General features: G+C 43.2%; 3 protein-coding genes across 10 annotated transcripts; 2 read left to right on the top strand and 1 right to left on the bottom strand.

The window, feature by feature from the left end:
• Positions 1-1,771: 1,771 nt before the first annotated feature.
• Positions 1,772-22,298, top strand: ZNF131 (zinc finger protein 131). 4 transcript variants are annotated; one of them, XM_075138101.1, is made up of 8 exons: positions 1,772-1,891; positions 5,462-5,600; positions 7,054-7,155; positions 7,976-8,120; positions 11,100-11,463; positions 11,566-11,788; positions 16,259-16,389; positions 20,595-22,298. In XM_075138101.1, exons 2-8 carry the CDS (start codon positions 5,477-5,479, stop codon positions 21,246-21,248), a joined length of 1,743 nt encoding a protein of 580 aa, XP_074994202.1. In that variant the 5' UTR covers positions 1,772-1,891; positions 5,462-5,476; the 3' UTR covers positions 21,249-22,298. The 4 variants fall into 4 exon arrangements, with proteins under 4 accessions (XP_074994202.1, XP_074994200.1, XP_074994201.1 ...); XM_075138099.1 differs by having other exon boundaries at positions 1,777-1,891; positions 11,100-11,788; XM_075138100.1 differs by lacking the exon at positions 1,772-1,891 and adding an exon at positions 4,789-4,832 and having other exon boundaries at positions 11,100-11,788.
• A 2,852-nt stretch (positions 22,299-25,150) lies between these two features.
• On the top strand, positions 25,151-56,461 carry NIM1K (NIM1 serine/threonine protein kinase). The gene is given in 9 exon segments (XM_075137508.1): positions 25,151-25,255; positions 26,888-27,069; positions 29,908-30,013; positions 33,797-33,952; positions 46,976-47,338; positions 47,340-47,359; positions 47,920-48,158; positions 53,298-53,566; positions 55,601-56,461. Coding segments are annotated over 5 exon segments (1,329 nt in total). The 5' UTR covers positions 25,151-25,255; positions 26,888-27,069; positions 29,908-30,013; positions 33,797-33,952; positions 46,976-47,287; the 3' UTR covers positions 56,351-56,461.
• HMGCS1 (3-hydroxy-3-methylglutaryl-CoA synthase 1) lies at positions 51,912-67,405 on the bottom strand. 5 transcript variants are annotated; one of them, XM_075137504.1, is made up of 11 exons: positions 66,363-66,448; positions 64,300-64,757; positions 63,785-63,910; positions 63,100-63,264; positions 62,306-62,474; positions 62,023-62,193; positions 61,103-61,209; positions 60,640-60,765; positions 60,207-60,370; positions 59,716-59,822; positions 51,912-53,900 (listed from the first exon to the last, which is right to left on the bottom strand). In XM_075137504.1, exons 1-10 carry the CDS (start codon positions 66,407-66,409, stop codon positions 59,730-59,732), a joined length of 1,626 nt encoding a protein of 541 aa, XP_074993605.1. In that variant the 5' UTR covers positions 66,410-66,448; the 3' UTR covers positions 51,912-53,900; positions 59,716-59,729. The 5 variants fall into 5 exon arrangements, with proteins under 5 accessions (XP_074993605.1, XP_074993606.1, XP_074993608.1 ...); XM_075137505.1 differs by lacking the exon at positions 51,912-53,900 and adding an exon at positions 57,332-57,972; XM_075137507.1 differs by lacking the exons at positions 51,912-53,900; positions 66,363-66,448 and adding an exon at positions 67,304-67,405 and having other exon boundaries at positions 58,027-59,822.
• Between the last annotated feature and the right edge of the window lie 2,185 nt (positions 67,406-69,590).

Here is a 69,590-nt window from a genome sequence, read left to right as displayed (position 1 = left end):
TATTACTTGGTTTTTTTTATGTTGTAGGATTTCTATGCTGAACGGCTTGCCTTAACTTCATAGGCATTTACCCTTTTAGTGGAAGATGAATACAGCAACAGTAATCGTGTAGACCTGGCACCAGGGAAAAGTGATGGAGTTCATAAACAAGGAACCAGGATTTATGTGGGCAAGCTCCTAAGAAGATATAGCCCTTGCATGCAGCATCTGTTCTTTTGTCATGATTGTCAAAGGGATGGTCATGGTGTCTGTTTTGACAAGTTAAATTATTATACTGGTTTATTTGGTGGATGAAAAGCTGAACATGAGATGACAATGTGCGCTCGCAGCCCAGAAGGCCAACCGTATCCTGGGCTGCATCAAAAGCAGCGTGGCCAGCAGGTCGAGGGAGGTGATTCTGCCCCTCTGCTCTGCTCTGGTGAGACCCCACCTGCAGTACTGCATCCAGCTCTGGAGTCCTCAGCACAGGAAAGACAGGGACCCATTGGAGCAGGTCCAGAGGAGGGCCACAAAAATGATCAGGGGGATGGAACTCCTCTCCTGTGAGGACAGGCTGAGAGAGTTGGGGTTGTTTAGCCTGGAGAAGAGAAGGCTCTTACTGTGGTCTTTGAATACTTAAAGGGGGCTTAGAAGAAAGATGGAAACTGACTTTTTAGTAGGGCTTGTAGTGATACGACAAGGGGTAATAGTTTTAAACTAAAAAAGGGTAGGTTCAGACTAACTATAAGGAAGAAATTTTTCACAACGAGGGTGGTGAGACACTGGAACAGGTTGCCCAGAGAGGTGGTAGATGCCCCATCCCTGGAAGCATTCAAGGTCAGGTTGGACGGGGCTCTGAGCAACCTGGTCTAGCTGAAGATGTCCCTGCTCATGGCAGGGGGGTTGGACTAGATGGCCTGTAAAGGTCCCTTCAACCCAAACCATTCTATGATTTGGGTGAATACGTTTTCATCTGGTGACAACACACCGCGGCTGACTAGGGCTGCCCCTGAAGACTCTGCTCTGGAAGAGAAACCCGCGTTCCCTGTGCCAGCGCCCTGGCAGGGCGGCAGGGCAGCCGGCGGGCGGCAGGCAGCGCCGCTGCTCCTCGCCTTCCCCTAAGGCGCCGCAGCCGAGAGCTGCCGGGTGCTGCGGGGCCGTTCTCTCCTCCAGCCGCGGGGTCGCGTCGTGCCGCGGCAGCGCCGGGCGCCGCCGGGCGGTGTTTGACGCCGCTCCAGCCACCGGCTGCGGGCGCGGCGGGGGCGCCTTCGGAAGAACGGCGCGGGCGCGTGGCGGGGCGCGGGCTCCGCGAGCGGGGCTGAAGGGAATCCCGGGCGCTGCCGCTTCGCAGCTGAAACCGTGAGCGCGCCGACGCGAGGCCTGGGGAAGACGACGGCGTTTAACCTCATCTTAATGGCGGATTTAATTGCACCTTCCTCTCACCGTCGGAAACCAGCCGTGCCCCGCCCAGGGCCGCCTCCGCGCCGCCACACCGCCCTCCGGCGGGCGCCACCGCCGCTGCCCCCGCCAGCCCTCCTGCCGGGCGCTGCTGCGGCCACCAGCGCCGCCGGCTCCCGCGCAAGCCCCGCCCCCGCGGGCGCCGCCTGCTCCCGGCAGCCCGCCCGCTCCGCTCCCAGGCCCGCCCCGCCCGCGGCTCTTCACGGCGGTGCCGCCCACCGCCGCCGCCCGCCCCCGGACTACACCTTCCAGAATGCGCCGCGCCGCCGAGCCGCGCCCCCCGCCGCCCGCGCGCCCTGTCGTGTGAAAGGTGACCCTGCCGTCACTTCCGCCGCGCGGTGCAGGCCGGGAATGCGAGTCGCGATTGGCCGGCGCCCGCCCCGCTTTCCAGCGTGCTGGGGAGCAGGAAGCGGTAACGGCGGAGCGGGCGCGGCGGGGCGAGGGGCGCCTCGCGGTGAGTACCTAGCGGAACCGCCTCCCCACCCCGCGGGGCGCCGCGCCGCGACCCGGCCGGGAATTGAAAAGGGATCGATTTAATGCGCGCTTTGATGACGTAATAAAGACTAACGAGGCGGCGGCGCTGCCAAGCGCACGGCTTGCGCCTCACCGGCCGGGTCCCCTCCTCGGGGGCGCCCCCGGGAGGTACTCGCGCCCGTCGGCGGTCGCCCGCGCCGCTCTCGGAGCGCCCGCGCCCGGCGGGCACTCGGCGCTGGCTAGGCCTTCCGCCTTCTCCCGCTCCCGGGACTCGACGGGCGCTCATTGGCTTCTGCGCCTGGGGCGGGCTCTGCCGCCGCCTCACGATTGGCGAGAGTCGCGCTGACTGCCATCAGCGCCCGCCAACGGGGCTGCGGGTGGTGTGCGGGCGACTGTGGCTGGCCGCGGGGCGCGAGGGCTGAAGCCCGGCGGAGGCGCGCGCGGCCGGCGGGGTCTCGGCGGAGCCCCGGGGGGGGGCGGCGGTGGCGGCGGCGGCGGAGGAGGAGGCGGAGGCGGCCCCTCGCGGCCGCTGTGGGCGGCGAGAGGCCTGTCTACCCCTCGGCAGTGCGGCCCGCGGCGTGTGGCTGGGCCGCCTCCGCGGGAGCGAGGCCTTGTCTGTGACTGCGGGGACCGAGGCGTTGGCTCCCGTCCTTGCTCTGCGTTGTTATTTTTGAGGAAAAATAGGCAGCAAAGCGCACAAGAAACTCTCGGTTCTGTGTTACCTGGGAGCAACCACTGCTGTTGTCCACCAAACACCCTTCAGATTCCCCTTTGCCGGGATGGCTGCAGCGAGATGGCGGTGGTTTGCCCCAGGCTCAGTCTGCTCCTCCGGGTCATCTGAACTGCCGTAACACTGCTCTGCCTGCCTGCATTCGTGTGTGATCCATGTGGGCAAAGAAAAAAAATGCCTGGTGCCTAAAATACAAGGAGTTCCTGCTGTAGGCCAGGAGGATAGTAATAATAAGATGGCTTCATTGAGGTAGATTTGTAAAAACAGATCTGCAAATCATATGCATATCACATGAGATGCATCCAGTGTTACAAGCAGATAAGGTTAAGTCAGTAGTCGACTGGGTCTTCCAAGAAAATCCAGGTAAAAAACTGAAGTAGTGCAGTTTCCATCGCTCGTCTATGAGCCTACTCATAAGTGGCAACTTGGATCACTTCTGTCTGCCTTGGCTTCTTGGTTTTCTCCAAGGACTGTACCTTTCACTTGTTCTTCCAAAGTAGTCAATGGTCTTATTGAATACATGCTGTTCTGTTGGGCTTTTTCTACAATATCCCTGAGTTTTTAAAATGAGAGTACTCAATGGATGCTGCAACTGCATTTAGATACGCAATAAATTCACACTTTTTACTAGTTCTGTGTTAATTCATGACAATAAACTAGCTATGATAAGTTGTATGTTCTGTCATGTTTTTTAAGTTCTGAGAAAGAAACCTTTTTAAATTTCTTAGATTTGGTAGGGGGGAGGTTGCTCTATTATTTTGAGGATTTTTTTTTTGTAAGATATCCCTACAAACACGCGATTTGGAAGTAAATTGCATTTGGGTAGGTGGAAATCATGAGAGTTGGAAGTCAAAATTTTGTTTGTTGTAACTTCTAAGGAATTACGCTTTTAACTGCAAGCCATCTGTCCTTTTATGGACAAATCTGTCCTTATATTGTCAAAAATGGGCAAGAAGAATTAAACAGTGAAGTAAATGGCTGACAGCTTCCCACATGAGACTTTATGTGGAATACCAGATGACAGAAGAAAGGCAGGAGCTCCTTGTCATCTGTCTTAAACCCATCATTACAGATGGTGAAGTGAATGCAGGAGCAGCGTCCGCTCTGTTCCACCTCGCCTTCCTCTTTGCCCTCACAGGGTCGTCTCCTCTGTCCCCTTTAAGACCCTGATAGGTATTTCAGCATCTGCTTGGCAAAGCAGCAATAACAGGTAGAGCTAGACTTCCATAAGCGGTTGCTTCTGCTCTTCTTTTTTCATGCTTTTGGCAAAATGACTTCTCCATGGGCCAGTTTTTCTGAGATGCAAGAAAGATTGTGTTTTGTGGTGAAAATAAGAATTCCACTATTTCCTTTGCTTGATGTTCACTAGTCATAAGAAAATAACTTTGCTTTTATCATAACCGGGTCATTCTCCTCTCTACTTCTGTCGAACGCCATATACCCGTATGTGTGTTTGTTATAAGTGAGGTAGAATTTACACAGCCGCACAGGGGAGTTAGCAAGTGTGGTGGCATCAGCTCAGATGTGGTTAGTTCACGTGAGAAACAGTTTTGGGCTCAGGACTTTACAATTCCAGTCACGCACACAAAAAAACTCACCAGAAGTCAGGAAGCACTTGCGCTCTAGCTTCTTCTAGCACTCTGAAGAAAACTGCTTCTTTGCCACACCAGAAATTTCCATCTCTATATTCAATGTTTGGTTTCATACTAGCTGCTCTCCTGACTTTCTTCCTTTTGTCTATACCGAATATAACAGTATAGTGAAGGGTATGTCTCAAATTCCTTTAAAACTCATTCAAGCCTAGTCAGAAACCACATGTTCTTCAAAGTGAATTAGACTGTGAAAAGAAACAACATTTCTGTGCTAATGTGAGTTTGAAATGTCTTTGCTTTTTCTGTGGTATTCTCAGTGTGAGCCATGTGAATGTGGGAGTTGAAGATGAGTGCTGCTGCACAGATCTGAAGTCATTTTGCCTGGAGTTAATTTGTGAAATGCTTTTATTGAAGCGCTTGGACTCTCTCCCGAGGTTCTTTTGCATAAGCAGCAGACTAACATCTGCATCTCGTACACAGGCAGAGTTCTGCCAAACCTCTTCAGGTTTGAGAACTGCAACTCCCACCACGAGCTATGTTTATTGTTTAAGTAAGGGAGGAAGGGCCATCAGATTACAAGCATATGTGTCTTTCAAAAGGTTGGTAAAGAATATTTCACCTTGCAGGGGGAGAAGTGTAAGTAGCCTGGGTGAATAAGACACTCTTTGCTCTTGGGTGTGACAGCACGTTAAGTCCCTGGCAACTCCAATGAACTCAGAAGCTGAAAAGTGCTGCTTTATACATCCTTAATTGAAGGAAGTAAACATCTTGTGTTCACTAGGTGCAAAATGTGACTTAAATATGAAAATCTTAAGAACTGTTCTTCCACCAAGTGGATTGGTGGAATTACGAGAAGTAACTGTATAAAGATTCCGACATTACGCTGCTGAGGTGTTGCTGAATAGTTAGCTGTGGAGATGTTACATCCCTGCAGTATTTGCTTTGAGGAAGGTGGGTCCCTGCTGAATCTGCAGAATAAAGAAATGCCCTTACCCACTTCGACTGTTTCTTCATGTGTATAAATAAGGCAATATTCCACATCATTAACCCTGCCATCTCTTACCTGTCAGCGAAAATCAGATAAACCTGTTACCAAGACAGGTTTTTTTCTATTGGTTTTGTAGTCCCTGGAAAGTGCTAGTTAGTTCATGTTTGTATACTAACCTGACTGTGCATAGTATTTACTGAGTGGCGCAGTATTCTTACTCTCATACCACATCTCTTGCAGGCTAGTCCTTTTGCCATGGAAGCAGAAGAAACGATGGAGTGTATCCAGGAATTCCCTGAACACTATAAAGTTATTTTGGATAGATTGAATGAACAACGTGAGCAGGACCAGTTTACGGATATCACTCTTATTGTCGATGGTAGGTACAGGCCTGAGAACCAGTTGGTATACAGAGAATTCTGAAACCTGTGCTGGGAAGCTGTTGGGTTTGTCACAGGTCAGCTGTCAAACTGGGATGCTAACAAATTCTTGGTTCTGTAGCGGTGTGCAAGTTGCTTGCAGAGTTTCATTTAAAATCTTGGGGTGAACAGTCTCCAGCAGTGATTAATAATTTTGCTTCTGCTTTTCCAAACAAGGAGCTAAGTATTTTCAGATAGAAGCTCACTTTGAAACTGCTGTGCTATATTTAATGTGTTGTCTTAGGATTTCCAAAGCATTGTTAAAATATTTTTCCCTAACTTGAGCTGACTATTTGCATGCGGAGAACTTGTACAAATATTGTGTGTTTAAAAAAAAAAAACACCACCTTGAAATAAGATTTACTTCTTGCTTTTCTGGTATCTGCCTACTATTTTAATATATGGTTAAAATAGGGTAGAAGCACTCACTTTTCTTTTTACATGTGGTCTAAGGACATGAGTATTATATTAAAAGGATGACGGAGATATAAGTGCTTGTTGTCTCCTTAGAAAAGGTGGTGTCTGATAGATCACCTAAAATTGCTTCTTATCCCAAACATGTCTTAGAACAGGTGAGGACTTTAAGGAAGATAGGCAGTGTCCACTAGGACAGACCTAGCTAAAGGAGTACCACCTGATCTTTAAAAGGATAGCAAGAAATCACTTGAAGGAAAAGGGTCCTACAGAGCCCAGATTAGAAAAAAGTAAGCAAATGAAGAAAAAATTACTCTTCAGGAATTGCCGAAGTTTCACTGACAGCGCTTGCACAAGACTTATCCTGAATGTTTGTTCCTGCTCTGGTATTACCAAATCCATGTGTTGAGCTCAAAGCTGTTTTGTGTGCAGCTGTGTAGTTCTAATCCATGATGCTTCTCTTATCTCTGCCCCACGGAACCTTATGAATGCTCATGCCTGCGCCAGGGAGAAGGCAACACAGCGATGGGGATTACACAGCCTGGAAAACAGGAAGAACAGAGCAGAACTGCTTCTGTTCTGCAGCAGTGTTTATGCTGGCAGAAGTGGTGATAAAATACATCAGTCTGTAACAGCAACAAAAAAACAAGGAGAACCTGGATAGAACCTGAAAGCTGAACCCAAGACATACAGGAAAAAGTTTGCATAGGAATTTGCCATAACTTAGATATCTGAAGAGAGAAACACTGGAGTGAGTGAGTCCTCCAGCTGATTGAGTTGCAGAGCTTTGGCAAGGTCAGTGATGTCGGCAAGGGTCTGCATGTGATGGGACAGGCTAGCTGCAGTAGTATCCTGTGTTACAAGGAGACATATTAAGTGACTATATACTGCTCAGATAGATTTGTAGACTGGGTGGTCTCTTTTCTGCATCTGCACTTATTCTGCACTATGAGTGAGGAAGGTGTTATCCTAATCCAAAATTTCTGTCTCTCTTTCTAGGCCACCATTTCAAAGCTCATAAGGCTGTTCTTGCTGCCTGTAGCCAGTTCTTCTACAAATTCTTCCAGGATTTCACTCAGGAGCCCTTGGTGGAGATTGAAGGTAATCTGATTTGTGCAAATAAAAAATCTTCAGAGCTGTATGCCCAAGCTGGAAATGAATGTAGTATCCTTGGTACGGGTTTACATACATGCTTGGTCGTATCAATTAGCTTTCTAGATCTCAGCTCTTGAGTTGTTCTGAGGCAGCTACCACCACTGGAAAAAAACTCCCCTGAAGAAAAATTAAAAAGAAGAATAACAGTCTTGAATTAAACCTTTTGGACGGGAAAGCGTGAGGCTTGGGGTGGTTTTTTCCTTTTTGTGTTTTCTTCCCCCCCTATACATGGCTAATGGAGGTCAGGCAGGCCCTGTATCTTTTTAGGACTAGCGGTGTGACATATAATCTTCTCCCTGACAACAGCTATTCTGGTCATATGAAAAAGGCTGCCAGTGATGGCCAATGGCAGATGCCTTGACTGGGATGCAAGAACAGGATAGACATGGAGCAATACTTGCCTGGTAGGCAGGGAGCAAATTCCTGGAGCAATATTTCAGCCTTGGGTAACTTGCTGCTCAGAGGTCTCTTGAAAGATTGTATTTTTGTGTTTAAGTCTATACTTTTTATTATTCAAACAGCATTTGTCCATCTTATCCTTCCTTTCATCTTTGTTGTGGCATAACTCTGTAGTTGCTCCAGATTCACATGTTTCTATAGTAGACTTTTTATTCCAACATGAGCTTTTTAAGGGTGTCATCTTTACGAAACTAGCAGCTACAGTATTGTGAGCAAAATGGTGAGCAGGCAAGGGTGCAAGATTCATCAGATAGGTGAGACTGAGGAATTGCTAAAAGAAACTGTTGTTTTTCTTGCCTGTATACAGGTGTAAGTAACATGGCATTTCGTCACCTAATTGAGTTCACTTATACAGCAAAACTAATGGTCCAAGGTGAGGAAGAAGCAAATGATGTTTGGAAAGCAGCTGAGTATCTACAGATGTTAGAAGCGATCAAAGCACTTGAAATCAGGTAAGCACATTAGCGTCTTTTTCTTCCCAACACTGAAATTAGAGTCACAAGAATCTTTTTACAAGAGCTGGCTGCCAGTATTTTGCAGTGCTGTTCCTTACCCTGGAACTTCCTAAACTTGTGCAGGACCATATACTCCTCTACAGTAACATATGGGTCAGAATTATACAGGCTAAAAAATGAATGTCACATTCTTTGGACTGGAACTTGATGACGAGTGACGTGGCTGGTAAATGTTGCAGACGTTGTAGGCCTGTGACTTTGTGAAAAATAATACCAGGTCTCTGTGCTATCTGACTGCCAACACCTGATTGACAGCTCGGTGTACAGTGACAATGTGCCTCTGGTAATTAGCCACATTAACAAGCTTGTGCTGGTGTTTTGATTTCATGCAGCTTTCAGCTATTTCTGAGAGAATACGCAGTGATCTTAAAACTTCTTGCTGCAAAATGAAGCTCTCAAACTTTTTGAAATGAATGTAACTGTTATAATCAGTTTTATATGAGATCAATACTTAATCAAATATGGCCGTGGCACCTTTTATCCGGAAGCAGGAACTGTACTCCATCGCCAACCTCCAACCTGAGAAAAGCAGGTGCCGGTCCTATCATGCTCTTTTTCTTCCCCTTCCTTCCCTTTCACTTTCACAAAGTGCTGTCATGTTCTCATTCCTTCTGCATGCTACACTGTTCTGCTGGCATGAAGCAGAGGGAGGGGCAATAAATGCTCCCAGCAATTATGGTTATTTTTGCTATCTCTTCTAGACCCGCTGAAAGGTCTTTGCATTCAGGCTAAGGAAAGACTTTCGTTTCCTTTTTATTTCCCCACAGACACATTAGCTATGGAGAATGGCATTGGCTCCAGGTTCCTCTAGTAGCCAGCTAACATTTTGTTTTTTAAAAAAAAACCTCCACGACATGATACACTTGGTTTTCAACATCAGCATTTATTTCCAAATTAACTTATTCTGTGCTTATTCTTGGATTGGCAGTAGAGCTGAAAAAGCGTGTAACTTTTTTTTTAATAGGAAAGATATGGGATTGCGCATTTCCAGTCCTACCCTCCAACCCCACAAATACCCTTTTTTTGACATGATTAAGATTAAGCATGGTACCACCAAAAGAGGGTTTTTTTTTTTTTCATTCAGGAAGAAAAGCAGACTTTAGCTGTCTGCTTGAGGAATTTAAAAGAAACTTGAAACTGAAGAATTATGTTCTAATCAGTATCCCTTTGAGTTGGTGTACACCAGTAGAGCTGTTGAACCAGGATTCAGATCCATCCATCAAGCTAAACTGTCCAGCCTGCAATTATTACCCACTGTTGTATAATGTTATGCAGTTTGTTGGTTATGCATCACTAGTAAATGCTGTAATTATTATGTTACAAGGAAACAAATGTTTTGCTTAATGAACACACATGCAAGCCAGTCTATTCTTAGAGTTATTTCCATTGTTTATAGATTTTGAAAAGTTTTTTGTGGGGGTTTGTTTGGTTTATTTGGGGTTTTTTTTGGTTAGAAAGACAAACTTGAGTACCACTGTCAGTCTCTGTTTTCTCCTCCACAGTAAGAGGGGGAAGAATTGCAATACAGTGCCTCAGTCAGAGCTTTGACTGAAAGGGGTAAGCTTCAGAAACTTTAGCTGAAGTAGAGATTATTATAGAACTATTTATTTGTATAATGCATCAAAGAGTTGCAGATCGCATAATCTAGACTACAAAGAAAACAACCAGCTGTTATTCCTTAAAGTGCAGTTGTGTTTTATGCACGTATCCCCGTTCAAAGTTTCACACAATGTGGTCAACGACGGTAGTCTCCTCTTTGAGTAGATTATTCTTTTGGTACATGATCCTGGAGCTCCTTGCAGTAATGTGCAAAGTCACCTTCTAGACATCAGAAATCCAGGCTAGATGAAACTATAGGTTTAACTGCTCTGTCTTCCTGTGTCTGAATAGAGTAAGGTGCAATTTAATAAGCTGTATCCTGCATTAGATCATTAGCCGCACGTCTCTGACATACAACTTACAGATACTGGGTGAAGCCTTATCTCTCCTATTACTAGAAAACATGAAAGTGATAGGGAGTGGATTACATGAAAGGATTCATCAGGCTGCAAAGGAAGGTAAAAGCACAGCTTACTCCTGTCAGTCTGATTTGAGGGGAATATAGCCTCTCATTTTCGAAACTGATAATCGGTAGTAAAACCTCCAGCACATAAGTGCTGTGGATGATCTTGAGGATGTGACTTGAAAGCGTTGGCCCACTTAGCTCTGTGTGTGTTTGAGAAGGCATGCTACCCCTGACGTCTTGGAGGAAGGGGGTTGTGTGTGTATGATGCAGGGAGAACAGTAACAGAGCTGCGGGTTGTGTTTAAGCCCAGAAAATTAAACTAGAATACTGTTACCACATCCCAGTGGCTTTTATTTTTACCTCAGCTCTTAGCTGTGTGCTTTCCTGAAGTACGAGATGTTATAATCATTGTGTGAAGTCACCACTGTAGTGTTTTCTAACAAGCTGTAAGCGCTGCAGGCAATTGTACACACTCCAGACATTCAGAGGTGAATAGCGTAGGAAGGACTTGAATCTTATTTCTGAGTAGGCAGGCGAAAGAACTCCTTCCTTCAGGGAAGTCGTCTTTCCAAGTACAGAATTTCACAAGTTCTTTGATAAACCTATGTCATTAGGTTAACTGGCCTTTCTTCTTGATAGGTGCTTTGTATCATGCAAGCAGAGCTATTCAAAACACTTTAGTAGCCTTATGGCAAAGGCTCTGCAGCTTTAACCATGCTATTTTACAGCTCTAAGGGGTATAGATTAAGGACAAATTAGTTTCTGACATGCACACAGATTATGTGGTCATTCATCATTCATCTTCTTTGAGAAACAGCTAGAGAGTGTTGGATGCAGAAGCTCAGTATTAGGCAGGAATTGTTATGTTAGTGCTTATGGATCATAACCATGTTTATGCAAATGCTTTACAGGAACAAAGAAAATTCATCACCCTTAGAATCAAATGAACCACAAAGTAAAAGTAAACCAAAAAAGAGGAAGATAGCTGAAACCTCTAACGTTATCACAGAAACACTGCCATCTGCAGAATCGGAGCCTGTTGAAATTGAGGTTGAGATTGCTGAAGGGACGATTGAAGTGGAAGATGACAGCATCGAAACACTTGAAGAAGTAGCTTCTGCAGAGCAATCCATAAAGTACATACAGACAACGGGTACATCAGATGAGTCTGCTTTGGCTCTTTTGGCAGATATCACCAGCAAGTATCGTCAGGGAGAGAGAAAATGCCAGATCCAAGAAGAAGGTGATAGTGCAACTGATCCCTCGTGCAAACAGGTAGAAGGTATTGAAATTGTGGAACTTCAGCTGTCACACGTGAACAATTTATTCCACTGTGAGAAATGTAACCGTTCGTTTAAATTGTTTTACCATTTTAAGGAACACATGAAAACACACTCTACTGAGAGTTACAAGTGTGACATATGCAATAAAAGGTACCTACGAGAGAGTGCTTTGAAACAGCACCTCACCTGTTACCACCTTGATGAAGGTGGTGCCAGCAAGAAGCAAAGACCTGGCAAAAAAATACATATATGCCAGTACTGTGATAAGCAGTTTGACCACTTTGGACATTTTAAAGAGCACCTCCGGAAGCACACAGGTAAGAGCACTGCTATACTCCTGTCCTTGTGGCCTTGACTTGTAGCATTTTGGGTTTTTGCATGTTTTGGGGAAATAGGGAATATGCTGAAGAGGACACAGGAGTCCTGAGTGCTAGAAATACTTGGCTTCTAGTTACCACTAAAATGCTGGTTTGTCTTTTTGTTTGTTTGTTTGTTTTGTTTTCCATTGATGTAAACTTTTGAGGGATTGAGGTGGTTACAAATAGGCACCTAAAACCAGAAAGCACTACTGAAGCTTCTCTCTCAAGTCTATTAAATCTTAAAAACTTTTTCAAAATAATTTCTTAAGGCATGTTTCCTTCTTCAAAAGTACCAAACTGAGGAGCTATTTTTATTTTCACAATTCTACTAGTAAATGTGTGTGTTGAAATACAATCTGAACTGTGAGCCTTCTGAGCTCAGAACTTCTGAGCAAATGCCTATTAATGCATTAGGCATAAAATACCCCCTAACAATTCTCTCTTGTACCATCTTGTTTGGGAAATTTCACCCTTGCTCTTGATATCTCATCTGTGATTTGATTTTTCTTTGTTAATTAACACAGCAAAACATTTCTAGTGACTATGGTACACTTTTTTTACTGTGAAATCTGCCTCTTTGAAATCTGGATAGCATCTTCTGAGTACAAAATTACTTGTGCTCCTTCTTTCTTCTTTATAATACGGGAGGTTAAGATGCTACTTCTTCATCTCACTGAAAAGTCTACTATCTGAACAGGTACTGAGCGTTATACAGATAACTGAATGTAAAATATATGTGGTCCTGATCTTCCAGATGTTTTTGTTTAATATGTCAGTCACGAACCATCAGTAAGAATTAAATGGAGGGTAGCAGCCCTATTTCTTTTGCAGCTTCTTATTGTTGTTAAAGCTTTTTAATTCAGATTTCTTTATATCTGTGTATGGGACTGCTGAGTATTGATATATGACACTGTGTCCAGTCTATTCCCAATAGCCCCTTAAAAGTTCCATTTATAAACAGGCTTTGGCAAATCCTTATCCCCTATGAAGCGGGAAGTGTTTCTCCATTATGAGCAATCCAAATACAAGCTACTTAACAAAAGTCTTTTCAGAGAAAAGTTTGTGGCAGACTAACAGAGTAACCCAAATGTCATAGTATGTTGGTTGCTGTTGTGACAAAGGATTTTTGGGACAAAGCAACTTAGCACAGGAGGTACAGAGTACTTTCTAAATATATTTTGATACAAGTATAATGCATGGAATCTAATTACTTCCGGTTTAGCATTCTCAAAAGCCTTAAGCTTAAAATCAAAACAGATACTACCATTTAACAGTTGTCTCCTAAGGTCAGTGGAAAAAATCCCATTCAGCCAAAGGCTTTCCAAGTTCTGAATTCCATATAGCACTGGTTGAATGCTAAAATGAAATTAAAAGACCTGGGAGAAAACGTCCTACAAAGTATTTGATCCTGTTGCTGCTTAATCACAACACCAGCAATAACATCAAAATAGCAATTGGGGCAGAAATAGACACCTTGTATCAGTGTTGATGGTTCTTTTTGATGTTGAAATTTGACATACCAATGGCTATTATCTTTGTCTCAATAAAAGAAAGGAAGGAGATCCATGGAGTTTCTTTCTCACTCATGCGTACAGTGCCTTAAGCAGCTTCTGAGCCTCTGAAAAAATACCTCAAAAATGTCTTGCATGTCATATAACTCTGAAAGTATTAACAAAGTCATCTCTAGAACTTACAAAGAGGGAGGGGTTTTGGTCTGATCTAATTATTATCTTTTTCCCCTTTATCAGGATGGATGAGATTTCACTTGCCAATCGTAAGTAACGCACAGAACAGAAATTCTGCAAGGCTGCACTTAAGTAATGTATATCTATTGAGTTCAATAGCTCTAATTTATCTTACACAAGAAGAGCAATTTCCTCATACAGAAATCAATCTCGGAATGAAGCTACTGCTCTCAATATGCTGGTCTAATCCTGATATTTTGCGAAGCTTATATTCCCTAGGAGAAAGAAACACTGAACAGATTTGATTCCCTCTGATTTTTCTGGAAATTTTGACTGCTGAATATTTCTCAAAGTTAGGCCTTCTTGATTCTTTTTTCTTTTTTTCTGTTTATGGAGAGCATGTGTGTGCGCTCACATGAGTGAAGGTGGAAGTGAAGGAGTCATGATGTGCTCCAAGCAGCTAAATTAATCTGCTCTTGTCTGAAAACCCTGTAACTGAAGTAATTTGTATACAAACCTCTCAGGAAAAATTAATCAAGGTCTTTGCCATTCTCGGTTAATCTAAAATATGTTTTACAGGAAGTGTACTTTGAACTGCAAATAACATCTTCCATAGGAGTGAATAAATGGACACTATTTACATACCTTGAATAAATGATCCCAAGAAGTTAACTTGATAAATGTCCGAGTTTGGTGTGTTTGTGGAAAAAAAATAATAACTAGGTTTACTATTTCTCTCTAAACCTAAGCTAAATAACGATATGGTAGTTTTATGGTTATGATTGAATTCCCTGGTATTTCTTACATATTAAGCAAATAAAAGTCACTGTGTTAGTTGTTACGAATTCCTTTGGGTTAAAAAATACTTATTTGGGGCAGTCTCCTTCCTGTGACTGTCGGATTATAAAGGACCAGCACAATATTGGACTATCTCCGGTCAGAATTTGTGTCCTGTGAGTTACTTACGATTGGCAAGTGAAATCTCATCCATTCTGGTAAAGGGAGAAATAGATAATCATTATATCAGGCCAGAAACCTCCCTCTTCATAAAAATCTCACTTAGATGAGACTAAACTCATAGCTGGATGGCACGTGGAGGGGGAGAAGCAAGTTGTCACCTTTAGCAGAGGAGTTTAGCCCCCAGCTCGCCAGTGTGTTTCTCAGAGAAGAAAGAGGAAAGAAGACAGCTGGCACGCTCTCTGTTTTCCATCACTGCTGTGACTGGTGCAGTCCAGGTGATTTGCACTGTTGATTTGCGCTGTGCAGTAAGTCACACAGTGTCTTTTCCCTTTGGATATTGCCACCATTATCTTTGAATTGTCACTTCCAGACACTTTCGGCTGAATATATGCAGATTACTGAAGAATTTGAGTAAGAATAAAATAAATCTGTCCCTGACTGGTGCCTTGCTCCAAGTAACTATTTAAATGTGACCACGTCATGGGGCAAGTGAAGGTCTGTGGTATCCATTGGTTGCTTGGGCAAAGTCCATGATTTTTGACCTGCAAGATTAATGGCAGTTCAGCATCCTCTGCATTACCTGTACAACAGTCTCCAAAAACATAGCATTTTGTAACCATTAAGGGGAATGTTCCCACCATTTACTATTTTTCTGTAGCTTTTAGGTGTGTAAGTGAGAATTATAGGCTACTTGTGGATTTCTTTTGAAAAGCTAATTAGGAACTTCTGAATATCTTTATTTCTGAAAATACAGGTTTATAGGCTTTCCATCTCAATAGTCAATAACTACTGCATTTCTGAAAATGCAGGCTTTTAAACTAGCTAGGATAGATTCTTATGTTATTCACTAAAATCTCAGCCTTTTTTGGAATTCATTAAGCCATTTGTTTCAGTAGTGATGTTGGTGTCAGTACCTCCACAGATTAATTATCAGACTTTCAGAAGAAACACACTGTTCCTAAGTTTTTTTGTACTTTAATTTCCTTGAATTTCATTGTGTTTGTGCGTGATGAAATTAGTAAACAGAGACACCAGTTGTTCTTTATTACTACTTGATGACAGTAATAACAGTATACTACTTTGGATGAAAAAGAGAAACGACCTGTTTTCAGCCTCCCCTGCTGTTGTCCTTAGCTGGCTTCTGTGTTTGGCCAAAGTGAAAGGAATTTTTATCTTGCTTGTGCCCATTTATGTCCCTCTGTGCTTTCTCTTCACTGTATTTTGGGGGGGAGGGAGGGGTGATGTTTGTTTGTTTGTTTTAATACTGATGCATTTATTTCATGGTCATTCCATGCCAACTTCTTTTTCTGGAGCTCAGTTTCAGCTCTCAAGCATAAGCTGTTATTGTTCTTGAAAATAAAACTTTGTATTATTTAAATTCCTTCTTTAATGTGTCACTTTATATATTTACTAAAGTTGATTCTTTAATTATAAATATTATCAGACAAAAAGAGAGAAATAACTGCTATTTCTTTAAGATATTTCATCAGAATAGTAATCTAATTTCCATAAAAACCTAAATGTACCTTAAATGGCACTGGTAATTGTTAGATTGTTTTTTCTAAATCAGAGTTATGACTCCACATTAGGTTTTTGCCCTTTTGTTTACATAAATAAAGTTCACATGGAATGTCTTTCTCTTCTTCTGTAGAATAATTCAGTTGGCCATGTCTTTATAGCATATTTATCAACCTATACAAAAGGGAGAGGGGGGAAGAAGAGAGAGCTGACAGAAAACTGGCTGGTTTTATACACTTACAAATCCCTGTATCTGTCTTAACAGGTGAAAAACCATTTGAATGTCCAAACTGCCATGAACGTTTTGCTAGGAATAGCACGCTCAAATGTCACCTGACGGCCTGTCAGTCTGGAGCTGGAGCTAAAAAGGGAAGAAAGAAGCTGTACGAATGTCAGGTGGGTAATGGAAGTAGCGGAGTCTGAGGCCAGATACCTCCTTCCTGTGCTGAGGGAGTGTGGGAGTACTGAGCAGTACTGAGAGTGGGCTTATGTCTCCAAGGTCTACTTTTAGTAAAATAAATATAAGAATCGCATTCAACCACAAAATGCAGATGAATTCTAATATCTAAGTAGTTCCATTTAAAATATGGAATTACTGATACGGAGTGTCATAGTACTTCTAACCAGAGGGATTCTTATGGGTAGATAAGTGTTCAGCTGCATTTTACTGATCTTTCTGCTTCCTTTTCAAGGTTCTTGATGCACTGACCTAGGCCTTTCCCGCTTGTGAGCATGCTTGACTAAAGTCCAAAATACAAAGTACTATTTTATTTCCTATTTTATTATTCTTCTGTTTGATACCCGATATACTGACTTTGCCTGAAAAGTCATCCACTTACGATGACAATCTGTAATGTCTTTTAAGCAAATATAAATGCTGTAGATGGATAGCTAGGGTACTTGGTATCGCGGAGGCTCACAAAATCAAATTAGGCAGATGATAAAAAAAACAACCTTCATTTAAACCAGAATTGTTTAACAGAAAACTAACTAGAAGTGAAGCTCATCAAAATCATTCAACACTCCAACACCAAACCACAGGTTCAGGATGGTGTAGAAGGAACTAATACTGCACAGCCAGCTTTAGAAATGAGGATCCAAAATGTGCACAGTCACTCACCTATAAGATGAGGGCTCTCAACCTCGAGGAGCTTCCTTGGGCGGCGTCCAGACCCAAGGAAAGAGTCCCCGACTGTAGACCCACTGCTCCGAGGCGGACCAACTCAACTTGCCCTCTGGTGGGGCTCCATTTATACCCTAGTCGAATCTGACCTGTGGTCAATTCTAATTAGCTGAGGGCTGTAACTTTCTTACTCCTCGCCCGAGGCGTACACGTGACCCAAAGTGTGTACATGACAGTCGGCACTTGCCACTTCAAAGGCGCGAAAGTAAGGGCGTGAAAAGTAAGGATGCTACGGTCCTGATGCCCCTGGTCTCTTGTCAGGGCGGGTGCACCTGCCACACTTGGTCACTATATGTAACTAACATTTGAAAAGCTGTTCAGATAAATCTTACATAGCTTTTAAAAGCTGATTCTGAAAAGCTAGAAAATACAAGAGCTGAGATTGGTTGCAGCATTTTTATTTGCCATTTTGCTGCCCCACTGCTATGACAGTCTTAAATAAGAACACACTTCTTGTTCTTTCTCTCTTTCTCGTGCGTGCTCTTTCTTGCTTTCTCACGCTCTGGCTTTCTCGCATTCTCGTGCTCGTTTGCTCTCTTGTGCCCGTTCACGCTCTCACACCCTTTTGTTCTCTCCCTTTCGCCCTATCTTGCTCTCTCCCGTTCTCTCCCCCTCTCTCTTTTTCTCTCCCTCTCTCTTTTCCCTTAAGGCTCTCACCTTTTCTAGTTCACAGAGTGGCTGTGGTTTGAGATTAAATTGTGTTGTGTAGTGAAGAAAACTGCTGGATATTGGCTTTATTTGTTCCAAAAAAGAGAGTGATCTTATTCACAGAAAGCATTGAATACTGCAGGAGATGAATTAATTTTGTGTTGCTAATCATAGAATAGAATCATAGAATCATTAAGGTTGGAAAAGACCTCTAAGATCATTGAGTCCAACCGTCAACCCAACACCACCATGCCCACTACACCATGTCCCTAAGCACCTCATCTACACGTCTTTTAAATGCTTCCAGGGATGGTGACTCCACCACTTCCCTGGGCAGCCTGTTCCAAGGCCTGATCACTCTTTCAGTAAAGAAATTTCTCCTAATGTCCAATCTAAACCTCCCTTGGCGCAATTTGAGGCCATTTCCTCTCGTCCTATCCCTAGTTACTTGGGAGAAGAGACCAACCCCCACCTCGCTACAACGTCCTTTCAGGTAGTTGTAGAGCGCGATGAGGTCTCCCCTCAGCCTCCTCTTCTCCAGACTAAACAACCCCAGTTCCCTCAGCTGCCCCTCATAAGACTTGTGCTCCAGGCCCTTCACCAGCTTCGTTGCCCTTCTCTGGACACACTCCAGCACCTCCATGTCCTGCTGGTAGTGAGGGGCCCAAAACTGAACACAGGATTCGAGGTGCGGCCTCACCAGTGCTGAGTACAGGGGCACAATCACCTCCCTGCTCCTGCTGGCCACACTATTCCTGATACAGGCCAGGATGCCGTTGGCCTTCTTGGCCACCTGGGCACACTGCCGGCTCATGTTCAGCCGGCTGTCAACCAGCACCCCCAGGTCCTTTTCCTCTGGGCAGCTTTCCAGCCACTCTTCCCCAAGCCTGTAGCGTTGCCTGGGGTTGTTGTGGCCAAAGTGCAGGACCCGGCACTTGGCCTTGTTGAACCTCATACAGTTGGCCTCGGCCCATCAACCCAGCCTGTCCAGGTCCCTCTGCAGAGCCTTCCTACCCTCCAGCAGATCAACACTCCCGCCCAGCTTGGTGTCGTCTGCAAACTGACTGAGGGAGCACTCGATCCCCTCGTCCAGACCATTGGTAAAAGCATTGAACAAGACCAGCCCCAAAATCAAATAATTTAATCAGAAGTTTCACTGATGCTGTTGCATCATTTAGTTAAGTTAATTCTTGGGAGTCTTAAAGGTAAGTTTGTTCTAAATGTGAGAATTACGGTATAACACAAAGTTGTATCTAATAGCTTCACTGAACATACTGTTTTGTCTTTGTGACCCTTCAGTCTACTCGCTTTGTGTCATAGCTTTCTCTTTCTAAATTGATACCACATCCTCTCACAGATGTTGTGAATGTGGATTAATGTTTCTTCAGCCTGTAGAAACTACAGCAATTCTTGGATAAATTTTTCTTGAGTTTTTCTCTCTTTAGAACTAAATTTGAATAGTGTTCAATAAATAAATCTTGGCTCACTGAACAAAGAGGAAAAAACAAAATCGTGCTTCCTTGATGAGCACTTTTGGTGCTCTTCAGTGTGTGCCTTGAGTATTGAATTAGGCTCCATGTGGCAAGAACAATAATTATGTGCTTGGGCATTACTGATAGTCATTACCTTTATGTATGAATGACTAAGTAATTTTGAGTGCTTATCTACAAGGTGAGTATTTTAAGAAGTGTATGTGCAACTTCTTTCTAAAGCATGAGCATGGGGGGAAAAAAGCATGGCACTAGCATCACAAGCCTGTTTTAACAGACCTCAACAGCGAAATGGAGATATTTAGCTCCACTGTTCTTAGACCTGTTCTTAAGTTAATCCCTGTTAGACACTCCATCATCCTTCTGTGCTGAAAATAATGAGGAGATGGAACATTCTGTTTCAAAACTATTTGCCAGCAGTGAAGGGGTGTTGAAATGCATGTTCGTTGCTGCTTTCTGCAGCCAAGAATACTTGCATGGACAAAGACTCCTTCCTGAGCCTGTTTCTTTACTCCAAGCCTGACTCTACCCCACTCTTCTCTCTCTCCTACCCTGGCATCTTATTCATTTCTGCAGTCTCTGTTGTTTTCAGGCTACTTACCTCAGCGCCAGCTGAAGGGAAAGAAGTGTGCTCATGTGCTTTGTGAAAATAGTGTGTCTGCAGTTGAGGCAGTACTTTTAGCTGGAAGAGAATTAAAGGGATGGAGTTTTAAGAGAGTTCTACCTGCTGAAATCACTCAAGTGTTTTTTTGAAATGGCAATATGGGAGAGTTCAGTCTAGCCAGGTAAACCTCATGACATCATGAGCAAATGAAAGCTGATAAGGAAAAGTTGGCTAGTAGTACTGCATCTACAACTTCAGTAAAAGGACAGTTTGTATTATACTTCCATGGTACAATGTTATTACACAAACAGCTTTCCACCCAAAACTCTAGCACCAGACATTTATTAGGGCATGATACTGTACGTGAATTTCACATAAGATTAAGAAAATAAGAAAAAAATAAGAAAACTTTCAAATGCTGTACTGATTCATAAGTTTTGTAGGTATCCTGTGTATGCACAACTCAAAGTAGCACACTGTTTCTTAAAAAGAAATGAATAAATATCAGGTCTTCTGTTCATCTGAAGCTGACTTCTCAGCTTTTACCTCTAACTTACATGTTTTTTTAATCCAAGTAGCAAGAAGCTACACTATGTGAAGCCATGATCTGAAATAGGCACTATATTTTGTCATATTTCTATTAGCACTGTTTAACATACTGTGTCTTTTGTTTCAGGTTTGTAACAGCGTGTTTAACAGCTGGGATCAATTCAAAGATCACTTGGTAATACACACCGGTGACAAGCCCAACCACTGTACCTTATGTGATCTGTGGTTTATGCAAGGCAGTGAGCTGAGAAGGCATCTCAAAGAAATGCACAATATTTCAGAACGAATGGTGACAGAAGAGGTTCTTCCAGTGGAAGCTGAACCAGTAACATCAATGACTATAATAGAACAAGTGGAGCAAGTCCATGTCCTACCAGTAATTCAGGTACAAGTGGATCCTGCACAGGTAACTGTGGAACAGATGCACCAGGACCTCATACAGGACAGTCAAGTGAAAGGCACACAGATAGATGAACTGCAAGAACAGGTGCAAATTAGTTACTTGGAAGTTGAACACATCCAGACTGAACAAGGTGCTGAAGTTCATGTGGAGCAGTTACATGTTGAGCACGTAAATCAAATACAGATGGAAGAAGTACAGGCAGAACTTATAGATGGAACAGACCTGGAACAAGTAGAATATGAAAATGTTGATCAAGGAGAAGCAGAAGAAAAGGAACCTAATCAAGTAGATGATGCAGATAAGGAAGATCATGAACAAGCTGAAGACTTAAAAACTCAACAGTTAGTGGACACGCAGAATGAAAAGGTGGATGATTAGAACAAGTAACTACACTGTGCAGGTTTAGGAATGAAATACCAAATTATTTTTGTTAACTGTTACATTGGTTTTTGAACCATCAGTGGTCACCTTTCCAATATGCTGTCCTTAGGAAGCTGGACAAGTGGACCAAAATTAGCTGTCTTCATGTACAACTAAAATTCTCTCATATGAGAAAAATAACTTTCCCATTCATGTAATACCATGAAACAGAAACTATCACAGACACGGACAGCTTTGTGAGGATTATAATAATGAATAGCTTGTATCATTGTTACACCATCCCTGGGTATATGTAAGAGTAACTTCACCTCTTTTCCTCTTGCAATAGAAGCAAACTCTTGTTATAGATTTGCAGGGTGTCTGTGGCAGAAGAATCAGTAAAATCTGGTGGCTTCTAATGTAAGTGGCCAATCGGGTACCTGTGAATTTTCTGCGCAGACTGTTTGCTGTCTCCTAACAGCAGTCCCTATCTTTCAGGTTGGGGAAAAAACATTGTTGCTGGAGGTCTCTGAGCACAAAAATCCTGTGCCTTTTCAACACTGACTGGTTAAATTTCCACAAAGTTCCTGGAGTGTTCAAGAACCTAGTTCAGTAAAAGGCAATGTAGGTAATGTTATAGCGCTTTATACTTTTGCTTAAAATTGTCAGCTACTGATGTTTTTTTTGCATTAAATTTAGAAGCGGGGGGCTGAGAGAGGAAACAGATTCCACATGGAGGCAGCAGGACACTCTAAAAGGGACACTTTAAAATAGGAAAAGCGCAGTAGAATCTGTGGTAAACAAGAGCTGGAAGAAAGCTACCAGCAGACTCTTCTTTTATAAATCGTCATTTTTGAAAATGAGTATGTTTAAACAGAAATATAGAGGAGACTTGTCTATATGGTATCAGGTTTCTGTTATTTTGAAACAAAATTCTGACACTTGACACAAAGATGTGCTAAACATAAAAGTAAAAGCCATAGGTATGAGTGCTAAACTGTGGATTGAAAAGTAGGAGTGTAAATAATTTAATCAATATTAGACAATAAAACAATACCAACCATGAAATGTTGCATTATTTGTTTCATCCAATAAATTAGGAACAACTGAGAGACTGGCAATTGCCACTGCCAGCACGCTGTGGTAAGAATCAATCTCATTTTTAATAAGATTAATAGCTCTTTACTGTAAAGTTAGATTGGTTTAGAAAATAATTGTCTAGCTCTATGTTCAAGGATGCTAAGGACTTCTAATTCTCAATTATTGCCTTGAGATTAGAGGTGCTCTACACTTCTGAAAAACTTTCTTTTCAAAGCCTTAACAGAAGGGAGGAAGTTTTGCAAGGACGTTCCCTAATGCTCTTGGTAATCCTATAGATCTTAGTTAAAATCAGGCTTTTCTATTCAGTCTTCTCCAAATGCAGAATTATTTCCTAGGATTTGCGCTTTTATTTAGTCTCGTTCAAAATTATTCTTGTGTTTCATCGTAGCCTTTGAGAAACTGTTGCAAAACAAACATGGATCTCAATTAAAATTTCGAACAATTTGATTAATGTAACTTGCATTGTGTTGTGTTTTCTGAGATGCAAGTAATATGTAATGAGATTCTGTGCAGAGTGAAGAATGTGGCCCAATGTTAATCATTTCTGTGCAGAGTGAAGAATGTGGCCCAATGTTAATCATGAAAGAAAAAGTTGGCTATTGTATTTATACCTGGCTTCTGAAAGGAAGCTCATCTTTTGATAACACGGAGAGGATAGCCCTGCTTGCTTAACTGCATAACTCTGATTTTTTTATGTATTTGTGCATATAAACACAAGGTTTGTATCTGTGGAATTAGAAGAACGATCTGGCGGTGTGTCTAACCAATGAAACTAACTTTTAGGTAATTTAAGTCCAAAGTAAATTGAGCAGGGGTATTGGTAGCAGGGCCATGGTTTGGTAAGCACAGTTGGGCTATTTCTTTGTTCTGTTTGATCTCTCCTTTTCAACAACAGTTCATTAGTTTGGTAGGAGAGAAACGATGCCCAGTGCTGCCCCATCCAGACTCCTGCTGAGCCTGGGTGGGAGCATGGTGGGACCATGAGCAATCCTCTCCTCACTCTGAGGGATTGGGCGAAAGGCTCTCCTCAAGTAATAGCTCCACGGGAGAGCCTTTCCCTTTGTAACTCCCTTTTCCCTATAATTTCCTTCCTAAATGTCTGAAGCCCAAATTGCTCCCACTGGTGGAGTCCCTCATGCCTCCTTACTGCAACAGGTGATTCTGGGCAAGGGAAGATTGGTGGAGTCAGAAGCTCTGGCTGCTCTCTGTGACGGCCACCTTGCTGTCCTCCTTCTGCCCCAAAGGTCTGTGTAGACACACAGACCTCTCTGAACTCTGTATTACCTATGCACCATTGGAGAAGTTCTTCCCTCTAAATACATACATACTGCTGGTCCCCAGAGCCCTGTGTTATGCAGGTAGTGGTCTGTAGCTTGCAATGGGGCAGCACATGGGGTGAATGCTTGAATTTATGCCAAACGAAACTAATTAGCTAAAGCAGTGTGGTCTAGGCAGTAAGAAATGGAAAAGTGGGAATGAACAAAAACCCGTGAGGTGTGTCTGGATATAAAATAAAATTGAGCATCAAATTGAGACCAAGGTTAGAGGAAGACTTGTAGATTTATATGTGATATTCATGAGAGGCCATAAGCTTTTTCTGACAATAGAGCAGGGAGGGGAAATGGAGCTGATCAATAGTTTGAGAGATGCTGAGTTATTCAGGCAATATAAGAAAGGACTAGCTGTTGTTTTTTTTTTTTAAAGTCTTCCTGAGCCAAAGCACATTTTGTCTGCAGGCTTATGAGGATGAAATGGGATGTTGGTCCTGTGTGAAATGGTCACTAGAGGAGGATCGTGCAGCCTGTGCTTTGTTTTCCCTGCCTGCAGTGCAACTTTTAATTAGCTAATGGTGCAGAATACGGTACTCTCTTACACAAATTCTGTAACTTGGTATTATTTCCAGTGAGGAAACATACATAATAAATTTTTAATTTGGTTGCTTTTTTTTTTTATTATTTTGAAGTATCTCTTCCACAGGGACTATCATGAAAATGTAATGTGCAGGTAGGTATCTTTGTTGTTGTTAAAAACTGTAGTGTTTGCTGCTAGGAAACAATTTAAAAATGAAAGCAACCTGTTTATAATGAAAATACAAATAATCTGTGGCTTGTCAAACAACTGGCAGCTCAGGCAAGTACAGATGAAGCTGGAGATGAAACTGGAGCCCTTTCCTGACTTACCAGCTCAGACCTCGTCCAGCTTCAGCCACGGCTGAACCCAACTTTGGGAGCGTGCCCGTGTTCACATCCTCGCCTTGGTTTTGCGCACACGGTGAGCGATCTCGCGCAGCTCCCTGACACTTTCTGCCTGCCGGGTTCTTCGAACATTGCCTTGACATCTGTGACTGTCCCTGCTGGGGCTTGTCGTTCCCGTTCCTTCAAATGAGGGCTGGCGGCCTTTTGAGGAAATAATTGGTACCGTTAAGAGCCCTGAAGCTAGGAAGGGGGTGCAGCCTATAGCTCCTAGGGTGCGGGTCTCAGACGCGGGGCAGGAGGACCCGGAGGGCGCAGGTGAGGTGCGGGGGGCTGTGGCTGCCGGGGGCGGGAGCTCAGCCCGCCGCCGCCGCCGGAGCTGTCCAAGGTTTGGCGGCAAGGGCGGCGGCAGCGGCCCCCTCAGCGGGGGCTGCGTGCCTCCTCAGCCGCGTCGCCGGGAGCCGCGTAGGGCCCCCGCCTCTCCCGAGGGCAGGCGAGGGGCGCGTTGGGGCAGGGAGGCCCGTTCCCGGCGCGGAGAGGGGAAGGGTGGGGAGGGAGGCGGGCAAATGGCGGGCCGCCTGACAGGAGCAAATGGCGGGCGGGGGGCAGGGGCCGCGGGGCTGCGGCGGCGCTGAGGCCCGCGATCCGGGGCTGGTCCGCGGGGCGGCGGGAAGGGGCGGCGAGGCCCTGCGGAGCCGGGGCTGGAGGCGGCGGGAGGGAGCCGGCTTTCAGGTACTTGCTCTTCCAGCGCAGCCGGGTCTGGCAGCCTTTGCCGGGGAGCTGAGCTTGCGTTCCTGTGCCTCCCCGGCGGTCGGCAGGGCTGTGGGGAGACTCCCGTCGGTGCGAACGAGCCTCTGCGTATGCCGCTGGAGGAGTTTTAATAATTGCAATAATACTTTGTCGCTGCTGGTTTAATTTGTATGTTAATTTGCCTAGAGGAAGTATACTGGCTAAAAGGAATTATTTTTCTCGGTGAGGGTACTGGTATAACATCCCACATTTTTCCCATTCTGACCTTTCTTCAAAATACGCTGAACAAAACCGGGAGTCTCCAGCTGAGAGGCGGTGCCGGGCGGCGGGACGGGGGCCGGGACCCCCCGCGCTGGGCCGCGGCGCTTGGCGGGGCGGCGCCGGGGAGCGGGGAGGAGCGGGGGGTCTGGGCTGAGAGAGGGGACCGGGGCTGTGGAGGGTGCGTGGGTTTTAATTGTTACTTAAATGCAGATTATTTGAGAAACACGTGTGTTTTATCTGACGCCCTCTTCTTAGGCTAGGACTGATTGGAGCCTAGAGCCAAAATATTTTCAGTCTAAGAAATCCCGTATTGTGTTTAACGTACAAAATACATGACTAATTCCATGGAAGGAGCCAGTTCATGCTTCAATGTTTTCTGGGTTGGGATATTATTCCTTATATAGTGTAATCTGTTCAAACAGCTTTAGAGCGGCTGGCAGAGTTACTGTCAAACACATAACAGCGAGTGTCACAAGAAATGTGTAATTTCGGGACTTTCTCCTCTAAGGATGTAGATTGACATTTCAGTTGATTCACACCAAATAGATTTGTTAACGTCATGGGTGCACATGTGTTACAGCGTGTTTAGACTGTCACCCGCCACAGTTCAGGAGGAAAACTGAAAACCGGTACTCATTTTCAGGGAGAGAGGGGTGTTTGTGCATGCGTGTGTAAAAAACTGAATTTAAAAAGTATCATTCTATCAAAAAGGGTCCTAAATTACATATATAGTATTTTTTCTTGCACTGGGTAATTTCTTTTTAAATATTTTCTCAGATCTAAAGCAGTTCCAGGGGTTGAGCAATCCCATGGCTGTAAATGAGCAAATAATTTGGTTGAATTTATTTTTCCTGACCACTTAAATATTATCAGTCATCTTCTAGTGCCTTTAATTCAACTGATACTTCTTTTCTAAATAGTATATCTTATCCCACAAATAGATGCAAAGACCTCACGATTTTAGTTAGTTCTAGACAGTTTGTCTGTTTGGGAATTAGGAACTAAGATACCTGAATGTGCCGGTTTTACTATTCTTACAGTTACTTGTTTGGGATCTTTTGAGAGCATTGTTTTAAAAATTGCAGCTTCTTGGGTATTTAAAAAAATGTCGTCCACTTATGGGGTCCTTAGCTTTGTGATATGAAAATACTCAAGATGATTTTGTAAACTAATACAGGGCATGCACTATTGCAAATATAAACAATTGATTATAATACATTCTGATCTAGTGATTCTGTTTTGAAGGCAATTAAGTTGCACTAGAAAAGAATTGGTTGCTCATATTGTAGCCACATTACAATAAACTGATCAATTAGCCCTTTGCTAAAAAGAATTTTTCTTTGGGTCCTGTAGGTTGCACTTCGTAGGAGGATTTTCTGGACTTCACCACTGGGGAAAGGAGATGCTCTTTGGAGTGGAGGGTTGCAAGTTCGCACTCCACAAGATACAGAGCAGATACGGCATCGTGGCAGCTATAGGGCTTCGCCTGGGGAAGCACAAGTGACAGAGATGGTTGTAAGATATACGTTCAAAAGGTGCTCTTTGCGGGGGGGTTTGGGGTTTTTGCTCTTTTTTTTTTTTTGAAGGCGAAGTTACACTTGGGTGGGGAACATAGCAAATAAGAGCACATGAATTTGAACCATACTGACAAGTGATGGGATTAGCTCCTTACACAACTTTTGCATGGCCAGTCTTGGCCTCCAGTGTTAGTCTGGAGCCCTAGAAGCTGGGAGTGTTTGCTTCTCTTCCTGATTTTTACTGTGAGGCAGGGAATAGACTTCAAGCTTTGAAACTCTCAGCTAACACTGAGAAAATCTCCAGCATGGCTCTTCTGTGTGTTTGGAAAAAAGTAGTCCATCGTGCGTAGACAGCTCTCTTTTAGGACACTTGGCAAATATTAATTAGCTCAGCTTCTGACTGTTCTTATAAAGTAGATAAATGGCTTTTATTTTCCTTTTTTTTTTCCTTCTTCTGTACTTTATTATGGTAAATAATTCTGCAAGCAGACAGTAGTGGAACTGGAAATACTGTCCTGCCTCCTGATTTTCTTTCCTGAAGCATAAAATAAAAGACTCTTCTCCTCATAGCAAGGAAAACAAATTATTCAGAAAGATAACTCCAAAATAGAAATCAGTATGTCTCTTGCTTGAAATATGAGAGGACTCTGCCTCATGTGGGAAGCATAGGGTAATAGTCACTTTATTATTTTATAAAATATATATATATTTGCACACTCAGTACCCTAGAAAATTAATTGGAAAGCTCTAATATTTTCTAAGAAATTATACATTTCAGGTAACATCCAAGGATGTTTCGTTGCTTCCAGCATTCATTCATAAGCTGAGCCTCTTGTTTCCTTCTGGTTGTGAATTGGTATTTTAAGCTGCAGAGAGAGTTAGAGATTATACCAATCTAGATATCTGCAATGAAATCACTGTAAGTATGCCTGTGCTAGTGATAAATCTTGTTAATGCTGCATGGGGATGGATCTGCTTAGAGAGGATTAGTGGGATACATTTTCTGCTGGTTGTCATGTCAACCATAAATCCATGCAGCTGTACAGTGGTGTGTTAATCTGTAAAGTTTAATCCAGTTTCCAAATTAGATCATCAATATTGAGCAGCTAAATAACAGTTGGTTTAAATACTCTCCGTTCCCTTCTCTTAAAATAACACGTGGAGTCCAGCCGATGCACCTTCAATCTTCTAGGAAGGACACAGTGTTAAACCATGGAGCAATTTGTTGCTGTAATAGCAGTGTATGACAGCTCAGTGTCCCAAGCCCGATATTTTTCAGGTGTTTATAATAAGTCATTGTTCTCAATCTAAATTACTGTGTCATTTATGTTTTAGAGATTGTATCAAAAGTTTAAGGACCCTTTAGTCCCTCATTAAGATAATCGGGTTATTACACTGTGCAACAATGAATGCTGATACTATCATGACTTTTAAAGCTTTTGTTGCAAAATAAGAAAATATTTAATCTAGAAGGAAGTTAGAAAACGTGAGTATTACCTGCACGGCGATTGGAGCATGCTTGAAAACTCATCTGGCACTGAACAATCCAGGAGAACTACTCCTGGTTTGAACTAATCCTCAGTTATAGATCCTTCTTTTATTATTTTGCAATTACTATGTTATTACTTCCATAGTTTTTCCTATAGTTTGCTGAGATGTACTCGTGAACTTCAGTGTTTGTGAAAGCTTTCATGAAGTGAAGGTAAGCAGGCCCAGTTCATGTACGCAAGGTGGCCTCTTTGAGACGCTGCATTTGTGTAGAATGACAGCCCTTTCCTCCACAATAGGCCCATATATAATGCTGTTTTCTGTACAACACAGTTGAAAGAATTAGCTTTTACGAGTCCTCCAGGAAGTGGTTGTGCTGGCAGTTGTCTTCTCTGCCCTAGCAGGCCACCGTGAATTGCATTAATTCTGGGCTGAGAGGGACAGCATGAAACTGCGCTAATAGTTACAGTCCACCAGCGCTCCTTGTTTTCGGTTTCATTTTTACACAAGACAGAGTTGTGTAAGTTGTTTTTTCTTACTGGTTACACATTCCACGGAATCCTCATTTAGAAAGTTGGTTTTGTAGAAGTCAAGTTGAAGAGTCTGTCAGCTCATGCCCAAGTCTGGTCCGATATTCCGAAGGTACAAAAATTATACTGTAGAATTGAGCCTGGGGCTCTGCTCTTAAATAAAGTTCCACTTCTCTGGCCAAGCATGGCATAACTGCACCAAAGGAGAGCTGATCGCTTACCAGCATCAATAAACGTAACATTTAAAATGAGTAGTGTTTGAATCCCAGTGGCTCATTTTCATTAGCATTTAATGGAGAAGTCTTGCTTTTCCAAATGCAATGAAACAAATAAGAGGAACAGGAATAAACATTAGGAAACAGTTCATATGCTTGCTGCCCCAGCCTGGTGAAACCCTAAGAGTCCTCTCTCTTCCCTGCCTCCACGACCTTCCCTGGGGTGTCGTGCTGCAGTGTGTAATGGTGGCCTTGGGCTGCTCTCCCCAAGGCTCCCGAGGCTGCCTCTGTAGGCAGCTCTTTCCACTGTGTTTGCCCACACTGTGTTAGCTTCACCCACAAAACATACAGATGTCACTGATCTCATACCCATGATAATTTTATTAATTCATTAACAATTCATTATTAAATGTAAATTATTTTCATTAATTTTTATTTTGTTGACCTTAAGCGTAAAAAAACATTCGTGATGAACTACTTGATTTAGATCTGTAGAGTGCAAAAAGCCTGCCGCTATCAGCTGTTAGTGTCAGGTTTTCATCTGTAATTTGCTCTTGCTGCTGATTTTTTTGTCCTTATAGTTTATACCTTCATCATGCCAAAATTGTACATTTTTTTTACAGATTGTCCATCATTTTGCTCCCAATGCTCCTGCACCATGTGGTGGAATTGCCTCTTAGTTTTATAGCTGCGCCCCTGCGCCGGGAGTGCTGCCTGGAGTAAGCTCAGGTGAGGGTCCGTCTCTGGATGCCCCCTTAGACCCATCACCCTGGTAGCTGCCTGGCTCCATGAGGCCGTGGGCCACTGCGTGCAGCGGCCAGGCCTGTGTTTGCTCTCCCAGCACCAGTATTCAAATTCAGGATAGGATTTAGCTCTATAATTTCATCATTTTACTATTTTAAAAGTCAAAAAATGTAAGGCTCTTGCTTCTGTGTCAGCGTTGTTTCCATGTGGATGCTGGTAGGCTGTGAAATGTCAAAGCCTGGAGGCCTGAATTTACAATTACAGGTTTGCTTTATTGTAATATATTTGGAAATATCTACTCTTTAGGCAATATTTATCACCCAGTTAAAGTGGTGCTTCTCTTGGAGCATAGTATTTATTGATGATTTAGTTACTTTTTATATTTTCAAAATGTTGGTATTCTTTACATACTTGTGTTTGCATACATGTTTTTCTTACATATAATTGGTATTTGACATCTGGAAATATCCTGAGTCGTGTGCCACTGTAAGTGATTGCCCCTACCTCAGCTTAAGTCGCAGAGGGAAGCGGAGGATGGGAAGCAATGAGATTGTGCAATGTTTTTTCTTAAATTCCAGTTTCTAGATTTACAATGTCTTAGGTTTTTCTTTCTAAGAATGCAGTGGAAGGAGAAAACGCTTCTCAATTGTTTTAATCCTCTGCCCGTAGCTCTGACATGTGAATTTCTAATGTGTCTTACTAGAGAGTAGTTTTCGGAGCAAAAGTGAAAATAGTATTTAAAAGGTTCTAATGGTCTGGAATGTATAATTGTTGATTTGTGAACACAATGTCAGCTGCTGTTTCGTGTTTTCCATTTTAGTAGCTTCTCATTGGTGTTACCTTCATAAAGGACCATCATTATCAAGACAATAAAGTGCAAGATTGTGGGTGCTAGTAATGTGTGCAAGTTGTCTGGGTAAAGAGCTAAAGCTTCAGAGCGAATGGCATCTGCTGTGCTCGCTTCTTGTTTAGGCCTCTACTGTACAACTCTCTCCCCTCTCAAAAAGCACAGCCTTAGGATGGGCCAGGCAGTGAATCTCTTGAGCATTAGTACTTACTCTCAGCAGTGCACAATGCTGTCTGAGCTACCAAAGAGCATGCCAGAGGGGCATGGGGATTTGAGTTTTCCAGGAATCATCAGCCACTCTGAGCGTCATGTTTTCCACTCTACTGAAGAGCTGCCTGGAAAAGCTGTAAAGCATTTACCAACAACTTGCCCTTTGTCTCATAGTCCATAGCTTGTTTACATGTGGGTGCATTGCACAGCTACACCACCACACTGAACACGGACATTGCAGACGTTTGTGGCTGTACGTATTGTATCTTTCTGCTTGGAAGGAACCAAATTCAGGTAGGCTTCCTTCATCTGTGCTGCTGTAGTGAGGGGAGAGGGCAGCTGCACTCTCATCCTTAAGGATTTGTAATCATATTTATCATTGGAACTGCATTTCTGCAGGTGTCGTCTAGAGGCTGGGGGTGCATGTGGAGGGCTCCCCTGAGGCTGGGGACATTCACGACATCTTGAAAAATGCTCAGATTCTAGCAGGATCAGATTTTAAAAAAACATCAAAGGAAAGCATTTCAGAAGTACTGTTAATGCAAAGTGTCAGCTGTTCTGCAGCATATCAATGACTGATTTTTATCTTAATTTGAAGTGTAATCAGCTCCATTTAGTGGAGGATATTTCTCTTGATAGCAGTTCAGTTGTAATTAACGTTGACAACTTCTTGCTTCAGTAATGAAGAATTTTTTAAAAGTATTTTATTTCAAAGCCTTCTTGTGTATTCTTCCCTTTTTTTTTTTTTTTTAATACTCCCTCGTGCTTTTTTCTGCACCAGACCCCTTTTGGCTGCTTGATGCCACTTGAAACAGCTGATACAGTGCTAAGTAGAAGAAAAAGGTGCAAGTTTCCCTTCAGAATCAGAGTGCTGGAGCATCACTAAGAACTGGGTTTGGCATTTTTCCTAAAGAGGATTATATCATTTTCTTTGCTGCTTTTGGTCTCTGGTGACCCAGGATCTGATGACCTCCTGAGGACATGTTTGGCAGAAAAATGAAAACTTGATGTTAGGAGATACCTAGAAACTAGCCTTACACTTCACATGAGAATGTAGCCATCAAGCAAAATATATTGAATATATATGGGAATATAGATTGGAGTTGCCAAAAACTCTTGTGCTTTAACCCCAGCTGGCAACTAAGCCCCACACAGCCGCACGCTTACTCCTCCCCAATGGGATGGGGGAGGGAATCAGAAGGGTAAAAGTGAGAAAACTCGTGGGGTGAGATCAAGACAGTTTAATAGGGAAAGCAAAAGCTGCACACACAAGCAAAGCGAAACAAGGAATTCATTCACTACTTCCCATGGGCAGGCAGATGTTCAGCCATCCCCAGGAAAGCAGGGCTCCATCACGCCTAACGGTTACTTGGGAAGACAAACGCCATCATTCCAAATGTCCCCCCCTTCCTTCTTCTTCCTCCAGCTTTATATGCTGAGTATGACGTCACATGGTATGGAATATCCCTTTGGTCAGTTGGGGTCAGCTGTCCAGCTGTGCCCCCTCCCAGCTTCTTGTGCACCCCCAGCCTCCTCGCTGGTGGGGTGGGGTGAGGAGCAGAAAAGGCCTTGACTCTGTGTCAGCACTGCTCAGCAGTAATGAAAACATCCCTGTGTTATCAACACTGTTTCCAGCACAAATCCAAAACATAGCCCCACACCAGCTACTGTGAAGAAAATTAACTCTGTCCCAGCCAAAACCAGCACACTTCTGTACTCAGCAGTCAGAACAAATGCATTGTAACTGAGGCTTAATTCTTGCTAAACGTCACATTACTTCATTTGGGTATCTTGCATAGCGCTATTCCCATAAGCCTGATGTAAGAAACTACTTTTTTACCTTCCTTCAGAGAGGGGATTATAGTCTGGTACATAAATTTTATGTATAAATAGCTATACAGGTCTGCAACATAGTCAGTGAATTGTCCTCCCCCTACCCCTCTAGAAACTTGCTTTAATGGTACTTACGGTTTTCAAGGCATTCCTGTAGGATAGTTGATCAGTGACAGCATTCTCCTGCGCGGTGGAAGACTGCATCTGAAACCCTTCTTCAGGGTTTAGGGCAGGGATTCAAATACACCACCAAAGTCTGAGTAGGTGCTCCAGTCACGAGGCTACTTTGTGATAGATCTTTTGACCTGTGTTCTGTTGGTTTTGTTTGTTTTGTTTAAAAACAAACGGAAGTTGCTTTAGTCCAGCTGTGGAATCACTTCATGTTCTTTAAAGAAACTGAATTGTCTTTGTCAGCTCCACATAACTGACATATGAGGCAATATAGGACATTTACAAAAAAAGAAACTCTCTTGGGACATTGACTTTTATGCTATTCATAGAGAAAAGGTATTGGTATCAATGAAACCTAAAAGTAGAGCCAACGCATCATTAACTCACAACAAGAATGTAGCATCCTTAACGGATGTGTTGTTTCAGAAATTGTTTCCTTCAGAGAAAAGCTTGTCTTGGCAGTTTCCTTGGTTTCTTCTTGGTTATTTTTCCTCTCGTCAGTCTGATCTGAGAACTTCATAGTAATAAAAGCATTTGCATAGCTGGATGAGTACATTAAATGATTTTGGACGTGCTGTGTTGCACTGGGCTGCCCACAGTGACAGTAGTATTTAATTGGAAAGTGCTGCAACTGTTAGTTCTACAACATCTGGAAGTTGGGAGAAGCTGTTTCCATTGACCTCCATGCCATGCTTTGCTTTCTTCAGGCAAGTGAGGAACAAGCACTGAAAGTCTGCCAGGAGTGAAAAGCCAGTGGTAACAGCGGTGGGTGCTTTGGTGGTGGTCAGAGCCAACGTGGGAAGAGGAATTCCAGCAATCCCCAGTTCTTCGGCGACTAGTGGTTTTCCTTGGATATTGCACTTGTGAGTCTGTGGCGGCTACCTGCCTACATATGTGTCTGTGTGACAGGTATATTATAAGATTAAGTTGAATTTGGGATCAGAAGGATGTGAAATGGATATACTGAATTCAGGGCTGTAATACAGGGGAAAAAGGTTGAGCAAGAACCCTTGAGGTCACAGACTTGCATCTGACCCTGCTTTTGTTTCACTAGTTCTGTTGAAGGACCATGCGTTTCTCTGACATGTGTGTCCACTCAATGAGAAAGGCTTTCTTCCAATTTGATGATACCATTCAGGTCACCTTAGAGACAAGTGTAATTATCTGCAAATGTCAGGAGAAATGCTGAGAAAAGTTTAAAGTCAGAGCTAGTTTTGGAGAATGCATTCAGTAAATGTTTCTGGGCTTTGAAGTCTTGCAGACTCAGCAATGATCTTGATGTTGTGACTGGTAGTCTACACAAAATGGTGCTACAGAAGAACCTGGTTTCTGACTGCTACAGCATGAAAAATGAGTCAATTACTTGCTCATATCAGTCTTCTTCCACCAGGCACCTGAGCTTCAGCTGGTAGATACTGAGATGACAATTAGTTGCAATACAGTTCCACAGAAATTTTCTCTTTCAGAAGTGCTTTGTGAAGACGCCCTAAATTTGGCAGCTTTAGCACTGGGAGTTCACTTTTGGTTTTGGTCTCTGCTAGTCCTCCCAACAGTAAATACAACACAGTGTATGTAAGGGATTTCAATGCTGTGAAGAGGCGCTGTCTGCCAAGGCCTCCTGAATTATAAAGCTGATTTGGACTCTGATTCTGTTTGTATCTGTAGGCAAGTTTTACATCTACTACCATAATTTTCATATGTGTAAGACATTCTGCTAATAGAGGGATTGACAAATGTGTTTTAGTACAGAAGGGATATGGAGATGCTCAAAAGATGTCTGTGTTTTAGCTGAATCTTGGAGTTCAAAGACTAGGTTATCTGGTGAAACCATCTGAGGAAGGATTAAAAAAAGTCTCTATTTACATTATTTTTTCTGTCTGCCTTGAATTAGTATGTCAGAAATTAGAATTAAAAAATCTAAGTTACTCTGAAATAATAATTGAAAGAAAACTTTTTAGAACTTGAATTCTCGTATGGGCTGAAGGAAGAGAACTGAGCGTCATCAGGCCGTATTAGAAGTCCCAGTATAAATGTTTTTAATCTGCTTCAATAGTATTATAGAACTTTTCAAAGAAAGCTCAGAATTCTGTCTTAAATTAAGTGTTGTAACACAAGAAGTTCAGAATTAGCAAATGTATTGCCAAGACTCCATTACATAATGAGAAATCCCATGTTGGTAATAAAATAGAAAAGGTGAACAGATTCCATCTTCACCAGAAACGAGACACTGTTGTTTGCATCTCAGCCATCAGGCTAGCAGCCTGGTTCCTCCAGCAATCTTTCAAGTTCAATTCCCACAGCTTACGAAACTTCGCAGTCATCTGTGTGTGTGTCTTAGGCATACACTAACAACTCACTAAAGCCATTGGCTTAACCTGTTTACTTCTCCAAAGTGAACTGTACATACAGGCAGTAATTTTGTGCATTTGTTTGTTATAATGGAAAAATATGAAAAACACCTTAAAGGAATATCGGAAGTATCATCATCAGGGGTATGAGGCAGGAACTGTGACATTGCCTAGAGTGAACAGTAAGTTAATCTATTTTCATAAAAAAGAAGAGAGCACAGCATGAAAGAAGAGGTTGTCTTTTTGCTTTGCTTTTGATTTAACGATGCCCACAAATGGTGTGTATTTTCAATTCTGTATCATATCTATGAAAAATTCTGGAGTTCTATATGGAGAGTGCAGGGGGTGCAGGGTATAGGCTTGATGCTGGCTTTGAGATGGGAGCAGGCTTTCAGAATAACGGTTCTCTGGTTTTTATGTTGAGTACTACCCTGATCACTGTGGTAAATGACTGTATCTTTGCCTTTTGAGTGGTTAGTGGTACACCCAGGTTTCAAAATTAGAGAAAAATGGATGAAGTTCTTTCTTCCAGTAAACAGTGATGAGAAACTGTTCATTTGTGCCAGCCCTATGATTTAGAGGTTATGAGAATAGTCTCTTTCCAGTCCTGTTGAGCTCTGCATGTTGTCACCAGATTAAGTGGTGTAATTAGCTGGGTTTAAGTGCTAATTTTATGAAGAGGATTCAAGAGACACACATGTTCTTTCTTTTTCTCTCTCACCTAGTGCTCTGACACTGAGAAATGCTGCTGCTGTGGAGAGACAAGAGAGTAAATATTGTTGATGAAGGTTCAGTCAGAGACCAAGCTTTTGAGGAGCCAGAAGAATCTGTTAATCTTTACGTTAGAGCCTGAAAAGCTTAGTGCCAGCAAAGCAGGCAGTTCTAGCTCAAGGCAGTGTTGACTCTGTTCCCATGTGGTACATCATCAGGCAAAATTAAAGACGGTGTCGTGTCTACTCTGAGCTGCTTGGTGGAGAATTTCTTCCAATACACTTCTTTAGGAGCTGATAGTGAATCTGCTTCCTGAGAGGTTTCAGACTCTTAATGGAACATGGTTTCTGGACTGAGAGTATAGGAGATCAAACAAGTAAAAGTCCCCTCATAGCTGTAAATATGCTATCCGTTACTGCAAATACTGCAACTCTTTGCATGTCTTCATTTCCAGACCTGTCTTCTGCTGTCGCTCTGTAGTGCTGAAATGACGTAATGTCATTTGTAAACTGTTGTGAAGAATAAAAGATTTTGGTCTTGAGTTTACAGTTCTTCATCATGAATTTTTTTAATAATCAGGATGGTGGAAGGGTGCCCTCGAGAAAAGAGTTGCCATCATGCCTTTGAGCTTAGGGGTGATGCATCCATCACGTGGGAACTTGGCCTTTTATTGCCAGAGGCTCTGGCCATACCCAGGCTGCCATCCTGTCCAGCACCCGACCAAGTCACAGAGTTTGTCCTGAGAGAAGTGACCTTCTGCATTGCCAGCTGCATGTAGTTCAGATTTCAGGGCAATGTTAAGCATTTCTCATTTTGTTTCGTCTTGCTGGCCTTGGAGTGTTAGCCTGCTCAGTTTGGAAAATCTGAACAAGCTGTTCTGTATCTCTTGCTCCCATTTTCCTCTATTAGCAAAAGCTATCCTAGAAACCTTAGAAGGTCTTATAACTTTATATTTTTAAATGTGCAGTCATTTGAACGGCAAGTGACACTGTGATGTGTGTTGCCCTTATATTACACGAAAGTATCATTATGGTTTTAAAGTCAGCTTTTTTTTCCACCGTATGTTTTCCTGCGAGCATATAATTTCATATGCATACCACTTAAACAGCAGTTTCATTCTTAAGTGTCTTGACAAAAAACCCACCCAATAGATTTTCTAGTTTAATTATAATGATAAATGGAAAAAAATTGTTGTGCTCAAGCAATTATCACCATTAAAGTAGTACAGACTTTTACAATATTTTGACGCTCTACATTTTCTTTCTCCTTTCTTTCTTTTTTTAAACACTAATTATAAGCTAGTTCCACTGATTGTTTTCCTGTTGTTTTTTGGCCGCTTTATAAAGTAAAATGAAACTAGAGAGTTTTTGCCCTTTCATTGAGTTCTGCTGCACTCAGGCAGCTGCCTTTTCTTGTGTTGATAGAACACTGCTAGAAAGGGGTAGAGCATTAAGCAAATCCGGGATAGATTAATCAGTGAATGAAATGCTAGAAGCATTATATTGTCATCTATTTAAAAATAGATTGCTATTTCAGAACTTTAGTCTAATAAGAATAGCTTATAAACTCTTCTGCGTGTTTCTATTCTCAGATGCATTTCTGGATTCTGATCTGAAATTCTCCTGCAGATTTCTTCAAGGAGGAAATTGAGGGAAAGTGAGGAACTGGAGTATCTTACCTGTAGGCTTTTGCATAAACTTGCGATTTTGGATCATGTGATGTGAATGATGGTTCTGAAAGTATAGACACCACGTAACCATCTGCATCAGGGGGAGTGGATGGTTGCAGGGAAGATTGTGGTTTAAAGATGTTCTGAAATTGGTTTATGCTCTACTTTTGCATATCTTGGCTTTTTGCTTCATTAGTGAACCTACGCTTCCTGAAACCATGGAATGTAATTCATATCTGTGTAATACCATAGAGTTGGACTTATTCTTAATTTCCATTTTTGCAAGTTTCTCAAAATCTGGTCCCCAAACTTGAACATTGAATTAGTTATTTTGTTAAAATGTTAACGAGTATCATCTGTCTTAGCTTTTGAGATGTTTTGTGGTCTTCTGTGTGGCAAATTTTACAATCTTTTGTATCGCGGTTCAAATGCCACATGATACATGTTTAGCAGTTCCAAAAGTCTTTGGAACAACAGTTCCTTTTCCAGGGGATTTAATTAGAAAAATTAAATGGAAAGAACACTGACTGGTTTCCTAATGCTGCTGGATACTCAGATTTGCATTATTCTTTCTAAAGGAATGCAGTTTATGTAAGTCTTCAGTTTGGCAAAAATAATAATAATAATAATATTCTGTGTTCCAAGATAGATACTCAACAAATCTCAGTAAGATTAGCTAATGAAATTAAATACTAGCCAAATCTATTAATATTCATTCAAGTCAGGAAAGCTTTTGCTGTTCAAATGTGATATGAAAAGCAGGATGGTTTTAGGGATTTGGGATGCAGCAACTTTTTAGCATGACCCTGACTTTCAGTGGTTCAGTAGCAAGCTGTGTATTGCTTGGACTTCTGAGGTGTTCCTCTTCTGCACTTCCCCAGCCAGGTCTGTGCCTGCCCTCAAACACTGGCGGCCTTCCTTGCCCTCAAACCCCGGGTTCCTTGCTGATCCTTGCAGCAAGACAGGGCAGTTGCCTAAACGTGTTGGGGTACAGGCTCCTCGGCACACACTGCTGTATTTGGATATTTGGTTTGAGAGACAATGTTATGAACTTTTCAGGGCTCCAAAAGTTTAAGAGAAAAAAAAAAAGGCTTGTTTTAGTAGGATGCATGTCAAAGCATTTAACTGCAATACTGAAGTCAAGGTTGCGAAAGAAGAGTAAAATCTAGAGTTGTGCTCCATCTTGTTTGGGTTAATATCCCTCACTTAGGATCCTTAATGTGTGCCACAGCAGCTGAGGCTGAGAGAACAGTTCAATTTGCAGTAGGCTGTCTTGAATGTTGCTTGCTGCCACTATACTGTTTCTCTAGATCCCAGCTTCAAAAATACCCGTCCTAATTTCACTTCCGTTCTCACTCCAGGGCAAGGGGAGCCTTTAATGGGCAACATTTCCTTGACACGCAGAGATTAGTAACTTATGACCTGTAGGATGTCAAATAAGATCAGATCACTTCCTGCTAAGCTTCTTGCCAAGTCTTGAAGACTTACTATGCATTAAGCAGTTTCCAGAGGTTAGTTGAAGCTTCAGTGATTCTGGCAAGCTTGTGCTTATTCCTCTGCGTGGCTCTGTGTCTGCAAAGGTTGGGGAGGACGTACGGATGGCAGATCTGGTAGCAGGGCACTGCCCGGTGCAGAGTTTTCTCAGTACGTCGTACCCGAATACAGGGTCAGAGGCAGGAGCCGGTGTGAGGAGTGGGTGGTCTGCATGGACCACATCGGGCTGAGAAGGTGGCATGCTCATATATCGCTCATATACAGAGAAATATGGCTGGGACTGTTTTCCATTTCAGTGTTATTTTCTGATGAGTTCTAGAGATTTCCAAGCTAATTGTCAATTAGATAAAAAGTACAAATACATGTCTTTCTATCTAGATTTTTTTCTCTAAATGTTCTAAAAGTTCTCAGTACTGCAGTCACTTTGGGACGTTTAAAACTGGCAAGGACAGAACAGTTGCAATGACACTTTCAGGAGATTGTTCTTCAGCATTTGTAAAACCAAGCAAACAGTTTGTATGGCGTTGCTCTGTTTTTCCATGGCTCCTGCCACTTTTATGTGGGTATTGTACGTATACATCTATGCCTTCTTTTAGTCAGGCTTAGTAATATAATTACTGTAATGCAGTGGCTTGTTAATGCCGATTCAGGATAAATCTTGAGTGTCTCAGACATTGCTCTGAAAAACTGGAAATGTCAGACCGTATAAAGTACATTTCAAAGTGCAGTGCAGGATTTATATCTTGCCAAATACCTCCCTGGAAAATAATAGCAACTGCTTATCTTCTGCCCAGATTCATTTAAAATTTACCTTCTGAATACTTAATCTTTTACTACTCAGTACTTTTGAGGCGTGCATATATATTGGTGCAACTAAACTTGATTACCTTATAAGAGAGAACTAGAGTTACTTGTATTTGCTAGGGCCCATCTAATAAGTAAGTGGGCAATAGTGAAAGAAAACTGTGATAAACAATATAAAACAGAACATTTTCTGCTTTCCCTTGTATGGAAACACATTTTAGATTTCTCTTTCCTGCAAATAACAGCAGGGTGGTTTTATTGCAGGCCATCTGCTTAGCAATGCATATCTGCATAAATATACAATCATTTTCTTTAAATAAGTAGAGTCTGATTTCCTCAGTGATTTCAGTGGGACTCAAAAGATAGTACTTCTTGTACTGTAGCTTGCCTTTTCCAGAGAATTTATTTTATTTTCACTGAAAGCCTATGAGTCAAATTCATTTTTAGTGAAGTAATTGAATTAGATGTAAATTTTTTCCTGTTATTTAAAAGGCTAATAAAGTCTTTGTTGCATCACTGTTGCCTGGGAATATATCTTTAATGGAAGCTGGTTTTATATTGGAAGAACAGTTCCATGGCGAATTGACCTATTTGCATTATACCTTGGGGAAGGACATAAAAGAGGCTGACCAGGTTAAAGTTTTGAGAGGGTAAATTTTATTTCAAAATACAGTCAGACTTCAAATTAATCCCTCCCATGTATTTCAAAGACCTGGGAAATCAATGGGTTCTACTAATAAATTCTTTTTTTGTCTTTGCTTTTAATGCAAGTTTCTGCGCAATTCAAAGACTAATTAATTCTCTCTCTACCTGTTTTTATCATGCCATGCTGCAAAAGGATGAAAGAGATTTTCTTCCCATGATTTTAGTTTCTACTTCACGTCTTAATGTATTAGCTTAGTATAATGTATTAGCTTAGTATAGTTTGTGTTATGTTGATTGTTGTGTATTCATTTTCTTTTCAATATAGCCCATACAATCTGCAGACTGTGGATTTGATGTTAGACTCCACCAGCTGCACTGTACCCAACCTGTGTTGGTGTCAGCTCAGCTGGGACTAGGGGGTTACATCTCAACGCTGAGGGCTCTGTGCAGCCTCTCTTCCTTGTCCAAGACCTTATTCCAGCCCGTCAGCAGATGACACTTGGGGAGGTGGAAAGGTGAGTCTCTGCTGCAGCCCGATACCAGTATTGCATGAACTGCCTGTCGGTAGCCCTGCAGGACTCCTGTGAGCTGCTGCTGTCATGCAGACGCTGGTACAGGTATTGCTTGACAGATAAGTGTGCTTATGCTAGCCCAGCCTGATGGTCCACCTGCCAGGTGGCTCTCTGAGGGGCAGGTTGTAGCACTCCCTGGACACAGCCAGTGGCTACCTATTAGAGATCATGGTGAGGTCTTTTAGGGGTGAATCACAGATTAGGGCACACCTGTGGTTTGTTCCTCCATTTCTTCTCTCTGCTCTTGGCGAGAAGGAAATTGGACTAAATGAACGTGGAGCTTGCTTGGATCTATAATCTGCCATGGTGACCTTGCTGAGAGTGGCTCTCCATGCTCCCACCTGTCTCCGGTCAGTGGCTCTGGGAATGGGCTGGTCAGGTAAGATCCTTGAGTGAGAGCTCAGGTTCCATCAGGGAAATACTTGTGTTTTTCTTCAGGAGTCCATCCCAGAATGAATGTGGGATCAACCCAAAAGATGAGGATTTCAGTCTTTCTGATGAGGATGGGGCGGGGCGGGGGGGGGGGGCACTTGATCAAGCATCCACCTGTATGCTGCTTCAGTGTGCAGGGCTCAGGCTTATTAAATTTCTAAATAGGTTGCAAAGTCCATTGTCTTTTTCTCTTAGTGACAATTGTAGAATAAGTTGTGGGCTAGAGTTAGTGTGTTCCAGGGTGGGGGTTTTTTGGTTGGCCTTTTTTTCCTTCTTACACTAGGATTTCTTATTTTCTTGGTTTGGCATCAGCATGTAGAATAGGCTTTTTGTTGTGGTGAATGAGTCAGTACAATACAACCATTTGTTACCTCCTCCTGCGTCCCCTCTTGGTGCTGTGGCCATCAAGTGAGTTTTTGCACAGAAGCTGTTGAAGGTGTTTGTGTTCTCTTTCACCAAGTAATGTGCAGCAGGAAAAATAAGAGTCCATGAACTATTTTTTTGTTAGCCTTCTCTTCCACTTTGTCATTTTGAAGGTAGTCTGGCATCTGTGGTCTAAGATACGCATAGAGCACAGCAGAGTGCTTTGACTCTAGTTGATGTGCTGGCACAGTTTGCCACAAGTGACTGAAGTTACCCTGTGTCCGCATGTTGTTGTGTGGCAGCACCGGGAGGATTGTGGAGGAGGTGAAGGTGACTGCCCTCTAGGTGCTGTGTCGGAGGGACAGAAGATCTGCTGTTACAGTGTGACCCATATGTAGTCACTTACATGTTGCTATCACCATGCCTTGTCACAACCTAAAATGTGCTAAATGAGGTGATGGAAGGAGTGAGTACTGTAACTCACTACAATCCATGTTACAGTCATTCTCACAATATTGTGGCATATATCTTGTATTAAACAAATAGGCTTTCATTAACTGAAAAAGTAAATAGAGCTTATGCATAGTCTGTTGTACAGGGCCTGTCCTAAACAACTCTTATTTCCATCTGGAACAACACTTGTGTGGTTGTACTTGCACGGTTATAAAAGTGTGTACAGTGTTGTTTTATATTGCCTTGGCCAGGGCTGTTGCATATGTTAATATTCCGTGTGTGGAAAAACAATGCCATGTCTTAGGCAAGGATATTTATAAGGCTAAGAATGACGTTGATCATGTCTGTTTTTCATCAAACAATAATTGGCAAACTGAATGCTATGCTAACTAACAGTACTAATTCTGGGATGTATTGAAATGGGTGGCATGTGGGCCTGCGCAGAGAGAGCAAGTTGTTTCTGGAGGTTGTCCACAGTCAATGCACTGTTAGTATTTCCTCCTACCTGAGTTGGGAACACACAGGTCTGCGTTCAGCCTGTAACTGTGCTATATTCTGTGTTTTGAATCTTTTATTTTTTAAAAACTCATACGAAGCTCTGGGGTGCATATTTTATATAGTCACTGTTTTCTGGAATTCATGGAAATAACACTGAGAGTGCTTCTTACTCAAATCCAAAAAGTGTGCTCAGGGCAAACCTTGAACAAACATTGATTTCCTTTGGCCATAATAACCATCCATTGAACCAATATTACTTGAGCAAAAGTACAAAAGTGGAGTTATTACTTTCCCTGTGTTGGTGGACGTGCTGTGTGGCTGCACAGGAGACCTTTTGTGTCGTGTTTGGTCTGGTACAGGTCTTGTGGACTGTCTGCTGGGCTCTCGTCTTTTATAAAAGGTAGGCTTTCTAAACATAGGGATATACTAGATTGTCAGTATTTTTTTGTAAGAACTGAACTTTCAAAGCTATCGTAAAAAAAAAGGGTCAATATTTTCTTACAGATGACTAAAAAAAAGTCCTGCTACTTTAAATTCAGTTCAGTTCCACAGTTGGCTTGCAGTGCATATAATGTACTAAGCTGGAAACAAGCTGTTCTTCAAGGGTAGTCAAAAAATCGATCTAATTCACTCCCTTAGGGAAATATCTCCAAAATCCTGCCCTCCTCAGGCTAGACAGCAGAGGGCTGAAAAGGGAATTCTTAGTGAATGTGTTGCAATATCCAGGGGCATCCTCATTAAAAACCCTGTTACTCTGAGGACTTGAGTGGTAGGAGACTATCCAGTGCGATTTCTTTCACATTCACTGGAATAGCAGCTGCAGCAGTTTAAGCACACAAAGCTGAATGGTTTTTTGCCTCTCCAAAAGGCTTAATAAAAGAGACCAATTTGCAAAACACAGTGTTTGGAGCCCTGGTCTAACTGCTTCTATATTTCCACATGGTCCATTCAAAGCTCCGTAAAACCAGGTCACTTTTACTTACCTGCCAATTTTAGGAACCGAAGTCTGTGTATCCAGTGATCTTGGTTTTGGTTTGATCCTTTTTCCTTTCATTCTAAATTTCCTTAGCTGTGATGCAGGGTTTAAACTGAGCCTGCAGCTGAAGCCTGATGGTATTTAGCACTTCTTAGAATAGGACCAGAATCTCAGTACCTGGAAATACTTGAAAAATAAGGTCAAACAAGAGCAGTGTTGGCCTGGGACAGGTCTTAAAGTCTTGATACATCTGTTCACTCTGTCTTGTGTTGCTTTTTGTAGTGTTTTTTCTTTTGCTTTTTTATTTTGTTTTTTAAAATACTAATTTGGGTGGATAAATTCTCCTGAGGTTTTTCAGGGCACCAGTCAGCCAAACTGGAGAAAAAACCCCAAAATATTGTATTTGGATGACTTCTGATTTCCTTGTTTCTCCCTTCTGTCTTAGAATTATTTTCTTTTACAGTCAGCACCCTTTTGTATGGTATCAGGGTGGATTTTACTGGTTTAGATTACAGGAAGGAACCTAGGCCATAAATAGATGGTATATATTTTGCTAACTCCAGGAATACTGAAATAGCTCATCTTAAAAGACAGGGGAAACCTAGCCAGTTGGCCAAGCACCAGGAGATTGCAGGGTTGACAATTAGTGAGAAGCCTGAAAGGGAGATTAATGGTAGGCCGTGCTCTAAAAAGGAGCGCATCGGGCCCCAGGAGAATTTGGCAGGGGCGAATCCTGGAAGCGCCATGTGCTGATGCCTTAACACAGTTTTGCCTTTCTCTTGACACCCCCAGTCCCTGCAAGGTCCTGGCATTCCCATGAGGTGTGTTCGTCTCTGTGATACTGAACGTTCACATAGACTGGGCTAGCTGCTTTCTCTGCCTTTACTGAATGTATTCATGAGGGGCTTGTATAGGTCTTTTTGAAGGAAATCCTTCTTATGCAGTCAGCCCTTTCTGTACAGCCAGTTAACTGCAAAGGCCCTCATTATCTTTGCAGAAGATGGTCTTTAGCTGGGTGACTTCTAATGCTGAATAGGCTGGCATTCATAAGACTCAGCTACCCAGAGCATCCTTTCTTTTTTTCTTTTTTTGCTATTAGTAGTAGTTTTGTGTTCCTCCTTCTGCCAGAGCAGAATTGTCCATACCTGCCACTCTGGAGTGCTCAGACTATAGCCCTAAGCTACAGCTGTTCTTTGGTATGGTGATGAGGATGTCACTGCCCATCCAAAGATAATTAATTAATTAATAGTTTGTAGCTTGTACATGGCACCTCTGACATTGCTCATGGAGTTTTCCAGACCTTTCTTATTGACAATCTGAGCTGCTGTGATTTTCCTCAAGATCAAACAGCAGAATGGGAACAGCGTTCAACCTGTCTAATAGCTGAATCACTGTGGTGGTGTACAGCAGACAAGTGGCTTCCAAAAGCCTTGCTCTGACAGAGTGCCGTCCACCATTAAAACTGTGACATACAGTTACGTTTCACATAAGTTTTTTGTTACCTAAAATAGTCTTAGAATTGTGACATGAAACAGGTTAAAACAGAAAACAACTATGAGCCAGAACACAGGCAGTCCTGCAAGAAATCGTCCTTTCCCCAAATGGAGAAGGAGAACAAATAGAGAATGTAAGGTTTGGGTTTAGGCGGGTTTTTGTTTTGATTGGGGAGGGGTTGTCCTTCCACATAGATTTTTCTTCCTTGGTATCAAATCATAAAGTCAGAGAGAACATTTGGTGCTCAATGAGGCTGGTTTGATGGGTGAATGCTGAAGACTTTGTGCAGTTGCCACTCAGTCTCTCCCCTAATAACAATTTCAGGATTTGGTCAATAGTTCTTGCATACATATGGTATTTGTCAGGGTTTTGACTCCATTTAGGTCCAGAGAATAACATACGATTATTTGTTACTATTTTATACTTTTTCTGTCAACTCTGAAAACAGCCCTTTTCTTCAAATAAGAGTAAAACAAAAAGAGTAACAAGAGTTCAAAGGCATCTTGAAACAAGTACGTTCTTTCTCCCTCCAGTTTTAAACTGTGTCAGCTGTAAGGTTGCAGCATGCACAGTAAGAAGCATCCCTGGCTCAGAGAAGTGACAGGACCCTCTGCACCCTGAGGGCGAGAGAAGCCAGGCTTTCTGCCTCTCCCTGGGCAGAGCTGTCAGCGGTGTGGCCACAGCACAGAGAGGCGAAGGGACTTGCAGAATCACTCACATGCGTCTCAGGGCAAGGAGCAGCTTCCCGGAGGCTGGGTCTGTCACCTCGGACCCTCTGTAGGAGCAGCCACGTGCTTCTGTGCCACTCCAATTCCCATTTAATGAAATCGTTGCCAGCTGCCTTTTCTTTGCCCTTATGTGGTGCCTTTGGTCTCGACTCTTGCTCGCGCAGGAGATTGGGGTTTAGAGGGCAGTGTCCACCTGGCAGTGTCACATGCCCTCTTCCAGTGCGGCACCTTAGGTGACTGTCTACCTTCCCTAAGCCCCAGGCATTGAGTTACTGGTCTAATTCTCTCCCCCTCAGTCTGGTGAATCTGTACACGACGGCAGTGAGGTGTCTCCCGCGTTCGTCAGTCGAGCGGTGCTGCAGGCTGAGAGCAGGGGAGGTGAGCATTGCCACCACCTCCGCCATCTCCCCGTCTCCGCGCTTTCATGCCCCAACTCACCGCCCTCAGGCACATGGCTGCATGATCAGCAGTTGCTGATCAACTCCTGTTTTTCAAGGTTAAAGAAGAAAGGTAAAGAAGAAAAAAATGGTGTGCTGTTTTAAAGGTAAGTGGTTGCTTGTGTATTTAGAATAAGGACTGCTTCGTCTGTGCTGCCAAACAGAGTTGAATTGGTGAAATGGTATGTGGTGTGCTGTCATTTAGTGAAGCGTATGGCTGTTATGTAAAGGTTTTAATGACTTTCTTCATCTGTCTGCTTAGGAACACCATGCGTCTGGCAAAATTTTGAGAAGGCTCAAGGCGTTAAAGAAAGCTCATCTAAATAAAGGAGGGTTAACGTGACATTGCAGTTACTTAATCCTGTATTGTCCTGCCACGTGACTGCAGGGATACTGAGGCGCAGCATTTCTTTTGCCTGGTGCACAGATTATGCTTTTCCTGTCATCTTCCAGGATCAGTTGCTTTGTTAAACCTGCCGTGGGAAGGAAACAGAAGGGCAACAAACTTCTTACAGCAAGGCTTCAAGGCACAGTGACATTTCCAAGGCACAGTGACAAGCTTGCAAGCTGAAGAATGAATCAAAGGCAAACCCTATGTTCAGCACTTGGACTGGTACCAGAATCTAAGGAGAACTACGCTTTTAAGGTCAGCTATTCAAAATGAACTGGAAGCATCTGGATTTATTCAGAGCAGTTAATCAGCTATTTATTTGACCTTTATCTATCAAGTTAGTTTTCAAAGCAGCAAGCTGAAGCCTGAAAATTCATGTCAAATGTTTTGCATGTGTCAAATGTACTGCATAGACAGTGAACAACTAGCCGCTTTCTTGCACGAAGTTTACAGTTTTAATTGTAAAGCCTCTTTTACCTTGTAGATGAAGATCCTGACAACTAAATTGGTTAGTGAGAGATGGACGTAAACAGCTTCCAGTTTTATCTCTGATTTTGAACAGAATTGTAATATGTAGGTATGCCAGATTTGTTTTTGAAGTAATTTCCAAACTAATCCTTAGACTTTCAGTAAGCTGCTTTTTTTTGCTACATTTGTCTAAGTGTCAATTATGTGCAGGATTGCATATTCATACAGAATTATTTCATTTAAACTCCTAATCGGGACATCTTGTTAAATGGGGAAGTGATTACCCTATAGACTATGACAACAGGATATATGAATGGAGGAAGTCTTGGAAAACACCGTTATTCCAGGTGGCATCGTGAGGACAGCGGAGAAGATGATGGGCACCCGGAGTGCTACGGAGGAGATGAAGAGGGCAGGCAGCACAGGCTGACCCCATTTGAGAAACTAATGCAGGATATGTCCCAGAATGAAAAAGTGGTGAAAGAATTAACCTTGGGAAAGAGAATTGGCTTCTATCGAGTCAGAGGAGAAATAGGAAGTGGGAATTTCTCGCAAGTGAAGCTTGGAATTCATTCCCTAACCAAAGGTAGGCACTGCTGTGTGGGTCACCTGCGTGCTGAGCGCCCTAGTTCTGTACATATACAAATGGACCTCTGGGGGAAGAAAGACGCTGTCTGAACCTTAAATACAGATGCAGTTTGTATGTGTCTTTTTTTTGTTGTTGAGTGAATCTATAGGCAGGGTCACAGATAAATGCTTAGGTTTGGATTAGCCTTTTAAGGAACTAGAAACATTTTCTCTAGATGGCAGCTATTACAAGAAAAATTCACCTCTGCACTTCATGGAGTTAACACATCTCATCCCATGGCTCAGACACCCCACACTTGGAAGCATGGTGTTGTGCCTCCCCTCCTGCAACTCGTCCTGTCCATCCGCCCTCTTCCCTGCCTCAGCTTATGGGCTGCAGGGCTGTAGGTGCTGAACCCCTAGGGCAGCCTGGCTAGGCACACGCCTGCCCACAGACAGGGTTAGCAAGGCTTCCTTTGTTTCATCGCAAATTTTACTAGTATGGACGAAGCTTTATTTGGTCACAGTAATTATGGTGAGAAATTGTATGGCTGCTTTACTGACTCATTTACAGGTGGTTCATTGCTGTAAAAAGCGGGGACAGGGCTAGAGATGTGGGCTGAGCACATGCAGAGGAACGAGCTCTGGTACAGCCAACCCAGGGTTTGTGTTGAATTGTCAATTATTTTTCTTTTTTTAAGTACAGGAAAGCACCTTATGTGCTGCTTCTAGGAAGAACTAGAAAGGCTAGGTAACTGCAGCGAACACTTCAGTTATAGGTATAACTAAGAACTTGTCTTCATCTGTCCTGCTTCTTCTCTTGCCTCTGACTGTCTGACAATAATAGAAACTGTTCGTGTTTTCCCTCAGGGATGACTAGTTTTCCCCACATCTTTGTACACTACTATCTCCTGTATTTTTTCTCATAGTCTTTCCAATTTGATTGACTCTCCCTCCTGCTATCATCTTACAGGTGAGAGAATGAGATACGCCCCAAAGCTTTCATGCTGTATGATCTGTTGTTATTTCCTCTAACCACCTCTTTCAGCCCAGACTGGAGAGGCGTGAAAGCTCACATTTACCCTCGTATGAAGCAGTTGTTGCACTGGGAATCAAAGTGGAGAACTGATGGTATTTATTTTTTCCAAATTTAAGCCTGCCTATGCCTAAGGGTTGCTTTAACTGGGTGTGGATTTTTTGGTTTTGCTTGTTTCAGAAAAGCATCTCTGTTCTACTTGGCCCACAGCAAGTTATTTCCTCTTCTGTTCAGTGATTTTTTTTCTTCCAGAGAAAACTTGTCTTGTGCTTACTGTTGGAGGAAATGCTGCTCCTGTACCGGGAACAGGAGGAATGCTAATGAAAGGAAGTTATAAATTTGATCTGGATGAACCTTTTACCTGTTACTTTTACCTGAGCTTACTTAGGAGACAGGTTGCTTTAGCATTTGAGTAGAGCTGATGATCGAAAAATTTTGAACTTCAGTGAATACAGTAAGCTTGGACAAACTAAATACCAAAACCAAAACCATAAGTTTTTTTTCCTGAAAAGGTTCTTTTTCACCAGAAATCTCTCAAATTATTTTTCTTTGGTTTGTTAGTAGCTTTTTTGGTTAAAATGTTCACTGGGCAAAGAGTTCATTTCTCGATACTAAGTTTGCAACTGTTATGAGGAAGGAAGGATGAAGGATAAACATCTTCTGACTCATCTCTGCCTGTGACGTTATCCGTCCTCATAAAACACAGTACGTGGATAGGAGAATAGGAACATGCACACATGCACATATGTGCGCACTGGCATGCACGCATACACACACACCACCACTCCCCACAAAGAGGATTCTGTTTTTTCCAGTAGATGCACATCGTTGTGTTGGTAATGAAGTGATGTTCCTGCACAGTGCTAATGAGTACAAGTCTTTTTTTTGCTGATTATATAAATACCAAGGCTTCATTATTAATGCTGTTTGGGTCCCTGTGATAGCAGGAGGTTTATGTGTCAGGGGGCTATTCAGCTCTTCAGCTATTCAGCTCTTCTGTTACTGTTAAGTTCTAAGTATGTTCTTTCTCCTCACATGTCACCCTATATTAAACAGGGAAACTATTTTGTTCTTTACTAAGATGAGCTTTTGTAACAATTATACGTGTGTGCTTCTCTGTAGCCCTTGTGATCTGATGCAGCAGGATACATGAAAAATGTTTTTTAGAGGGAGAGAGGAAAAAACTGCAAGATCATACTGGATGAAGAACCTTGTTTCTCACAAGGGCTGTCTTCGTTGCTTAGAGGATGCAGGAAAATCTTTGGTGCTATCATGTGTATTGGGTTATTCAGGAGCTTTATCCACTTTATTAACCTGAATTTTGGTAGAGATTTTCTCCCGAGACTGTGGTGTTGCTTACTAAGGACTGTTAGGTTCCTAAGCTCTGTGTAACCTTTATTTTACATACCTTCCAGCTGACAAACGTAGTGTGAGAGCACAGCTGAATAGATGCAATTAAGAACATCCAAAATTTACAGCCAGTCTAATGTGAAACACCAGTTGCAAAGGCAGGAATGTCCAGGCACCTAGTTTGCCTTTTTTTAAAGCAATTTTAACTTGGTTCTGTTTGTATTTTGTCTCCCTTTGCCATCGTAGCATACACCACTTCTTCCTGAAATTATTTCTCAGCCTTTTCCAAACTTCTCTTATTAAGATTTCAGCTAGCTCTTTTCAAACCTCAGACTATTGTGTATAGTCAATCAAAATCTCTTGCTACTCAGTTTTAGTATTTTGGTAAATACATTGCCTGCTAAAAATGCTCTTCTGTTCAGGACTGCTGCCATGCAAGGGTAATACAGGATTTGCAAACCAAGCATATTTTGGAAGCAGAGGGAACGAGTTTAAAAAAGAAAAGGAGGGTGTCAGTTTTTTCACGCTTTAGGTGGGTTGGTTTTCTTTGCGTATCAGGCATATACAGCTCTAATGATGCAGATTTAAAGGAGCTCGGTCCTGATTTTCGGTGGTGTGTGAACAGGATCAGGCCCTTCAGTTCTAAACCTTCCCCCCACCACCACCTTTTGTTTTAGAACTTTGCAGGGAAACGGACCAAAAGGGAAGGAATTCCTTCCGAAGGGAAGGAATTTAACATAGAAGATTTTTTTTTTTAAAGCCCAAATGCCCCCAACTTCTATAAATCAAGGTGTAACGATGCAACTACACAGTTAAGATTCTAAGAATTGTTATCCCTGCAGTATCTAAGCATTTAGTTGTGCAAATGTTACCTACTGTGAGCTGATGCTTTTTCCTCTTGGTTTCGGTGATCAATACACTACCAACACAACAAGGGTTTTAGTCTTTCACCCCTAGGTCAGCAGTCAGAGCTCTGCCAGGATCAGTGTGGTGTGCTGTTACCTTTCAATAGCTGCATTTCCTCCCGATGCACCCCGCCACCACCAGCACCACGCAGGAGTAGGCACCGGCTTTCCTAAGGGGCTCACTAGAAAGCATGGAACAGGTCAGAGAGAAGCAGCGCAGGGAAGACGGCCCTGTACTCCGCACGGGCTCCTTCTGAACACAGGAACATCAAGGGATAATTTAGCTCCTTTCACAAGAATCACATTTGCCTGGAATATCTGCTGCACTTTAGTCGGGGGATCAAGTTATGCGTGTATGTTACTAAGAAAGGTAAATATACCAAACATGGAGTTTTCTTGATCTGTACAGAGATATATGCTTATGTATCCTTAACACTTCCTTTAGATATGTTGAAACACTGCGTTAAATAACTTTATAATATTAAGTAAAAACATTTTGAATGCTTTTATACCGGAACACATGTACAAGTGTAATGGCCTTCTCACTCTTTTCTTAAAGCAACAACTAAACAATATTGAATTTTTTTTAATTTACCCCCATGTACTAGAAACTGAGGTGGAGTTTTTTCTGAAAGATTTGATAAAGGTGATTAATTGTTAAAAAAACTGTGAACGTTTGACTAAGATATTCTTGGGAAAAAACCATCTTCCCAGGAATAAAGAGTTGTTTTTATGATCCAGTTTAATTTTGCTATCCTGACAAGTTATACAAAGCCACTGTAAATCTATTTTAACCAGGCTGATCCTTCAAATACCAGCTGTATTCAATAAAGTGAAGACAAAAGCCATAACCTACCAATTAACACAGAAACATAAGGGCAATTGTGATTGACCTGTGCATACTGCTCTGAGCTAGCCTGGTGATGTGGTGCAGCTGCAGATGTATATTGTGGCCCTTGGCTTCACTGTAGGTATGCTACAGAAACATGTAGAACTTAACTGCAGCTTTGCATTACCAGGACAGTGTAAGACAGCTAGATTTGCTGTCTTACAGAATCCCTGCAACTTATTTTACTTCACTGTTTCTTTCCCTTCCTCAGAACAAAATCTCTGTGTGATGTGCATTCGTGGCCCACTGTGGCATACAGACATAAAAATGTACTTTTCCTGTATTCTGTACAGTACCAAGAACTACTCATGCACGAACGTGTTGGAAAAACTGGCACAGCTACCCTGAGAAAGACAAACCTCTACAACACTGATTTTGGTAACTGAGAATCTGTGGGGGTGTGGGATAAGAAGTTAGGGAAGAGTTCTGTAAGTCGCACCACCTTAGAAACCCCTCTCCATTATAAACTTGCAGGGTTATAGCCAGAGCCCCTAAATTACCCCCAAGTTCGTCTGTCTGCTCTGAAACAAAGCACCTAAATTTGACACCGGCACTGGTCTGCAAGTACCGGGCTCAGGCCTAGCTCATCTGAAGAGGACTGAGCTAACAACGCAAGAGAAAGCGCAGGCTTTCTTTACCAGCTTTAGACACTGAAAGCAGATGCTGTAACTGTGGCCATCAGACACGTATGAGCCTGACAGCAGTCAGTGGAGCACACTGAGACAGCAGATGATTTGATTAGCCCTTGTAATACACTACCAGCCCTTAGCTACCTCAGCAGCGAGTAGGATGCCATAGACGGAAAGGGCATGGGTGTGTGTGAAAGATTACAGGGCTTAGTAGGCCTCTGCAGCTTAGCTTGTACTGATCAGAGGTGAGCTTTTATTGCCCTTCTGTAGGCCAGCATTGTTGTAAGTAAGTAGTCCTACCATTTGTACCTATTGCATCAACAACATAGAAAAGCATTTTTCTTTTCAGAGAAAGTTGCAATTAAGATTTTGGACAAGACAAAGCTAGACCGCAAGACTCAACGTTTGCTATCTCGTGAGATATCCAGCATGGAAAAACTACACCACCCAAATATCATTAGACTATATGAAGTGGTGGAGACACTCTCAAAACTGCACCTGGTGATGGAGTATGCAGGAGGTGGGGAGCTCTTCACTAAAATCAGCACAGAAGGGAAGCTGCTAGAAACAGAGTGTAAAATAATCTTCTCCCAGATTGTGTCTGCTGTGAAGCACATGGTAAGTTGCTCTTCTTCCACAGGCATGTTGCCCCTCACTATTCTAGCAGATTTTGTGGATGTATCTTTTGGGTTTCAACTAGTAGGTTTACTGATACCAAGATTTCAGGCCCACATTTCTGAAGAGCAAAAGAGCTAGAGAAGAGCTGTCTTAAAGGTATCAGAGAAAGCTTTCACATCCACCTTGACTTACTGCCTCTCTGTTGACAGCTTTTGGGAGGAGACTGAACTGGGAGCACCTGGTGGGTGGAACCATCCCTTCAGGAACAGCATTTTCCTGTCTGCTTTAAGTTGCTGCAGGCACCAGCTAACAAAGCTTCATTTCTTCCCTCCACCTATTTCAAAACATAAGATCAGTCACTCTTCTCCTAGAAGAAAGTGTTCCAGAGAAGAGGCTTGCTTATTAATGAATGTGGGAGACTGGCATTTAAGACAGTTAATTCCTGATCCTTGCTTTGGCACAAATCTGTGGAGTTAACACCCAGCAAGTCACTTCCCCTTGCCTAGTCTTAAGTCTGGATTTAGGATGATGCTATTTGTGTAGAGCCCAAAGCATCTTGTAAAGGCAGAAAAGAAGCAATTAACTACTTCAGTACCATCTCGTCTGAACCTTGTATAGTAACTGCAGTTACTTAAAACAACAGCATAAAAACACGGGAAGACTGTTCTGCAAGTTTGAGAGGTAAAACTAGTATTCGTTGAAGTTGGCTCAGGGTGCCCTCCGGTGGCTCATACTCTCCTGCCACGTAATAGCCTCAGGCAAAGTCAAAAGCAAGGATGTTCCCAGGTCAGACATCTAGAAAATGCATTACAAACTGCTCATGGCATATATAAACAGTACGCATTTTTTATGTATTTTGACAAAATGATCGTATCTACTGTAAGTGACGGATTAGCTTCAACACCTTTTCCATAGGACAGGTACTCTGCAGCTACTGGAACTTATTTTACATTTCAAGATCGCATCTATTTCTTAGCATTAAACCTGACTACCAAGCAAACCTCTTCACTTGTACACACAGACTTCTGCAAAACCTTTTACTTTTGCTAAGCCATCAAATCCAGGTTAAATCACATCTCACTGCTGCCAGTCCACACAAGGACAGAATATCCCTGCCTGTTACTGGTGACAGTTTAAAAATCTTAGGATGCCGAAGGGTTTCCTTATTGCCTCCAGATACATGCACCTTGTTACTTCAAAGGGTAGAGCAGAGAGTGCTCAAACACATCCATTCCTCCTAGTTATTTCAAAGATGAAGTTAAACTCTTACCTAATCAAAACAGGTGTATCGCCACTAAGCAAAGCAAATTCAGTTTGAGTCCTTGGCTACTACTGCCATTTCCAAGGGAAAAAAGTACAAGTTACAGCGTATGTGTTTATTTTCGATTTCTAAAACTAGAAGACACTGAATTTGGTGTCCTCAGCAACGTGAAATACCACAAGGCACAAGTCTGTGGTCCTTTTCTTCTGCCAACACTAGTTCCTCAGAGGACATCAGATCACACAACAGAATTGCAGCAACTTTCTTACTTTATCTGTGATTACCTTCACTCGGTGAACTAAAAGCTTTCACGTCGTAAGTCCAGAAGCTTACAATATATGGAATTAGTTAAAAGGAAATGGTGTTTTGTTACTTACATCATTACAGAAATGTAGTAATTGCAAAAGCAAGTGTTCTGAACGCTGAAAAGGTACAGATTTTGCACACGAAGATATGTAGTCTTGTAGGATTAGCCATGATGCCATCACAAATCTATGTCGTGAAAGTAGTTTGTAAAGTTGAGACTGCTGTTCGTAAAAAAAAAAAGCATCCTTCTTCCCATCTTCTTCACCTACTCTATTGTTTTTGTGTCAGTAGAGAATTAAGTTAAAATTGTTTAAATACTTTTTTTCAGTTTCATTGCAATGCTTATTTCTGACTTCGTCCAAGAAAACTCCCTTCCTCCTGTGTGGTAATCAATCCACGATAAGAGCTAGTCACTTGAGAACTGTCCTGTGAACAAGCTAATACTAAATTTTCCTCTTGTTCTACAGCATGAGAATAATATCATTCACCGGGACTTGAAAGCAGAAAACGTCTTCTACAGCAGCAACACCTGTGTTAAGGTGGGAGATTTTGGATTCAGCACAATAAGTAAAAGAGATGAAACTTTAAATACTTTCTGTGGCTCCCCTCCTTACGCTGCCCCCGAACTCTTCCGAGATGAAAAGTATGTTGGCATTTATGTAGACATCTGGGCCCTGGGAATCCTGCTGTACTTCATGACAACGGGTATCATGCCATTTCGGGCAGATACAGTGGCCAAACTGAAAAAGTGCATTCTTGAAGGGACGTACAGTTTGCCTCCCTGCCTCTCAGAAACTTGTCAGAAACTGATAAAAGGAGTCCTTCAGCCAGTACCAACCGAACGATACTCTGTCAAACTTATTATGAACAGTGAATGGATGCAAGGAATACAGTACCCCAAACCTTTACAGCCGTTTAAACTGGATCCAAAGTATTTATCAGACATCAGTGCACTCAAAGAAGAAGAAATCGAAGTGAAAAATGTTCTGCAAGATCTGGGAATCACAGAAGAGCACATTCAAAATAACCAGGGAAGAGATGCACGCAGCTCAATCACAGGGGTCTACAGAATTGTTTTGCACAAAGTACAGAAGAAGAGGGCACTTGAATGTGTTCCTATCATGTCCCATCCAGACCCTAAAGATCAAGACTTAAGGAGAGGAATCAGTTCGTACAGCGGGGTGAAGCACACATCCAAGCTGTGTTCTATTTTATAAATTGCACTGCAGGTTTTCTAACTCAGCACATTTAACAAAGGGTTTTACTCACTTTTCACAAGTTCTGGTGTGACATTTTTTGTAATTTTTGAATAAACCAAAAATGCCTCACCTCCTTCGCGTTTCTCAAGTCACAGTATAGCCAGCGCAAGAACCCCAGTAAGTGAAACTGGTAGGGGATCATTAGTGGAGGTGACCTTTTAGTAAAGAGCAAATAGTATTGCATTTAACACACTTGGGAGATTCTCAGCACAGGCATGTAACAGCTAACCTCTTAAAAAGTTTTACCTTAGCTTGACACAACTTTACCGCTGCAAACCAGGAGAGTTTTTGCAGAGAACTAAGTTTAAGCAGAAACCAGACCATAATCTAAACAACTGCAAATTCTTCTTTAAAACTCCTTCAGCAAATTAAACATGATGAAATTAAAAAAGCTCTGATATACATTTTATTTTATTTAAAGACACAGCAGTGCTGTTGTTGACCACTGTTCCTGATTTGTCAGAATTCAGAGAGGCAAGTTAGGATATGCTGCTTTAACCCCGCACACGTGGTTGTAATTCCTAGTGCATAATTGGTTGGGCTACCACCTATTAACCTTCTGACACCTTCTGTTACTTGCATGAGTCTGACAGCCTACGACTGCTTGGACTCCAGTTGCACTCTAATAAAGAAAGATTTAAGTGTACTCCAAAACTCATGTAGTTTCACATTCTTGCTTTAGCACTAGGTATCAGTAAAGCACTGGGTATCAGTAAGCTGAATGCAACCAATAATAAAATGTGCTTATATATTGAGCATTACAGGCTTGTAGTAACTCCTGCCATACTCCTTTGGCAACAAAAGGTGGCAAAAACCTGATTTTGATACACTTGACCATTGCAAGTTAAAAGTTGGATAGCCTGACAACTCCAGTTGTTCTGAGCCTCACCATCTACACCAAGGTGTAGATACTCTTATCTTCAGCTTTAATTGCTTATTTTGTGCTTTAATCGCTTATTTTGTGCTTTAATCTTCAACACCATCAGCTCAAATGCAAACGGTGGGAAAGCGCAGTAGCTGTGCTTCTCTGAACAGGCCTAGTGGACGTGCCTAAGCTAAGCGGTAGAGCCTGTATGATTTTAGTTAAGACAAGTAAACCAATAGGTTTAGAGAGGTACAGCTGGTGCTTTCAAATTTACGGGCAGGATGCCTTATCTATTATGGGGACTGATGAGATGCTCAGTTGACTTTAAAAGGAGTAATTAATGTAAATGAGCAACAAAATGACTTGAAAAGCCACCCATGGGAAACTGGACTCAGTGAGGCTCAGGCAAGTACAAAGCAAGAACTGATCCCCCTTCACAGTTTTTCTGAGGGGGATAAAACAACACCGTATTTCACAAGAGAGTAATAAAGATGAATCGTATTTCATAAGCTGGGAATTAATTCCTCCACTATAAACTTAGATGTTTTCATATGGAAACTGTTATCTTGAAACACAGCCCTGAAATAATGGCTTTGCACCAGCCTTAGCAACCCTTTCTTTCCATTCTTGGAATGGAATGAAAGATCCACAAGGTCCACACAGGTTGTGAACCCACAACTTCAGGTTTTCAAAGGGCCAGTTTCCTCTTTCTTTCCTGTTAAAGAAAAAAAATGCATACTGAAAACCCAACAAGTCCACACTACTCCAACAGGTTTCAAATATCTCAAACTTTATTTTAATAAAGGATCAGCCTCACAGACCGCGAGGTCCCTGTGGTTAACTTTGTGCCAGTAGATCACTTCTAGGCTTGTCCACTGCCAGCAATGGACTTTGTTCCATGGCGATTTGTTTTTCTGGTGCCAAGGGAAGTTTCACAAGGGCAACCTAAACCGAAATACTTGCAAACACTATTGTCATGCATCATTGCTCCATCCTTTTCAGCAGAACAAACTGATTAGTATTCATCAATTTATAATAAACAACTATTTTACCAAGGCTTGACTGTACAAATACAGCAAGTTATCAAATCCTAGTGAGTGACACGATACAAACACTTCATTACACACCAAAAAAAAAATTGCAATTTATCAGACAAATCAGTTTTTGCTACTTTATATTAGATAATGTAGCTTTGGAGAATTAGCAAAGAAATAAATTCAACAAAACTTCATTCTGTACATTAGCTCAATTTAAATATATATTACAAGCTTACAAGGCTCATGTCATAGTTAATTTCCAATCTGGGCTTTAAAAATCTACCGGAACGGACTCCATTAGCATTGTATATCTACCACTTGCAAAATGGACAGCTTTTAGCTTGCATGTTTTGGGGGCGGGGGGAAGACCCCACTTCTACAATATTACCAATAGCGAAAATGACTTCAAAGTACAAAGCCAAATTCAAAGTTAGAAACAGTCTTTCAGAAATGCATTATATAAAGAATAGTGAGAGGCCAGAGCTCCAGACAAAGTGATCTTCCTCCCTTCCTTTGTTTGCCAGTTAGAACAGCTCCATAGTATCTGGAAGTTTTATCTGAAAATTCTGCTGCCTTACATACTTCTATCAAACAATCCTGAAAGATGCCAAATCAATGAACTCAAGAATTGCAACCTTTTTGTTTCTTTAGAAGAAAAAAAAATTACTACCTCCTTCTTTTTCCTTTTTCCTCCCAGGCTGCTGTGATTTTATAATGCCAGTATAAAACACATAATAGAGACGTTAGGAGGAATTGCGTAGTAACCAGCAGAGTTGGTCACAGAGTTTCTTGGAAGAAAACCACCTGTCAGTCTAGCTGTTCTTGATCCAGTCATTTTGACAGGGGAGAGAGAGATTCAATTCCAGCAATGGATGTTACTTGGTTCTATACCTTTCCCAAAGCAATGGGGTGGTGGGAGGTAGACTGGGAGAAGAAAGGGAAGATGATAAAGGGAAAGAGAAGTGCAGTATTCAGAAGATTGACTGCTTACTGTCAAGGCACTGAGAACCCTAACATTAAAAGCTTGGACTATTTTGCCACACGCTTAAGTACAAGTAGAAGTTAACAGTGTAGGTTTCAAGTCATTTTACATGGAAAGAGCAAGCAGAAGAGCCTCTTTTTTCTATGTACAAAGACCTTGTAATAGACTACAGCTACTACTCAGCAATTAAAAAAATTCAGACATGTTAAGGAATCCACACAGCCCCTGGCAAGTCCCTCCATCTCCAGTATATTCATGATTTTAGTGTTCTGAAAATAGTATAAATATCAGCACACCATTTTACGACAAACCTTTTCAGGGAGCTTAAACAGTTTTTCCATTCTCCGGTGAAGTACTACTGTACACTGACACTTCAGCACTACTGCAATCCTTTTTCTCTCTCTCTCACCCTACCCTCACACCTTGTTTCATTCCCCACCTCACAGAGGTATCTTAATGCTCCCCATTGGAAATGGCAACAGTAACGCCTTCAGATTCTGTTGTTGCAGGGATTCTTGGCACTTTCTTAGCAGGGCTTGGGATGTGCTAAGAAGAAGGGAAAAAAAAACACCATTAAATACAGTTTTCTAGTTCACAGACATTCATAGTTCATGGCTAGTCCAACTCTCAAACAACATTCATGCTACACTGGACGGCTTGGTCTTAAGTCAATCAAATCCGTCATGCTTCATGCAAACTGATTATGTGAAAAGAGCCAGTTTGTTCTTGTTTCGTTCTTGTGCAGCTTCATTCTTGATACGATGAAATGTTCAATTTTTTACTTCTGGCTTGTATGTTACATATGTTAACAAAGTATTTAATGTAACTTGTTAAACCACTTCCTCTTTTAACATATGTGTGCATGCTAAGATAAACACGTAAACTGTTCCACCATTTATATCAAACTTTAAAAGAGTGGTGAGTGTTCACCTCATGAACAACGCCTGGGTGGACAACTTCAACTCCTGCCTCCAGAGGTCCATCACCCATGAGTGGGCGCCGCGCGTAAGTTCTCCTGTGTTTTTCATCCACGCGCACAAGGTACCACGTTCCCTCGAAGAGATCTTCTACCGAACACTGTGGAATATAGTTGGCTGTAAAAAAGCCAGTAGCACACCGTTAGTTGGTTCCCGGTGAGAGTTTTACACAACACAGGCCTTTGCAGTTTGGACGTGGCAGGACAGAAAAAACAAGTCTGCATTTTTGTTTCGGCCACATTGGGCCAATGAACACGAGCTATTCAGAAGTAGAAAGGGTTGGACATTTCCTTCATTCTACACCCTGATTATTTAAAGTCAGGTGAATTAAGTGATGAGCATTTTGCTATAAGACTAGGAATGATTTATATTTATGAAGTTCTTACCCAAATGATGCGTTTCCTGCCTAATCTTCATGTTTTCAGCAAAGACATCAGGTGCAATACATTTTCTTGAGTCAAGTCTTGTTTTGAGATCAGAAAGGCTGGCAGTTATTTTGTCCAGGGCAGAACCTACAATGTAAAACCATCATGTAAGGTACACTAGTGTCGAGAACTGCATGTTAACATTTCAAACCCATTCAAAATATTTTGCGTTGCAGAAGCTGAACTTTTAGTCATTTAAAAAGATTCCCACTTACTCAATCAAAATGTTAACAGAGTTTAAAGAATATGGTTTATTTGCCCAAGGAGACACTTAAACATTCCCTGGAGCAGGAACATCTTCAGTTTAGCATTGCTGTCATTAGGCATTGTTCTGTAGGTTTACTTATGCTGGTGAGCAGTGGAACAAGGCATTTAGAGGTGAGCTGTGCAAGGGAGTTAATTAACATCTCTTCCTTTCACTCACCAGGAGTGGCATCCTGTGTAACTCTGACGGAATACAGCGTAGCAGCAAAACCAGAGCCGTATGAGAACACGCTGATTCTCTGTCCTGCGAGCTGCTCTGGGGAGTACCTGCAAATCAAGCAGCAGTTGTTTAAAGTGAGAATTAAGCCAAGGTGCCAATTTTAAATGACTAGAAACTACAGCTAGCTTAGAAAAAGCAGCCAGCAAGTTATATCAACCACAATACACATTTAGCATGCTATGTGCATAAACAATGACTTTTTAAAACACAATTTCAAACGCTGCTGTTTTGTGATGAGTTCCAAAGCAGCCTAAGCAAAACAGAGCAAAGAAATGCCCAGAATATGATTATCTAGAAGGCAGGCAATTTTTGTTCTTAAGTGACCTAAAGCCTAAAATGACCAACCACATCTTGGAAGGCGAAATCAGAATAAAGAAAAAAGGATCCAAGATGAATGGTTTAATTTAAACTTAACATGATTTTGTAAAAGTCTGCTAGTGAAAAAAAAAAATTCTTAAGTAAATACTAATTTAACTTGGCTTTCCTTAGTACAGTGAAACAGAGAAGGCATTCTGATTCTCTTTTCCACTGCAGTGGGTTTTTTTTTTTGGGGGGGGGATGAAGGGGGAGTGCAGGGAGAGAGAAGGTTGAGGCTGGGGAAAGACACCACCTTACAAATAAGATCCTCCTTTGGAAGGCAGTGAGGAGCTGTTTCAGATCAGCTTCTGACACAGAAATTTTGAATCTGCTTGTCACTTGAACTGCTTGTGTGTGCAGAATGATTTTTTAACTTTAGTCTTGCTGCTTCTAGTACGAAAAGGTTTGCTAGATGGTACTTTTACAAAAGGGTTTTCGAAACAAAAACCTTTTATGACCTTACATATAAAAAGCTATGACGTTTTTTCCAATTTTATGCTTACTGGGCTAGAAGAGAGGCAAGGCAACCATAGACTGAAGGGGTATACATATTTCCATTCTGATTGGATACGAGTAACGAAGCTTTGGTTTTCTCATTGAAGAGCTCTGCACTAGCTTTCATAAAAGCTTTTTCCACATCTCTGTCAAAATATGTATCTTCAAGTTTTACATCCCTATTAAAAAAAAGTTCAGAAACAGTTACTAAAATAGCAGAAAGTAAAAACACACCTTGGATGTTTAACAAATTAAGATTATGTGAATGAGGAAGACAGCAGCCATTCTCACCTGAAAGCTTCCAGACCACTGAAAACACCATTTGCTGTTTCTGGGTTCTGGTCACTAAGAAAGTCATTCAGCAATAGTCTAGCCACAGATTTCTGTACCAGTTTACAATAGGGAGAATGAAAGATCATGAATCCAAAGTCATTCAAGGTGAAACGTCTGTCCGTCCCCTCTGGAAGTGGCAGAAACATTGGGTTACAACTTATGTTTAGTACTCGCTTCAACTATGAAAATAAAACAGGGGGATGGCAGGATACCAGTCATCATAACACATCAGCATACAAGAGACAACCATAAGACTACTGCCGTCAAGTTCATTTAAAATACTGTTGCCACTTCTATTTAAAAATTAGGTTTTTTACTGGTTTGTGCCCCAACTAGCAGTGTTTGCCCTTCTTCTAGAAGAAAAAGCTATAAGCTTAACAGAATCTCTGTATTTCTACCCAGCATTTTGACATAATAAATAATCCACTTAACTATCTAATCTTCACACCTATACTTATTACGAGTCAAGCAATTACTAAACATAATAACACACTTAAGCAAGGTATTGTACATTACACCAACAAAGCCTGTGGACTACTCCTTATTGATGATCAGGTACTTAGCCATACCAGAACAGAAATAAGACATTTCTTGTGGGAGAGAGCAAACATTTCAATTGCTTCAGAACACACAGAAAGGGACTACATACTAGTCTTTAGATTGGATGCTAAAACTTGAAAACACATCGTCTGTGTAGTTACACACTACAGTATTTGCCAGATCTTGCAATATCATGAGGTGAGGCTACGTACCCTTTTGCCACTGGGCGTGTATTTTGTTGCGATAAACAGTATAGCAGCGATCTAATGCACTGAGGTAGCACTGTATAGACAGTTTGCCATCAACTACAGGATACTCAGAGACCATATCTGGTTTATAGAAGTCGTACGCGTGCTGCATGTGGGTTCCACGCAACCCTGATGGACAGAAATTGACAAAAGTTGAAAATTACTTTATTCAGCTGCTTTGAGTCAATCTGAATACATCACTTAGCACACGAGAGGCAACAAGCAATATCTGGCCCCAGTCAAGCAGATTTTCATAGCACTTCAGACCCTTTAAGGTAATGTTTCACACAGTTCTCAATTGCTTGTTAAGTACGGTAGGACTGAGCATGACAAACACAAGTAATGAATTATTTCCATCATTTTGCCTTGGAAGTAGAGCACTGTGTTTTTCAGCTCTACTCCACTCTTTATCAATTTTATTGGGGAATCCCCAAGGAAATAAACAGACAGGAGCATCTCTAACTGTTCCTTGCTGCCTCCTGTAACGTGACTCGGCCAAGTTAGCCCGGAGCAAGAGGAGACAAAGTACAATTTCTGACATTAGTGGGAGTTAATCCAGCCCTCCAGCAACCCACAAAAACCAGGAGACAGGCTTCAGAACGGATCCAGTTATCTGGCTGAACGGTATTTGTTTTCTCACAGGACTAACCTCTCTCAAAAATTAACGGAGCATTTGGACCAACTAGCATAGCAACAGCACCAGCTCCACCTGTTGGCCTGGCATTTCCAGTGGCATACACAGCTATGTCTCCAGCAACAACAAGTGCATAGCGTCCTGTCAAAAACACACAGAAATAACCATGAGAAACAGCCAAGAATCTAGCACATTTCAATATCCATCAGCAATTTTTAGACTTTGGTTATAGAGGAGATGACCCCAAGATTAAGGGGCTCTTCAAGCCTGACTTTTCCCCCATATTTCAATTTCCTGGCAGCCACCCAAATTTAAAGCAAAAGACCAGCGATTATTAGCCATGTCATTACTTTTTGCACTGTAACTGAAGTAGAGGCAAATGCCCAGAGCATTTAAGAAAAGGGCTTCAGAAGAGAAAAATAGTTTACCCTCTGGGTTTTATATGGTTAAACATGAACACTGTCATTATAAAGCAGGCTATTCAAAACCAGAAGATGAGGTAACTTTTCAAGAAAATACGCTGAACTTACCATCCCAAGAACTGGACTCGATCCAATTAATGGCATTAAAAAGAGCAGCGGTGCCTCCATAGCATGCATTGGTGGTGTCGATTCCTTCTACATCCGTATTACCAGACTCTTCAAAAAGCTGCATCAGGACAGTCTTTACAGATTTTGATTTATCAATTATTGTCTCCGTTCCAACTTCTAATCTCCCGATACAATCATAGGAAAGGCTGTTCCTCTCCATGAGCTTCTGAACCACAGTCAAGCAGAGAGAATTGATATCTTCCCGGTCGGAGCAGAACCCCATCTTTGACTGGCCTAGCCCAATGGTGTATTTCCCAGCATCCACACCATCATACTTCTCCAGCTCTGTCTGGTCAACATACTGAGAGGGAAAATATATTTCTAGTGCAACAATTCCCACATCTTTGGGCCAACAGGATTCAGCATTCACTGGAAGAGACCCAGGCATCGTGGCAGATCTTTAAGAAAAAAAAGAAAACCACAAAACTAGCTCATTTATTCACATCCGTTTTGAGAGTCCTACTTCCACTTTCTGTAGGTTTATAGGGTATTCTACAAGGGCATTTGCAAACGGCAAGCCTTTGCCTCCAGGAAGACTTCGGCCTGAGCATACTGTAAACATCAATATAAAATGCTACAAAACTTCCAATAAGAAGCACTTTTAAGTGAAAATACAAATTTCACCCCTGGAGATTAACAGATGTCACTTAAGCCCCAGTTATTTCGCTGAAGCAAAACACACGCTTAAGTGTTTGAGAAATTAGTCTCAATGTTCATTATTCTATTTCTGCTTATAGGCAAACTCTCAATTTTACGCAACCAAGCTAGAAACATTGGATTTTTTTTAAAATGTTGCTAGCTGAGAACTTGAGTTTAAAATTTATCTTCACCAGGAAATCTCTGCCTTAAAACAGGCCAGGACTTTTCAAAATTGTTTCTATTTTTAAACAAAGTGATCCAAATTGCTCCATTTTGTTTATACTTGCAATGAAGATCGCAGAAATTTTTCTGGTGTGGTGGGGTTTTTCGTATTTTTGATTGGGTTTTTTGTTTGTTTGTTTTAGGCATACTCTATTTTGGCATTCCGCAACACTGGAACTCCCAACGCCAGGCCTGGAGGAATATTTCACAGGCCGAGATGAACACGCAGGGGTTCTCCCCGATAGACCAAGTTTTCTTATTTTAACCCCGTAACTTTACTGTCACTACGTTCGAGGATACACTACATTCTAGGATATACTACATCCTATCACTTTAACCCTATCCCTATTACCCAGGCAGGCACCATCTACCTGTACTTTTGCTTACATCCCTGCAGAGTACTTGTCCCTTCTGCGCCCAGCTGCAAGGACCACCACACTGACCTTACCCACCTTCTTCCATAAAACCACGACGAGCCCTATAAAGGAATAACGCCTTCCTCTGCAGGAATGGCGACTTTACAGGATGCGTATTAAGACAAGTGGTAGGAAAACATCAAACGCGTTTTCTGCTACAGGTCCAGTCTCACCTAAGACCTGAAGTAACAGCGCATGGCTCGCCACGCATTTTGATTGCCTCTAATAAAGTTTCCGCCGTACCTATGACGTAGCTAAAGTAACCTATTATTTAAAGTGTTTCTCTTGTAGCCTTCATTCATATTAAAACGCGTAAACGGGAGAAAAAGGCTATTTAAAACTATTTAAACTGCAGCGCGCTGCCACGATCCCACCCGAACCAACCAACTTCGCGTTGTTTGCCCGCCCCGCTGCCACCCCGGCTCACGCTCTCGCCTCCGCTCGCCCGGGACCTCCTCCCCCTTACCCCACCCCGTCACGACGCCCCTCACCTCAGGCGACCGCCGCCCCGCTCCGAGCGCCGCCTCCCTGAGGGCGCTGAGAGCGGCGGGCCCCCCCGAACGCCTCAAGGTTACCCGTGACCCGGCCGAGGAGACGGCGAGGAGCCACCGGGGTGGCGCGGAGGACGTCCCGCCGCCTTCCAACCGCAGCGCGGACCCACCACAACGCGAAGTCCGATCACCTCCCGCCTCCCCCACCTCAGGCGACCGCCGTCCCGGCCCTTACACGTTACGGAATCCCATGGCCGGCTCCCGGTTCGGAGGACCGCGCATGCGCGGGGAGCGCGCAGTCGCGGAGAGCTCGACCCGCTTCTCCATCAGGGGGTGCTCCCCGGCCCTGCCCGCACCCCCGGGTGTCACCTCGCCACGCCACGAGAGGTCACTGCGACACTCGGCACGGCAGGGACCGTGCGTGAGCGTGGCATCCCCCGGCTGCCTTTGCCCTGCGCGGTGGGGGGGTGGGGGGTGGGGGTGGCGTGGATGACACGGCCGTCCCGTCCTCTCCGGCTTGGGTGGGCGCCTCTGTCGCGACACTGAGTGGCGATTAAGGGACACGCCGAGGGCGCCGCCGCTTTTAAGCTTTTTCGTGGCCCCCGGGGCGAGGGCAGCGCCCCACAGCAGCCGCCCACCGCAGCTCACCCAGACGGAGGGCTTCCCCCGCGGCAGGGCGGGAAGCAGCAGCCGGGGCCCCCGCCCCGGGGAGGCGGCTCCTGCGGGAGGCGCTGGCCCCGCCGGCTGCCCCGGGCAGGGAGCGCGGCACGCCCCGCCGCGACACGGGCGATGCTCCACGGTGCAGCTGGCAGCGCCCGGCGCGGCGTGCGACCGGACACCTGCCTTAAGAGACACGCAGACACGCCTTTGTTGTTTTTTCTTTCTGCCTTTTTTCCTCTTTTTTTCTCTTCCTCCCTCCCCCCCCCCCCCCCCCCCCCCCGCCGCACTGCAGGCACCACTTCAAACGCGCTTGCATCCACTGAACACGCCGCTCCCAGCTATGCCGACCCAGCCTCAAGCCCCGCGGGCGGCTCCGCGGGGTGCCGCAGCCCCGCCGCCCCACGCGTGCTTCCCCCACGCGGCTCCGCGTCCCCCGCCGCGGCTGAGGGGAGAGGCAACCGAGACGACAGCGCACGCCGCTCAGCCCAAGGGCCTCCACGGTCGAGCCGTCCTCACCTGTCGGAGTCGATGGCTCCCGGTGTCGCTCGCCGCTCCGCACCCTCGCCCGTTTCCACGCACGGGGGGAAAACGCAGGCCACCGGCGTGCGGCGCCTTTAAACAGCCCCGCCGCCCGGGCTCCGGCCCGCGCCCTGAGCGGCATCTCCTCCCGCCAATCACAGCTGCCACCGCTTAGGTCCCGCCCGCAGACCGGCCCGCAGCTGGCGGAGAAGGCGGGGGGAATGGTGTGAGAAAGTGACGCGGCGTGGCCAGAGGGCAGCGCGCCAATGAAGACGCGGCAGAGTCGGCGGGCGCTCAATGAGAGCCGAGCGCAGCGCGGGGGCAGCCAATGGGAGCGCGCTGCCGACCGCGGGTGAGAGTAGGACGGCTGCCGGTCCCCGGCGAGGCGAGGAGGCGGTTGCCTGGCAACGGGAGGCAAGGCCCGCCCCGCCCTGGCGAGAGCTGCCCGTCGTGTCGCCCCAGCCCCGGCCCGGGGGTCCCGGCGGCGCCCGGGGCTGAGAGCGGGCGGGGAGGGCTGGGAGGCGGCAGCGGCTGAGAGGAGCCCCGAGGCTGGTGGGGGCGGCAGGGCCGTGAGACGCAGGCCGGGACGGGCAGGGGTCAGCGGGGCTTCCAGAGGCCGTGGAGCCTCAGGAAGCGCAGCCCCACGGCCGAGGCCTGCGACATCTCCCTTGCCTGTGAAACCGACCCGCGGGCCTTCCCGCTGGCGGGCCAGAACGGGGGGCGTGGGGCGCGCACAGGCGCTCTGCCCCCGAAATTGCCTCGCGGAGGATGTGATGTCCAGTCCTGCCTGCCCCGGGTCCTCCCCAAACAGTCTCTTCCCAGCTTGTTACATCAAGAGTGTGCCAAGCTGTATCTCATGGCGTTATTTGGCAAATTCACAATTAGCTAATCTATGGGTTTCACACGCCAGCCTCTGTAGGCTCTAGGCCCTGTGATGATTTATATCCAGTTAATCCATTACTGCGCAGGTTACGAGCGTCCCCAGAGGAGTCCTCCCTGCCAGTACTGGGAGCACAAGCCTTTGTTGCAGATGGGAAACTGCTCGATAAAAGTCACACACGAATTTTGAAGCCTGGGTAATTTGGTTGTAAAACACTGCTCGAGTCAAAGGAATGTACTCCCTTAGCAGCCGGTGTCAGGTTCTGTGACATCGGATTGCTACAGCTAGCAGAGGACAACACCTTGCTCACCTCACACAGTATCAGGGTGTTAAAACCATGTTATTTCCACCATCTCAGGGGCAAGTGAAAATAATGCAAAAGAAAGGGAGAAACTGTCATTGAAAGTCTTAACTCCTATCGTGTTTGTTCTATGTTTTGAACTTGTAACTGTTCTGCTATCATAATGTAAAATCACAGATTTGTTGTATAACTCTTTGTAGTGCAAAGATTGAGAAATACTACTGAGAAATTGGGAGAAGTTTTGTTTGCACGTGTTACCCTGCAGTCTTCTGATAAGCTCATGCCAGTCCGTGTACAAGCCAGTTCCATTTGTAATTCTGAAAAAACACACTGACAAAACGCAAACCCAATAGGTGATGCATAGTTACATCATGTAGACACACTGTTATCTTCTGTCCCTGCAGACCAAATGGACTTCTTGCTAGAAAAGTTGAACTTCTGCTCTGGGAATCTAAAACTTCAATTCCTCCCTATTTTCCCTTCCTATTACAAAAAAACAAAAACAAAAACAAAACCAGAACTGTGTCCTTGTTCTAGACTTGAGAACGGGCTCCTACCGCCAGCCTCTTATTATATGCCTTGGTGGCACAATGTGTCCTGACATGGGGGTACTTGGACTGTTCCGGCTTTAGGGAAGAACAGGCGCTCAGGAGGAGGTGAAGCAGTCCACCTCGTTCTGGGAACTCGTGTTAGGGCTGCGAGCGCACCCTGAGACCCCTTCCCCGCTCCCTGGGGGCTCAGCTCCCTGTGCACAAGGCCGGGTCCGATACAAGGTGCTCACGTAGCCTGGGATGGGGCTGCAGAGAGAAGAGCTGTGTGACGAGGAGCTGCGAGGAGCCTCCTCGGTGGCCTCTTCCCCTTCACTTGGGAGCTGTGCTCAAATGTGGCCTGAGCAGTGCTGCGGCTGTGCCTGTGCCTGGCTACGTCCCTTGCTGACCCTGAGCCGCTGACTTGACTTCCCAGCTTCACCTCCGACCTGCTCATCGCTACAGACTTGTCCAGAAACCCGGACTCTTGGCTGACCCTGCTTGCCGTCACTGGCCCTGCTCTCCTTTTTTGTTTGGGCACTGTGAGAGCATGCCCTTGTCGGCGAGGTCGCTGTC

Source organism: Calonectris borealis, chromosome Z (assembly GCF_964195595.1).
Source record: "Calonectris borealis chromosome Z, bCalBor7.hap1.2, whole genome shotgun sequence".
Lineage (NCBI taxonomy): Eukaryota > Metazoa > Chordata > Aves > Procellariiformes > Procellariidae > Calonectris > Calonectris borealis.
The sequence above is the reverse complement of the archived record's forward strand: the minus strand, read 5'-3'. Positions and strand labels throughout refer to the sequence as shown.

Bases quoted from the DNA above. Each gene is read 5' to 3' on its own strand.
- ZNF131 (XM_075138099.1), top strand. From the start codon at position 5,477: ATGGAAGCAGAAGAAACGATGGAGTGTATCCAGGAATTCCCTGAACAC. The intron at 7,156-7,975 runs GTAATCTGATTT...GCCTGTATACAG, and splicing joins GCCCTTGGTGGAGATTGAAG to GTGTAAGTAACATGGCATTT. The intron at 11,789-16,258 runs GTAAGAGCACTG...CTGTCTTAACAG, and splicing joins GCACCTCCGGAAGCACACAG to GTGAAAAACCATTTGAATGT.
- HMGCS1 (XM_075137503.1), bottom strand. From the start codon at position 66,454: ATGGAGAAGCGGGTCGAGCTCTCCGCGACTGCGCGCTCCCCGCGCATG. The intron at 63,265-63,784 runs GTTAGTCCTGTG...TCTGTCCATCAG, and splicing joins TCCGTTAATTTTTGAGAGAG to GGTTGCGTGGAACCCACATG. The intron at 60,371-60,639 runs GTAAGAACTTCA...GCTTTTTTACAG, and splicing joins GCAGGAAACGCATCATTTGG to CCAACTATATTCCACAGTGT.